Here is a 71230-nt window from a genome sequence, read left to right as displayed (position 1 = left end):
TGATGGAGATTTTTTTTAAAAGTTAGTACGGGGACGGGGATTGCAGGAGAAGGGGGCACAAAAAAGCGCTTTTGACTGGCTACCTGACTGTCGGATCATTGAAAGCAGTGATCTCTCCCTAGGTTTTCCTGAGGGCTACGTCGCTAATGAAGGGCCCGCGTGTATCCGCATGCACATTTGCATCCCGTGAGGTGTACGTTCAGGGAGAGAAGGCTGAGGGGTTCTCAGAGCAGGAGGGATTCTGAGGTGGGAACCGGAGCCCATCTTTCCTCATTTCCCCGAGGACACCGGAAGACCAAGGGAGCGGATGGAGCTGGGACGTCGGAGCTGTTGAATCCCGGGACGGGATAAGAGGGAGATGATGTCTCCGTGGATCGTTTTCATCGGCCTGAAGACGGTCAGGGTTGTGGGCACGGCGATACTAGAAGTAACACGAACGGTAACGTAACGGAAGCAGCACGGCCTAGCTTGACTTGTGACTGTGGGCAAGTCACTTAACTTCTCTGTGCCTCAGTTCCCTCATCTGTAAAATGGGGATTAAGACTGTGAGCCCCACGTGGGACGACCTGATTCCCCTATGTCTACCCCAGCGCTTAGAACAGTGCTCGGCACATAGTAAGCGCTTAACAAATACCAACATTATTATTATTATTATTAGCGGAGAGAGCCCGGGCCGGGCAGTCGAAAGGTCACCCATTCTACTCCCGGCTCTGCCGCTTGTCTGCTGCGTGACCTCGGGCGACTCGCTTCGCCTCTCTGTGCCTACATCTGTAAAATGGAGATTCAGACTGCGAGCCCCAGTGTGGGACGGGGACTGTGTCCAACCTGATTCGCTTGTTTCCCCCTCAGTGACTGGCATGTACTAAGCACTTAACGAACACCACGGTAATGAAGTAATTAATTATGAATCTATTCATTATTAGTATAATTCGGTAGAAGTAGCGGTAAATGTAGAAGTAGATATCTGTAGTTTATTTATCGATTTATTTCTGTTAATGTCTATCTCCCCCTCTAGACTGTGAGCTCTTTGTGGGAAGGAATGTGTCTGTTTGTTGTTATGTTGTACCCTCCCAAGCGCTCTGCACATAGTAAGTGCTCAATCAATACGTGGTTGATTGACTTAGTGGATATCTCAATTTACATTGGTCGCCACTTATTTCTCGTTGTTCCCGCCGTATCCCAGGTACAACACGTTTCGCTTTCTCCCTTTTTCGCTCCTTGTAAATCCTTTCGATTTTTATTTTTTTTGGAGGGCATTGGTTAAGCACTTACTACATGCCAGGCACTGTACTAATTGCTGGGGTAGACACAAGTTAATCGGGTTGGACACAGTCCCTGTCCCCACATGGAGCTCAGTCTTCATCCCCATTTTACAGGTGAGGGAACTGAGGCCCAGAGAGGTGAAGTGACGTGCCAAAGGTCACAAAACAGAAAAATGGCAGAGCCAGGGTGAGGACCCAGGTCCTTCTGACTCCCAGGCCCGGTCCCTAATCTCGAGGGGGAGGCAGAGACGGTAAGCCGTCGATAAATAGGACTGACTGACTGATTCTATCCCCTACCCTCGAATTCCCGTATTCCAGTCGGCTAGCTCTGGGGAAGCAGCGTGACTCAGTGTAAAGAGCCTGGGCTTCGGAGTCGGAGGTCATGAGTTCGACTCCCGGCTCTGCCACTTGTCAGCTGTGTGACTATGGGCAAGTCACTTCACTTCTCTGTGCCTCGGTGACCTCATCTGTAAAATGGGGATTAACTGTGAGCCTCACGTGGGACGACCCGATTATCCCGTATCTACCCCAGCGCTTAGAACAGTGCTCGGCACCTAGTAAGCGCTTAACAAATTCCAACATTATCATTATTATTATTAGCTCTCGTATTCCCAGACAAAGCTCCTTCGGCAGAAATCCCTTTCCCGTGCAGAGGCGAACAGTGCGGACTGACTCCCCGGATCCATGACCTAGCACTTTTCCAAGTTGGATCTCTCACATTTGGTGACTTTTCGGTCCAAATTTCCAAGCCCCCGGCAGTTTTCCGCAAAGCCTCGCGATCCAGAATCGTCTGGAAATGCCATTAACACGAGGGGTGTCCCACCTCCCCCAGCCCCAGGAGGCCTCTTGCTAAAGCCGTTAACGGAAACCTCTCCGAAGCTGATCCTGAGTTAGCATCCTGCCGTGCCCCTCTCAGGAGCGGACCGGTGGTTTCTTAGTCCGGGTTCCCACTTTAATGGCATTTGTTAAGCGCTTACTCTATGCCGGACGCTGCGCTAAGCTCTGGGGTAGATTCCTCTCCCCCCCCCCGAAGCCTTGTGGATGTCCTTCTCCTCCACGAAGCCTTCTCTTCTCCCACTCCCTCCTCCGTCACCCTGACTTGCTCCCTTTATCCGTCCCCCTCTCCCAGCCCCACGACATTTATATCCAAATCTATCATTTCTTTATTTCTGTTAACGTCTTTCTCCTCCTCTAGACTGTCAGCTCGCTGTGGGCAGGGAATGTGTTTATCGTTGAATCGTGCTCTCCCAAGCACGTAATACAGTGGTCTGCACACAGCAAGCTCTCAGTAACAGTTATGGTATTTGTTAAGCACTTAATGTGTACCAGACACTCTACTAAGCGCTGGGGCGGATACAAGCAAATCAGGTTGGACACAGTCCCTGTCCCGCAAGAGGCTCACGGCCTCAATCCCCATTTAATGGATGAGGCGACCGAGGCCCAGAGAGGTGAGGTGACTTACCCAGCGTCACCAAGCAGATAAGTGGCGGAGCCGGGATTTAGGGACATGGTGAATCCCAGTTTCAAACAATGCCACAGCAGTGGACTGTTGTCAGGGGCCATTTTCATGATCGCGAGGGGAAGTCACCGGAACCGAAGTCCAGAAATATTTTCAGAGATCGTTTTGGACTCCAACGCACCAGACGGCTAATCGGTGAAATCCTTCCGGACTGCAGTAGACAGATCAGGGTGGACATCAAAGATCGGGAGAGGGATTGTCCTCTGGGCAAATGTTGTGTCAACGTCGGGATGGCCTGGGCCTGGGCGTCAGAAGGAGCTGGGTTCCAATCCCGGCTCCGCCACTTTATTCATTCAATAGTATTTATTGAGCGCTTACTATGTGCAGAGCACTGTACTGAGCTCTTGGAATGTACAATTCGGCAACAGATAGAGACACTCCCTGCCCATTGACGGGCTTACGGTCTAATCGGGGGAGACAGAAGGACAAAAACAATAGCAATAAATAGAATCGAGGGGATGTTCATCTCATTAACAAAATAAATAGGGTAATAAAAATATATACAAATGAGCGGATGAGCACAGTGCTGAGAAGAGGGGAAGGGAGAGGGGGAGGAGCAGAGGGAAAGGAGGGGAAAAGGGGACTTAGCTGAGGGGAAGCGAAGGAGGGGACAGAGAGGCAGCAAAGGGAGCAGAGGGAAAAAGGGAAGCTCAATCTGGGAGTGCCACTTGTCTAATGTGTGACCTTGGGCCAGTCACTTCACTCCTCTGGGCCTCAGTTCCCTCATCTGTAAAATGGGGCTTAAGACTACAAGCGCTGTGTGGAACAAGGACTGTGTCTAACCCGATTATCTTGTATCAGCCCCAGTACTTCGTGCCACGTCTGGCACGTAGTAAGCGCTTAATAACTACCACTATTATTATTATTATTGTTGTATCAGTAGTAAATCAACCGATCATATTTTTTGAGTACTTATTGGGTGCAGAGCACTGTACTAAGCACTGGGGAGAGACAATAGAACAACAGAACAGAGTGAGTAGACTCTGTTCCCTGCCCAGAACGATTCTGAGTCTTCAGGTCCTCTGCCCTCAGGGCCTGTGCTCTTTCCACAAGGCGTTTACAGTCTAGAGGGGAGACAGACCTCGATCAGTAGTATTTATTGAGCGCTTACTGTGTGCAGAGCACTAAGCGCTTGGGAGAGTATAACGTCAAAGAGGTCGTAGACACATTCCCTATTTATTTGCTATTGTTTTAATGAGATGCTCATCCCCTTGATTCTATTTATTCTTATTGTTCTTGTCTGTCTCCCCCCATTAGACTGTAAATCCGTCAGTGGGCAGGGACTGTCTCTATTGCCTATTTGTCCATTCCAAGCGCTTAGTACAGTGCTCTGCACATAGTAAGCGCTCAATAAATGCTATTGAATGAATGAATTCCCTTCCCACAAGAAGCTTACAGTCCAGAGGGGGAGACGGTCTGTACATTCCTCTGCACACGGTGAGCACTCAATAAATTGGAGTGATAGTTTGATATCAAAAGCCAGGCTTGAAAAGAGTGACAATTCTGTTGCTTTGTACTCCCCCTAGCACTTAAGCACAGCGCTCTGCACACAGTAAGCACTCAATAAATGCGAGTGATCGATCCGTAATACATCAGTCGTTCATAGAGCGTGAACAACGTACAGACCACTGAACTAAGAGGGAGAGGATGCTATAACGGACTGAGTGAACACGTCCACCTGGCGGAAAGAACAAGGGCCGGGGAGTCAGGAACTGGGTTCTAATCCCGGTTCCATTACGTGTCTGCTCTGTGTCCTTGGGCAGGTCCCTTCACTTCTAGACCGTAAGCTCATCGTGGGCTGGGAACGCGTCAGTTATATTGTTATATCATCCTCTCCCGAGGGCTCGGCACGTTGCTCTGCACGCAGTGAGCACTCGATAAATGCAGTCGCCTGACTTCTCTGTACCTCAGTTACCCCCCTCTGTAAAATGGGGATTGAGACCGGGAGCCCCGTGTGGGCCAGGGACCGTGGCCAACTTGACTATCTCGTGTCTACCCCAGCGTTTAGGACGGCGCCTGGCACATAATAAGCGCTTCCGAAAATATCATTAAAGCAAATAAATACCACTGATGGATCGATCGATCAGCTTCTATCAGCAGACCTTTCCCCGGGTCCAAAAGCATCCCGGGAGTCAAAGCAGCAGGATTTCATCCATCACCATTAGGTCTTTGACTGAGACAGGCCCCCCTCTTTTATCAGCCAAGGTTCCCAATGGGAAACACACAGGCCAACTGGCCGTTCGCCTCTGGATCGCGACGATATCGGGGTGACAAGAGCATGGGAGCCTGGCTCCTTGGACTACTGGGGAAAACCAGGAGGGGTGAAATTCACCTGCTAATTAACTTTGAGTCAACTGTTGGCATGTCTGAAGGCAGGCCCAGGGGGAGAAGAGGAGTCAGCAGTCATGAAGGCCCAGGAGGAGGCTAAGGGAAAAAAAATCGATCGATTTCACGGCTACGCTTCCTCATTTCAGTTGTTTTATTTATAGAGGGGTCCGGGAAGTCAGCGGGGGCATAATGAAAAGAAGATGAGCGGAGAAAAGTGAGTTGTGTAACTAATTATGTAAACATGTCATCTTTGTTTTTGTCAATTTGAGTTACGGGGGCTCCTATTTTCCTTATTTAGCGTTACCATTCGCACGGTTATTTTAAGCCAGCGAGGGAGGCGGAGGACAGGGAGGAAGAGGAGGGATTTTGGCTCAGACTTTGCCTGTGGGGAGGGTGGGCTGCCTGTCGTCATTCCCCATTTGTTCAGTCGTATTTATTGAGCACTCACTGTCTGCAGAGCACTGTATTTAGGGCTCGGGATAGTACGAGAGAACAGTAAACAGACACATTCCCTCCCCACAACGGACTTGATCGATTAATCCCACCCCCTGTGAGGGGAAGCTCCCGAGAGCTGCTCTAGATCACCATAGGCAGTGTGGCCTGATGGCCTGGCAGTCAGGTTGGTCCTGCCACTGCCCTGCTGCGTGACCTTGAGCCAGTCCCGTGACCTCTCTGGGCCTCACTTTCCTCATCTGTAAAATGGGGTTAAGATAGATGGGGAGCCTCGTGTGGGCCAGGGACTTGAACGACCTGAGCGTCTCAGATCTACCCGGGGGCTTGGTATATAGTCAGCGCTCAGTAAAGAACGTAACTAATCGTTTGGGCCCGCTCTTAAGCAGAAGCAACATGGCCCGGGCCAGGGAGTCAGAAGGACGTGAGTTCTAATCCCAGTCCCCCCACTTGTCTGCTGCGAGATCTTGGGCGAGTCTGCGGGAGCTCTGGTTTTTTTCCCTGTATTTGTTAAGGCTCACTATGTGGCAAGCACTGAAGTAGGTGCAAGCAAATCGGGTCAGGCACAGTCCCTGTCCCACACGGGGCTCACAGACTTCATCCCCATTTTGCAGACGAAGGAACCGAGGCTAGAGAAGTGAGGTGACCTGCCCAAGGTCGCGCGGCAGATATGCAGTGGAGCCGGGATTAGACCCCACGCCCCCTGACTCCCAGGCCCCGGCTCTTTCCACTAGGCCACGCCGACTCCAAACCGATAAACCGATTCCTTGTGGTCGGGAACTTAGAACATTCGACTCACACGGAGTTCACACACAGGGCCGATACCGCGGGCCTCGTTCAGGCGAAAACCCCGCCAGCTCCAGCTGCAGTCTCCGAAGAGAGTGTCGACGACGGGACAGCGGGCTCGGGCCTGCTAACGGTGGAGGGTGAGTCGTGTGGGAAACTAACGTCAAGAGTACAGCCGTAGAATCCGGGCCCTTCAGGCGGGTTATCTGTGGCCAACCACAGAGGGCTGGAGAGTTTCATCTTGAAATGGTGCGGTGGAAATGGGAGATGACTGGAAGTCGAATCGTTGACTTCAAACCATTTCCGGTGTCTTCGGCGCCGTAGGAGTTCGTCTTGGGATGGAAATGGTTCCAGTTCACTGGTAAACAAGTTCAGTGTGGTTTTCCTACGAGCGAATCGGGCGGTTTCTGAGCTCCCCCCAAAATGGGATGAGGCCAGAGGTGACGTTCCAACTCGCCTCGGTGAAATTACATCCGCCAACTAGAAAGGGAGCGGGAAGAGAGCGATCCCCAACTCTGCCAAGCAGCCCCTGCCGAGAAAGAAACGACACGAAACGAAAACGGCGAACCCGAGGTGAACCGAGCGAGATGGAGGGTGAAGAAAGGGGGTGAGTCCGGGTGTCGCGGAAGGGAGTGGGAGAAGCGGAAAGGAGGACTTAAGTCAGGGGCGGCCTCTCGGAGGAGGCGGGCGTTCGGGAAGGCTCCGAAGGAGGGGAGAGTGATGGTCTGTCGGATTTGAGGAGGGAGGGCGGCCCAGGCCAGGGGCAGGACGTAGACGAGAGGTCGACGGTGAGATGGATGAGATCGAGGCACAGTGAGTAGCTTGGATCAGCCCGGTCACAATTTTGAAGTAGGAGAATGAGCAGATTCCGGAGAGGTGCCGGTATAGAGGCAGCGGCATTTGGTGACTGATTGAATAGGCGGGTTGTAAGAGAAAGGTGAGTCGAGAATAATAGCGTGGTGGTGGGCTTTTAATGATAATAATACTTATGGTACTTGTCAAGCGCTTACTATGTGCCAAGCACTATTTTAAGCGCTGGGGTAGATACAAGGTAGGTTGGACACAGTCCCTACGTGGGGCTCACGCTCTTAATCCCCATTTTACAGATGAGGGAACTGGGGCCGAGAGAAGTTACAGGGACGACGGTGCTGAGATCACAAAGTCCTGAAGAGGAGAGGGTTTGGGAGGGAATAGTAATAGTGATGGGAAAGTCCAGGAGAGGAGAGCATTTGGGAGAGAACGATAAGAATAATAATAATTATGGTATTTAAGTGCTTACGATGTGCCAGGTACCGTACTAAACACTGGGAAGATACAAGAGGCAACATGGCCTGGTGACAAGAGGATGGACTTGGGAGTCAGAGGTCTTGGGTTCTAATCAGCCACTTGTCTGATGTGTGAGCTTGGGCAAGTCATTTAACTTCTCTGTTACCTCGTCTGTAAAATGGGGATTGAGAATGTGAACCCCATGTGGGACAGGGACTCTGTCCAACCTGATTAGCTTCTATCTACCCCAGTGCTTAGAACGGTGCTTGGCCCATAGTATGCACTTAAGAAATACCGTCGTTATTTTTATTATTATTACGACCTAATCAGGTTGGACACAGTCCATGTCTCACGTGAGGCTCACAGTCTTATTCCCCATTTTACAGATGAGGAAATTGGCGCCCAGAGAAGTGAAGTGACTTGCCCAAGATCACACAGGGGCCCAGAGGCGGAGCCGGGATTTGCACCCGGGCCCTCTGACGCCCACCCCGTGCTCTTTCCACTAGGCCACACTGGTTCCCAGCCTGGCCGGAGAGACCGCGTCTACCCCCGCCTGCTTTTTGGGTTGAGGAGGGGCGATGCTAACCTAACGATAGTTTTTAAACTTTAACTGTGATGTCTTTCAAAGGGCGGTTGAACTCCCTTTGGAATATGAAAGCCTCATCACAGCATTATAAATATTAATGTATGAAGGATTTTTTTTCCATTGTCTATACCTTTCAGATTAAGCCTGACTGACAGCCTTATCTACAATTTTCAAGCTTTAGGGATGCCTAATTTATAGATAGACTCTTCTGTTTTGGCACTTTTTTTCATCAAATTTCTGCATTTGAGAATGTCCCAGAATGAGCACAATCCTGTCTCTTCCAAGAGCCTCTCTCCACCAGGAATTTCATTCTGCTGGGGGGCGTGGGTGTCGGAGGCCGGACCGATGATGAAAGTTTTGAATTTTTCCAAGCCGTCTGGTTCCTTGCCTGGATCTTTGCGATCTGGAAAGATGCGAGCGCTCTCCTTTTTTCGCCACGTGCCAATCTGGGAATTCTTTTTGAAGAAGTGGGGAAAAAGGAAAAACAGGCTCATCGTTGTGAATCACATGGGGGGCAGTGTATTTTTCTCTTTTTCTTTCTGCTTTTGCTCTCCCTCCCCCTTGGAAAACCGGCGTCTCGTCCAACGGACGGCCAACGCTTGGATTAAAACGTAGAACTAAATGGAGCTGAAAAATTCCCCAAACTTGAACAGGACCGCCATCTCCGCTCCTGGAGGATGGGGATTTCTCCCCAGTAGCCTTGTTAGTAGCCACATTCCTTTTCTGTAGCCGTAGGCCAAAAGTTACGCTCCTCATCAATATGCATCAGCTTCTGATTATTTTTTTTTTTGTAATGGGCTTGGTGAATGCGAGGGGAACCCCTTTCTTCCCTGAATTTTTCTCCCTTTTGTTCTTCCATATAGTTCTTATGAAGCAAAGGAAATTGTCACTTCTTATTACGGGAACTAAATGTATGAGAATCGATGGGGCTTTCTACCTAATGTTGTTAGCCTGAACCTGGTTTGTTTATTTAATGAAGAAAATGTCACAGCGCGTCTGCATCTTCCTGACGTCTGAAACGGTGGCAGCTGCCGGTGACAGATTTTCCAAAAAGCGGAGCACCAAATTAACCAATTCAATTTGCATGTTATAAAATAAGGGGGGGGGGGGCGGGCGGAAATCTCTTTTGAAAACCTTCTCCCTTTTTAAAGAGATGTTTCCGAGCGCAGATGTCCAGAAAGCCGTTGCGTTTCAGGGAGGGAGAAGGCAGGAGGCCCAGTGTGGTCCACCACCCACTCCAAGCGACGCCGTTCCATCCGGAGAAGTTCATTCGGATTTGGCGACGGGGAAATAACCGCTCTAGCTGTCGAGAGCTTTCAGAGGGTTGGAATCTGAGTCAGGACCCCGGAATTTCCTCCTTTTGAACTCTGCAAATTCAAGAGGAGAAGTGCTCGGGGTTAAACGTGTCTTTTTGCAGAAACGGTCCGTCGAGGGTATCTACTGAGCGTCTCCCGCGTGGGGAGCATTGTGCCGAGCGCCCGGGAGGGTACGAGACGTCAGAGTTGGTAGGCACGGATAGAGTAGCGTGTTGAGCGCTTGGGAGGGTCCAGTGCATTACAGTTGTTTGACAGGAATTAGGGACTTGACTGGGCGCTTTAGGGAGTCCATTGCATTAGCATTGGTTGACCGGAACTGGGTACTGTACTGAGCGCTGAAGATAGACCGGTGCCTTAAAGTAGGTTGACACCAACCGGGGACTGTACCGAGCGCTTGGGAGAGTCCAGAGCATTAGGGTCGGTCGACACCGAACGCTCGAGAGAGTCCAGTGCGTTGGGGTTAGTCGACGTGAACCGGGGACTGTACCGAGCGCCTGGGAGAATCCGGTGCATTCTAGCACTGGGGAATAGTAGGTACCGGGGCGCTCGATCCAGCCCGTGCCCTCACCGCCCTTCCCTGAGGTGGTTCACTCATCACCCTCGTTTCTCTCCAAGGAGAAGACGAAGCCCCGATCAAAGAAGCAGAAAGGCCATCTGAGCCGGTTCCTTGTTCGGGCTCACCGCATCCCACCGGCTCGCCAACCTTCACAGGCAGAGAAAAGGAGACGCGATCTTTGTGCGTGTGTGTTACAGTGCGGGACTCTGAACTGCCTGGTGAAAGGCCCGGTCGTGAGGATGTCTGGCAATTAAAAATAATTGGGAAGCAGGTTTTTTTTCCCTAACTCTTCCAAGAACGCCGGTTATGATATAATGATGTTTCATTAGACATGCTGAAAGCTGTGAGCTCCGTATGGCGGTGGCAATTAGAGAGGATCATAAAGGGGGAAAGGAAAAAAAAAAGAGGAAGCCTTAAAAATACCCCGGCTGAGATTAGCATTGCATTTAATGACCACTTCATTAGCTAATTGATTTCTTATTAGTTACAGGGAAAAAACCCAGCTAGGGGGCTCTGCAGCTAATTAACAGCATTTACACAATTAGTCAGTTGCTCATTTTGTAACTAAACATTCTTGGAATCGACCGCCGCTCTGATGCTCCGGGCCATTTGACTCACTCTATTTTATTTTATTTTTTTGGCTAATATTGGCTTAACCTTCAAATCCACACTCAGCTCCCTCAAGGCTCAACTGTACCATTCTACGCTTCAGAGTTTCTATATCATCTGAGTTTCTAGGAAGACTCCTTCCCCTTCCCTTGAGTTTTCAACTCCTGTCGGCACCTGAAAGTCCAGTTCGTCAGCCCGTCGTATGTATTGAGCGCTTAGTGTGGGCACAGCGCTGTACTGAGCGCTTGGGAGAGGACGACGCAGCGATATTACCGACATATTCCCCGCCCACAAGGAGCTTACAAGCCTAGAGGTCAGTAGACTTGGCTTGTTGGATACTGATCCATCCGATAAGAATTCATTTTTTTTCCGGCATCTCTTAAGCACTTATTATGTGCCAAGCACCATTCTAAGCGCTGCGGTAGATCTACGTTTGGCAGGTTGGACACGGTCACAACGCAGAACACTCTATAATAATAATAATAATTATTATTATTATGGTATTTGTTAAGTGCTTACTATGTGCCAGGCACTGTACTAAGTCCCGGGATGGATACGAGCCCTCTGGGTTTCAAGTAAGACTCAAGTTCATTCTTCCAGAAGGGGACAGTCACTCCTCTCCTTCCTCTTCGATTCCTCCTCAAATCATCCCATTCAGGGGATGTCCGCCTTGTGACTTTGGGTAAGTCACTTAACTTCTCCGTGCCTCAGTAACCTCATCTGTAAAATGGGAATTAAGACTGTGAGCCCTCTGTGGAACAGGGACCACGCCCAACCTGATTAACTTGTATCTACCCCAGCGCTTAGTACAGAGCCCGGCACGTAGTAAGCACTTAACAGATACCATAAAAAAAAAAAAGACACCTTTCACTTCCCTTGATTTTTTGACTCGTATTAGCGCCTGAAAGTCAATCAAGTAATCCGTCGTATTTATTGAGCGCTTATATTGTGCCACAGTACAACCACTCTGCACACAGTTTTAAGTGCTAAATGAACTCCGTTGATTGATCGGTACATAGTAAGCACTTAATAACAACCACGGTTAGCATGATTTCAGAAGATCCCGACCCCATCAAATTCTCAGAGGCAGAAAGGACACTCTCGAACCCAGGCCCGCCGCTGGACTTTTTCCCTAGCCTAAATATAGCTCGACCCCCACAGGGCTGCAGAGTGGTGAGCCCTACCGTCTAATCTTCGGGAAAACCGAGCTGATCGGAATGTGTCCTGCGACTTCCTCGGTTTCCGTGGCCCTGTAATTTGGAAAAAAAAAACAAAACAACAAACAAACGAACAGATCTTAGAACTCGGGTCAGGATGGCAAAGTTGAAGTCAAACCTTTTTCCTGTAATTTAGAAATGATTTGGTACTTCAGGAGAATGGTGACGGTTGTCTCATCCCTAAAGAGGGTCTCCTGGGGTTCGCCGAAACGATGGCCCTTCATTCCCACAAGGTCCGGAAATACAAAGGGGAATCGGGGAAAATGGCAGCTTGGCCTAGTGGAAAGAGCTCGTGCCTGAGAGTCAGAGGACCTGGGTTTTCATCCCAGCTCTGCCAATTTTTTTGTTTTATGGTATTTGCTAAGCGCTTACTGCGTGTCAGGCACCGATCTAAGCGTTGAAATATATCCAAGCTCATCAGGTTGGACACAGTCCCCGTCCCACATGGGGCTCGTAGTTTCATCAGCGTTTTACAGATGAGGGAACTGAGGCCCAGAGAAGTGAAGTGACTTACCCGAGGTCCCATAGCAGACAAGCGGCCGAGCCAGGATTAGAACCCGGGTCCTTCGGCCTCTCAAGCGTGGGCTCTATCCACTAGGCCGCACTGACTTCTCTGTCAGAACCTAGTTTGTCCTTAATAGCACTGGAGTAACTCACGTCTTTCCAGAATGTTTTATTCACACCTCAGATCCATAAGTGACTGCTTAATTCACTTGGCAACATCTGGAAGAGACATAAATGCACCATATTGCGAGAGGGAAATAACTCCAAGCAGAGATGACCTCTCACCCCTCAATCGCTTCCTAATATCTGACACCAGAGGTGACTTTCTGCATACTCGGAATTCATTTATCGATTTTCATATGCATCGAGGCCACCGTCTTAAAGAATCTCATTTAATTTTAAAGTCAATTTTGTTATTCCGGTAACTCATTTTCAGCATTAAGCTGACGGAGGCATTATCATATGTTGGAGGGTGGGTTGGGCGGGGGGGAGAGAGGGGCAACGGTCACGATCCAGGGTGCGAAAGATGCTGCCAAGAAATGGCGATTTGAATTTAACCCCATCCCTCCATTGCGTGACCATAGAAAAGGCATTTTCCATCTGTAGTAATAATAATGATAATTATGGTGTTTGTTAAGCACATATTATGTGCCAGGCACTGTACTAAGCCCTGGGGTGGATACAAACAAATTAGGTTGGACACAGTCCCTGCCCCACGTGGGGCTCACAGTCTCAATCCCCATTTTTCCAGATGAGGTAACCGAGGCCCAGAGAAGCGAAGTCATTTGCCCAAGGCCACGCAGCAGACAGGTGGCAGAGCCGGGATTAGAACCCACAACCTCTGACTCCCGAGCCCACGTCCTTGCCACTAGGCCGTGTCGACTGCTTGCTCCGTGACTTTGGGCAAGTCACTTAACATCTCTCGCTCAGTTTCCTCACCTTTAAAAGGGGGATTCAATCCTCCGACTTAGACCGTGAGCCCTTCGTGGAACAGGGACTGTGTCCAACCTGATAAACCTTTATCTTACCCAGTGTTTAGCACAGTGCCTGGCCCATACTGGACACTGAAGAAATACAAATGCTTCTGACTCCCAGACCCGTGGTCTATCCACAACGCCATGCTGCTTCCCGATACGTTTCCCAGTATAAATAGGTTTCTGCGGAGTTTGAAGTATATCGCTCGCTGCCCTACTAAGCCTTCCTCTCCTCTTTCCCCCTCGCTTCTTTCATTCAGTCGTATTTATTGAGCCCTTACTGTGTGCAGAGCACTGTACTAAGCGCTTGGGAGAGGACAGTAGAACAGTAAACATTCGTATTCCCTGCTCACAGGGAGCTGAAAGTCTGCATCACCCTTGCACTTGAATTGCCCCCTTAATTCACTCCACTTTCAGACCCACTGCAATTTTGTTTTTGATTTATTTCTATTAAACGTCTCTCTGCCCCTCTAGACTGTCAGCTCGTTATGGGCAGGGAGCATGTCTACCAACTCACTTATATCGTCCTCTCCTGAGCGCTTAGTACAGTGCTCCGCACACGATCAGCACTCAGTAAATTTGATTGATTGTTAGAGTTTTCAGATCTTAAGATTCTGGCAAATCTTTCATTTCTGTACCTATCTTTAATTTCATATTATAAAATTCTTTAGTCATCTTTATGTCTTTCTCCCTCCTCTGGACTCTGAGCTTCTTCTCGGCGGGGAGCACGTCTATCAACTCTGTCGTATTCTCCCGAGCGCTTAGGACAGTGCTCTGCACATAGTAAGTGCTCAATGAATACCAGTGGAGGAGTTACATGAAGTAAATCGGAAAGTAAGGGTCTCTGTAAACACCACATTTTAGTTTTAAGGTTCCCTTTTTTTTATTCTCAGCCGGATTACAGGAAGACAAAAAAAAAATGAAAAGCTTTTTCAAAAAGCCAGCAGAACTAAAAGGGCCTTGAAAAAACAATGGCCCACATGGGGAATCTATTAAAATCATATATGTTTTTCTCCATGGAGGCCATAATTTCAGCTGGCCTCTTGTTTTAACTAGGCCTTACATCGGAGGATTCTGTTGTTTTGTGAAATATTTTCTGGATTAGTGCACTGGAAACAGGATCACTTAGAGCGTAAAAACTCTACCGACCATCGCGAGCTAAGGCCTGTGGTTAGAAAGACGTCTCAGACCGGCCTGTTCTTGGCACCGCGAACCCTCCTGAGGAACAATCCTCGGAGTTCGGGATCCCGAGCACGACCCGGCTTCAGACGATCCGAGTTGGGTCGACAACGGTCGGAGGTCCCAGTTGATTACGCAGGCTCGAAGCGGGGCGGCCATTTCACGGATGAGAAAAACGATTTTTCAGAGGTTAAGGCCCGGGGACCGTCTCAGCAAAATGGCCACCTCCCCTCAGCCGCCGACCTGAGGGGATCCCGCTCCCTCAGGCGACGCGACGGAGGCTCCGTGCCTCAGCATTCAAGAAAATAACCCTCAGTGGACGGTTCCGCCTGCGTAAGCGGGATCTTCCCTCGCGTCCGTGAGGCGACGCGGCCGTTTTCCTGAGGGCTCCTGACGGGCGGGGTGGGGAGGGAGTTTGCAGCCTATCGACTGATATTTTTTCATCTCTCTCCAAAATGATGTTAATAATTTTCGGGCCTTCCCCGGGGAGGGGGAAAGAAAACATGGTTACGTGGTCAATTTCGGGACACGGGATCTCTCCGTGATTGGAAATGGCAGCGGCTTTCGTTCCTCAAGGCTCTACTGAATTTTCCCAGGAAGAGGCCGTGGCCTAGCAGGAGCGGTAGGTTCAGGTTAAGATGAGGTGCTGATCGAAGCCAGACATCTGTGGGCCTTCATTTTGCGGTTTTTTTGTGGTATTTGCTGAGTGCTTACTTTGTGTCTGGCACTGTACTAGGCGCTGGAGAGCACGCAGGCTAATCAGGTCTCACGGGGGGCTCACAGTCTTAATCTGTGAGGGAACTGAGGCCTAGGAAAGTGAAGTAACGTCCAAGGTCACACAGACATGTGATGGAGGCAGGATTAATATTAACAGTGGTCTTCGTTAAGCGCTTACTATGTGCCAAGCACTGTTCTAAGCACCAGGCTACACTGCTACTCTAATCACCTGAGCAGTTCTCACATGCAAGTGGAGGAAGGAGAAAGTTCTACCGGAGTTAACAGTTTCTAGAATGTAAGCCTGTTGTGGGCATGGAATCTGTTTATTGTTATATTGTACTTTCCCAAACGCTTAGTACAGTGCGCTGCACACAGTAAGCGCTCAATAGCTATGACTGACTGACTGATGTGCTTTTTGGCACCAAGAGGCATGGTCTGCACTGAGGCTTCTAACCAGTCAATCAATCAGTCACTGGATCAATGGTTTGTATCGATCACTTGCTCCTTGCGCTGTACTGAGAGATTTGGAGAGTATATTAGAGTAAGGAGGCGCAATCCCGGTCCTGAAGGAGCTTCCGGTCTAAACAAGGAGACAGACAATAAAATTTATTAAGGGTATAAGTGTTCAAGGAGTATGTAAAAAGTATAATATCAAATGGCAAGGGGATGGGATAAGAACCTAAGTGTTTGGAGAAGCAGTGTGGCCTAATGGAAAGAGCACAGGCCCGGGAGTCAGAGGGCCTGGGTTCTAATCCCGGCTCCGCCATCTATCATTCATTCACTCAATCACATTTATTGAGCACCAACTGTGTGCGGAGCACTGGACTAAGCGCTTGGGAGAGGACAGTACAACAGTAAAGTCACGTTCCCTGCCCACAACGAGTTTACAATCTAGAGGGGGAGACAGACATTAATAGAAATTAATAAATGGCTTCTCCGTTTCCTCAGGGCAGCTGGGTCCAACCTGTTGATGTCGTATTTATCCTAGCGCTTAGAACAGTGCTTGACATCATGTAAGAGCTTAACCAACACCATCACTATTATCGTTATTATTAGGCCATGCCGCTCCGTGCAAATTACCGGGATTTCCCTGAGGATCCAAGGAGAACTGCTTGGGATGAGTGGGAATCAACAGAGGGGTGGAAAAAAAAAGGCCAAATCCCAGGCCTTCCACACTCGGGCGACAAAATCCTCTTTCCCTCCAGCGACCTTAAGGGACGTGAATCAGCTAAAACCTCTCTTTCCAGAAACTGCCTTCTCGTTGTCAGGATTAGCAGAGGATTTTGCTGCCTGTTCTGTGGGTGAGAATGAGGCCTCTGAAGGAACCTTCTCGTAAGGCCATCTTAGTCCAAAAAAAAAAGCGGATTCCAGTTAGCCACAGATGTTTTCCACATCACTATGCTCCTTCTCTAGCAGTCCAGTCACATTCTTATTACGCAGGTCGTTCCTCACGCAGTTTTCCCCTGGTGAAAGGGTCTCTCGACCTGTTTACCGCACAAGCACAATCTCCCGTGTATCTTCCACGGGACAAAAAAGTGCGCCAGGTCCCCCGTGTCGATCGAGACCGACTCGATCGGCACGTCTGTCCGGGGCTGGAAAACAAGCCGTGGATCATTTCCATTTTTATGAGTTGAACTGAGGGAGATCGAGCGTCCTAATTAAGCCCAGATGTTAGGATGACCTGGGACGGGTTTTTATTTAAGCCAGTTTCTGATTCTCCATCTTCTGGAGCTCAGCTGCAATTAAAAAAAAAAAGAAAAAGGATCTTGCGAATGTTGAAAGGCGGGCGACGGAGAACTGATTGGATTAGCGATGGATCCACGTGAGTTTCTGGAAGCTCGATTAGGAGAGGCTCTCTCCTCAGCCCCGGGAGGAAATTCTCCCGTGAATTTGCCAACTGTATTTTGCATTTTCTGCTTCAGAGCGCCTCGTGTGATGACAACATTGTGGAATAACGTGTGAACAGCTCACACACACAAACATACACACACAATCTGCCTGGTCTAACCAGTTATAATTAGTCCAAAAATGTTGCTGAAATCCCGATCCTTGGAAGAATTCCACGCTCTGTCCAGTCCTGGGAGACTATTTGAGTCTGAAGAGTCGTGGCCTAGTGGCTAGAGCCCAGGCCTGAGAGTCAGAAGGACCTGAGTTCTCATCCCGGCTCTGCCACTTTTCTGCTGTGTGACCTTGGGCAAGTCATTTGACTTCTCTGGGCCTCAGCGACCTTAAGATGGAGATGAAGACTGTGATTCCCATGTGGGACAGGGACTGTGTCTGACCTGATTAGTTTTTATCTACCTCAGCACTCACTAGCGTGCCTAGCACATACTAACATTGAAAAAAAAAAGAGCTCGACAAATACCACCGATTGATTGATCGCTTAACAAATGATTATCGTTACTGTGTGCAGTCCTAAGCCCTGGGGAGAGAAAAATATGAAAGAATCGGAAGCTTACAGTTGGGTGGGGGAGACGATGTTCAGCACTTCGTACGATGTCTGGCACATAGTAAGAGCTTAACAAATACTGTAATTATGACCATAATTATTATTAAAGGCTGGAAGGCCTCCTCCTATCTTGGTTTCGTTCTCCGGCCGTGATGAAGCAGAACAGGGGTTGATGGAAAATCCCAGGGGTGTGGAAGCAGGGAAGGTTTCCACCAGAACGGCAGAGTTCCCATGGGCACTTTAAGGCGGATGCCTTAAAGGAGGACGGTTTTGTAAAATCCCAACTGACGCCAACCTCCTGTAGGGTGACCTTGGGTGAGTCACTTAACTTCTCTCTCCCTCAGTTCTCCTGTGCTCCATGCGGGACAGGGACTGGTTCCGACCTACGTCACTTGTATCTACCTCAGCATTTTGAACAGTGTTTGGCGCTTAGCAAATGCCATGAAAAAGATACCTCCAAAGCTAGATGGGGAAATTTAGAAAGCGTACGAAGTACCGTTCGTTGTAGCTCTCACATCATGCACCGCCTGGGAGGAAAACTCGGATAAGAGCAGGGAATTTCAAAATACCAGTTCCGGGAATGGCGAATCTGATGGAATTGGGGGAGTCAAGAGAATACATTTGGTCGTAGAGATTTGGAAGTGTGGACTGGAAGGAAGTGGGCCCTAAGACTACCTCGGAACGAGAAAAAGATTGTGCTAAAAAGAGGTTCGAATGACGAAAAAAAGGTGATTTCGTGTGGTCACGAAGAAATCTAATGTTTTCAGAATAGTTTCAGAAAGAGACGCATTGCTAAAAGATGGTTAGAAGCAGAAAAAAAAAGCCTGACAGTAGTCAGTTTGCGTGGATCGGCGTTCTCGAAAGGGTAGAGAATCTAACATCAGGAGAGAGTTTCGTTTGGAGAAAGAATGCGCATTTCCTCACCGAATCAATCAGTAGAATTTATTGAGCACCTGTTGCGTGCCGAGCACAATACTAAGCACTTGGGAGAATTCAAAAGAGCGAGAAGACATAGTCCCTGACCATATGGTCAGGAGTTAGCGCTTAAATGAAAGAGCACATAAGATCCGCGGGTATTTAAGTGCTGTGGGAAGTTGTGAGTTCACAAGCGTTCAGGTGCTGCCGACGTGCTGAAGTGGTAATTGAGAGGATATTATCCGGGGAGAATCGAAATCGACTGGGGAAGCCTTCTTGAGGGAGATGTTATTTCCGAAAGGCTCCGCAGATGGGGCGAGCTGGGATCAGTTGGTTTGAAGGGAGAAGGAATTCCAGGCAGGGAGAAAGGTGTGGACAAGGGGTTGGCTGCCGGAGAAATGAGAATGAAGCGCACCGAGCGGGTGAGCTTGAGATGAGCAAAGCGTGCGAGCTGGGGTGGAGTGGGAGAAGAGAGTAGATAAATAGATTTTAAAAATAAGAAAGCAAGAGGCGATTGAATACCAAGACGTGAACTGCTTGTGGGTAGGGACCGTGTTTAACAGAATTCTATTCATTCATTCAATAGTATTTATTGAGCGCTTACTACGTGCAGAGCACTGTACTAAGCGCTTGGAATGTACAAATCGGTAACAGATAGAGACAGGCCCTGCCCTTTGATGGGCTTATAGTCTAATAATTCTATTGCATTGTATTATACTTTCCCCAGTGCTTAGTACAGTGCTCTGAACACGGCGAGTGCTCAAAAAATACCATTGATTGATTGATAAAAGTCATTTATTCAGTCATTTTTATTGAGCGGCTACTAGAACAATATAACAATAAAAGGACACATTCCCTGCCCACGACGAGCTTACAGTCTAGAGGGGGAGACAGACATTAATAGAAATAAGTATATAGATTACAGATATGGACATATATGTACAAAAAAATCAGCGGTAAAGAGTTTCCAGAGAGGAACGAATGACCATGGGAGGTTTGTAAACGATGGAGAGAAGAGCAGAGGATGAGGTGCTCTATCCACTTGGCCATGCTCTATCTCGTTCACTTCTTGGAGGCACTTAACAAATACTGGTGGTATTGTTATTATTAGTCTATGTACTAATAATATTTTATGTGATGTCACATTACGGGGCTCACAGTTTGAATCCCCATTTTACAGATGAGGGAACTGAGGCCCAGAGAAGTGAAGTGATTTGGCCAAGGTCTCACCACAGACAAATGGCGGAGCCGGGATTAGAACCCAGCTCCTCCTGACTCCCCATCCCGTGCTGTAGCCACTAGGGCATGCTGCTTCAATCCCCAATCCCATCCCGACCCCCTACGCCTCACCCCCTTCCCTCTACCCTCCTCAACTGCCAGTCTCGTGCTCCTCTCCAAGGACAGAAGGGAATCTCGCAGTAGCACAGTGGAGCCCTAACGTACAGGGATGGAGAAACCAAAAAAAAAAAAAAATAGGAATCAAGGCTGGAAATTACCTGTCACCTCCATCACTGTCATAGGTGAATGGCTCCCACTAATGAATTCCACACCGTTGTCAGACGGAGCAGATTTCCTCAGCGGGCGAAACTCTTCACAAACAAGAGGCAGTGAGACGAACCGGCTCTCGGTGGCTCAAGCCAAGAGAAAATCCAAGGTGCGGACCCAGAGGCAGAGAGGTCTGACTGGATGGGAAAATAATAGTAATAATAATGATGATGATGATGATGACGATGGCATTTGTTAAGCGCTTACTATGTGTCAAGCACTGTTCTGCGCGCTGGGGTAGCTACAGGGTAATCAAGTGGGACCCAAACCCTGTCCCACGTGGGGCTCACAGTCTTAATCCCCACTTTACAGATGAGGTAACTGAGGCACAAAACAGTGAAGTGACTTGCCCAAGGACACCCAGCAGTCAGCCGGCGGCGCTGGGATTAGAACTCGGGGCCTCCTAATTCCCAGGCCCGGGCTCCGTCCACTTGGCCTTGGATTCTCTCTGCTCAATCAGTCGATCGATCATATTTATTGAGCGCTTATTGTGTGCGGCGCATTGTACCGATCGCTTGGGGGAGAACGGTGCCACACTAGGACGGACACATCCCCTGCCTATGACCAATTCACTCTGATTCCTTGCACTCTGACCGGCCCGTATCCCGTTGGAGTATCTCTCCTAAACAAGCCGCTAACTAGCCCAGGTGTAGAAAACGAAAGCAAAACTTCATTGAAATAATCATCAAACTTTTTTTCCTCTATTCACTGCAGCTGAGGGGCACGTTACTATGGAAACCGTCTTCCTTGCGTGCTTCTCTATAGCTAAAGGTCTCCAATGGACCTCCCATCTCCTCATCGCCTGCGTACCCCGCATATAGCATACATAATCCCTAACAGATTAGCCGAGCCTCCTGATATGTGTCAGGAGATATTATCAGGAGGGAAATGCGAGTCGGTGAGAGTTATCCATAAATTTATAGCTAATCAGGTCCTTAGTGGCACCCAACTGCGAGGTGTGGAGTTGTGATGAGAGGTCAACGTCGCAGCCTCTGAGCGACAAAGATGGCTACGCGCTAAAGATGTGAGTTGGACTTGTGTCTTTGCCTTGGCTCGTTTGCCCCGAACGCCGTCTGTTGTAAGGTCACGGCGACCTCGACTCTCCCACCCCAAATCCATCGGTTATTCACCACTTATGACGCACGAATAAGAATGACGACGGTATAAGTTGAGCGTTTACTGTGTGTCAAGTACTGTTCTAAGCGCAAAATCCTCAGGTTGGACGCGGTCCCTGTCCCATGAGGGGCTCACAGTCTCCATCCCCGTTTTATAGATGAGGAAACTGAGGCCCAGAGAAGTGCAGTGACTTGCCCGAGGTCCCCCAGCAGAAAAATGGAGAAGCTGGGATCAGAACCTGGGTCCTTCTGACTCCCAGGCCCTGGCTCTATCCACCGAGCTCTCGATCCGGGGTATTTATTGAGCGCCTACTGCGTTCAGAGCACTGTGCTGAGTGGCTTGGGAAAGTACAATAGAGACACAAGGAGTTTACAGTCTAAAGGGGACGACAGATATTAAAATAGAGTACAGATGGGGGAAAGAGTAGAGTATAAAAGATATTTACCTAAGTGCCGGGTGGGTGGGATGAGAACGGATGAGGGCCTAGAACGGTGTTTGACACATTGTAAGCGTTCAGTAAATCCCATAGAAAAGAAGACGCTCAGCCCGTTTTAAAACTTTCAGTCACCCTCCGCTCTCAAGTGACCTCTCTCGCCTGACTCCCATAAACCTTTGAGAGAGCATGAGCAGTAAATCATCTATTTCAGGGAAATCTTAAGGGCAGAAAACTCCGTCGGATTTGAGTTTGTTTCTAATTAGGGAGGAAGAAAAATGTTCTGCTCCAGAGCAGGTGGCGAGGCGCTTATTAATGAGAAAATAACGTCCATAAAACCGCTCTGGGCTCCTCCTAGAGAACGTGGTCGAGGGTGAGGGGTGAAATGTAGCAGAGATCGACATTTCCCTGCCTTTGCAACACCTGTGGGCCTTTCGGGGTGTGAATCCCCGGCCTTTAAGGGGAAAACTCTCGGTGGTTTCTGAAAACTTAACGAAAAGTCTCTCGAGGCCTTTCCTCGGCTAGAGGCCGGGCTTGACTCCGTCCTGAGTGATTTCTAGGAGGTTTTTTTTGCAGTCGCATACAAATGCCGGTCCATCCCACTAGCCACTGTGACCAAACTCCACGGACTAGCGTGGATTTTGCCACGTCTCACCAGGAGTTTGCCACCTAGAGATTCAGGGAAAAAGCCAAGGGGTCGCCTCCAAAATATCAGCATTTACCAAAGGGAAACGGAATCCTCCGTTCAAAGCGAATGCATCTTCCTTCTTGCAGGAATAGAAAACATCCAGTGGGCTACTTCCGGTTCATTCCTTCGGTCGTATTTATTGAGCGCTTACGGCGTGCAGAGCACTGTGATACTTGTGATAGTTGTTAAGCGCTCACTATGTACTTACACCGTACTCAGCCCTGGGATGAATACAAGCAAATCGGATTGGACACAGTCCCTGTCCCGCCTGAATCCCTATTTTTCCAGATGAGGTAACTGAGGCCCAGAGAGGTGAAGTGACTTCCCCAAGGCCACACAGCAGACCAGTCAAGTGCTTGGGAGAGTCCAATACGACAAGAAACGGACACATTCCCTTCCCACAACGAGCTTACAGTCTAGAGGATTCTGGCTATCTTTCCATTTAAGGATGTTTATTTTCCAAGCGCTCAACTGCTCAGTTTCTTGGACTTGTCGAGCATTTGAAATTGTGTCCGATACTGAATTAAGTAAAAGGGAGAGGTAAAAGGAGAATTCTGTATTTCAGGTGTGAGACTGGAATTATTTCTAGACTGTCAGCTTGCTGTGGGCAGGGAATGTGTCTGTTTATTGGTCTACTGTACTCTCCCAAACGCTTAGTATGCTTAGAACAGTGCTTGGCAGAGAGTAAGCGCTTAACAGACACCATCATTATTATTATTACAGCGCTCTGCACGCGGTAAGCGCTTTAGAAATAAATGCCGTTACTTCCTAACTGCTCCCTGCTTCAATTTCCTCATCTGAATGGGGGTGAATCAGGGGTCCTTCTAGACTGGGAGCCTGTTGTTGTGTTGGAGTTGTCTCTGTTTGTTGCCGAATTGTACTTTCTCAGCGCTTAGTACAGTGCTCTGCACACAGTAAGCGCTCACTAGATACGACTGAACGCATGAGTGCATGAAAGACATGTTCTTTCTCCCTTAGAGTCGAACAGGGATTGTGCATAATTTGTTTGTATTTACCTTAGAGTTTACCACAGTGCTTGGCACGTAGTAAGTGCTGAGTAAATGCCACAGTTAGAAGCAGCGTGGCTCAGTGGAATGAGCACAGGCTTGGGAGTCAGAAGTCATGGGTTCGAATCCCGGCTCCGCCACTTGGCAGCTGTGTGACTGTGGGCAAGTCACTTACCTTCTCTGTGCCTCAGTTACCTCATCTGTAAAATGGGGATGAAGACTGTGAGCCTCCCGAGGGACAACCTGATTACCCTGTATCTCTCCCGGCGCTTAGAACAGTGCTCTGCACATAGTAAGCGCTTAACAAATACCAACATTATTATTATTAGGGTTCTAATCCCGGCTCCGCCGCCTGTCTGCTGTGGGACCTCGGGCGAGTCGCTTCACTTCTCTGGGCCTCAGTGACCTCATCTGTAGAATGGGGGTGAAAACTACGAGGCTCACAAGGGACGTGGACTGGTTAAAACCTGGATCTATCCCGGCGCTTAGTACAATGCCCGGCACCTTGTACGCGCTTAATAAGTGCCATAAAAAACGTAGGGATGGGAGGGTGGTTAGTGCAGACGTGCAAGAAAAAAACAAGACGAATAAAACAAAAGTAAAAAGTTACCAGCACCAAGATTGATGCCATATGTTACTACTAAATCAATTAATGGTATTTATTGAGCGCTTACACGTGCAGAGCACTTGGGAGAGTACAGTGTGACAGAATTAGCAGACAGGTTGCCTGCCCAAAATGAGTTTTCAGTCTAGGAGGAACTAAAGAAGCTCAACTAAACTAAACGTACTGCACTACCCTACAACTAAACGACAAGTTTAGGTGAGGAAATAAACTAGAGAAGCAGCCCGGCTCAGTGGAAAGAGCATGGGCTGGGGAGTGGGAGGACGCGGGTTCTAAACCAGGCTCCGCCACTTGTCTGCTGTGTGACCTTGGGCAAGCCGCTTAACACATCTGTTATTTATTTTTTTGATTAATGTCCATCTCCCCCTCTAGACTCTAAGCTCGTTGTGGGTGGGCAGAGTGTCTATTTATTGTTATATCGTACTCCCCCAAGCGCTTAGTACGGCGGTCTGCACACAGTAAATGCTCAGTAAATACCATTGAACGAATGAGTGAAAGAAAGCAGATTTTTTTTTATGGCATTTGTTAACACTATGTGACAGGCACTGTTCTAAGCGCTAGGGTAGAAGCGAGCTAATCAGGTTGGACACAGTCCATGCCCCACCTGGGGCTCACGGCTTTCCTCCCCAGTTTACAGATGAGGGAACTGAGGCACAGAGAGGTCAAGCGACTCTCCCGAGGTCACACAGCAGGCGATCCTTCCAGATCCTTCCGACTGGCGGGCCCAGGCTCTATCCACTAGGCCCCGCCGCTGCTCCGGCGACCCAACCGACCAACTTCTAACCATCCTGGCAGAAGCTGAACGGCATCGGCCAGTCGCCGCCCCCTCAAGACAGACCCCCAGAGCCGATAATCTTCCAATTAACGCCGGGGGCTTGGGGAATAACTCGCGCTCTGCAAAGACGTCGGCACGCGGAGGACTTAAGACCCCGGTAAATCCAGAGGACGTTCAAGAGAAGCTCGTTTCGTTCTTGGGGGACAGATGAGGTCCACGGCCAAGACCGCTGGCTTCCTCGTGGCTTTTCCCACTCCCCCCAAAGACTTCCAGGGTCTCTGCAGAAAGCCGTCCTCCGAACAAAAGCCGGTTAGATGTGGAGAATATCCGTGCCTGGCACGTAGCAAGCGCTTAAATACCGCAGCTATCATTACTATTATTAGTCTCTTTGCCTCAGTTACCCCTTCTGAATCTACGCAGTGCTTTGTACAGTTCCTGGCACGTAGTAAGCACTGTTACAGATACTAAAAAAATAAAAAATAAAAATAAGAGGGGGTGATGTTCAAGGCATTTTCCCATATTTACAACTCCCGTGATTTCAAATCAGATGGTTTACAAGTAATTTCCAAAGCTCTGAAGTCATCCCATCGCCTCTTGAATGTTCTCCTCTCCCTGGGCTCATCCTTAATTACCACAGAGTGAGCTACGTGGATGTCTGCTGTAGCGATTCATCCGCGAAAGCGGCACATAGAGGCTTAGCGGGCTAATGGAAAGGGGAAAGAGACAAGCTTTCCCCTCTCGGGCACAAGGAAGGGGAACTCTCCACCTTCCACCGAGAGTTTTGGGGGTTGGGGGGAAAGAGGGGAGCGCTTTGAGGCTTGAGGACGACAGGCGGCTAGAAAGTAAAGAGTTAAAACCTAAAAAAGGCCTGGTTTAATGGGGGAGGGTGTGGTCTTTGCAAATCTGCCCCGACGCACTTTTTATGGCATCTATTGAGTGCTTACTATGTTAATAATAATAATTATAATAATTCTGGTATTCGGCCTGTGCTTATATGTGCCGAGCACTATTCTGAGTTCCGGAGGAGATAGAAGGTGATCAGGTAGATCCAGGTGGGGCTCAGAGTCTCAATCCCCATTTTACAGATGAGGGAACTGAGGCCCACAGCTTGCCCAAGGTCACACAGCAGACAGATGGCGGAGGCGGATCGGAACCCACGACCCCTCCCAAGCCCCAGCTCTTGCCACTAAAACACGCTGTTCACTCATTCATTCATTGTCAGTCGTACTTATTAAGCGCTTACTGTGTGCAGAGCACTGTACTAGACGTTTGGGAAAGTACGAGGTAACGCTAAATAGTGACGTTCCCTGCCCGCAACGAGCTCACAGTCTAGAGTGGGGGAAGACAGACGTCAATACAGATAAGCAGAATCAATACAAATAAATAAAATTACAGATAAGTACATAAGTGCCGTGGGGCTGGGGGGGGGGAAGGGCAAAGTGCCAGGCACTGTACTAAGCGCCGGGATAGATGAGCTAATCTTTTTTTGTTGTTGTTTATTTAATGGAGTTTGTTAAAGCTTACTACGTGCTAGGAACTGTAATGAACACTGGGGTAGATACAAGCTAATCTTAAAAAAAAATTATATTTAAGCACTTACTGTATTCCAGGCGCTGTACTAAGCGCTGGGGTGGACACAAGCAAATCGGGTTGGACACAGTCCCCATCCCCACTTGGGGCTCAGTCTTCATCCCCATTTTACAGATGAGGCAGCCGAGGCACTGAGAAGTGAAGTGACTCACCCAAGGTCACCCAGCAGGCAAATGGAGGAACCGGAATCAGAACCCAGGACCTTCTGACCCCCAGGGCCGTGCTCTACCCACTAGGCCATGCCGCTTCTCACTACGCCATGCCGCTTCCTTGCCCCACATCGACCCGGATCAGGGATGGGGGTGTGGGGGGAGGAGATGGTGTGAACGACGGTTCCTAAAACGCTCCCTCTGCCATCGACCACATCTCCCCTTCCCTCCGAGCCTCCGCCCGGCCCCCTCTTGAACGAGGAGGTGAATTCCTTCATTCAATCGAATTTATTGAGCTCTTACTGTGTGCAGAGCTCCGTACTGAGCGCTTGGAGGTGTCCAGTACAACAGAGTTGGCAGCCACGTTCCCTGTCGACAATACTCAGTGATATTTATTGAGCTCTGCCACTTGTCGGCTGTGTGACTGTGGGCAAGTCACTTCACTTCTCTCTGCCTCAGTTACCTCATCTGTAAAATGGGGATTAACCGGGAGCCTCACGTGGGACAACCTGATGACCCTGTATCTACCCCAGTGCTTAGAACAGTGCTCTGCACATAGTAAGCGCTTAACAAAGACCAACATTATTAGTATTATTAGCTTTTCCGTGTGCAGAGCAGTGTACTGAGCACTTGGGAGAGTCCACTACAACACAGTTGGGAGACACGTTCCCGGCCCACGATAATCAACTACTGGTATTTATTGAGCGCTTACTGTGTGCAGAGCACCGTACTGAGCTCTTGGGAGAGTCACAAAACACAGAACATCTGGAAATCGGGATCCGGGTCAGCCTAGTCCCTCCGAGACGATAATCCCCCCCTATATTCTCTTCCCACTGGGAAAGGGGGAAAGAAATCTCATTAATCCGGGAAATCTGGCTGGAGAATCGGGAAAATCTAGCAGTTCATCGGAATCGGGGCCGGGGAAATAATTGGGCAAGGCGGTAACCGTGAGCATGGGTGTCCATAATCCCACTTCACACCTTCCCACGCCCCGGGACCTGCAGCCCAAAATCAAAACGAGGGGAAGGAAAATTCCCAAAGGAAAAAAAGGAAATTAGGCCCAGAGGAGGGGGTTCACCTGGATTTGGGGGGTGGTGCCTGCGGGATTTGCGCGTGTTTCTCTGCCGTGGGTCTGAGCTGAACGTCGTGTGTCTCTCTGCGTCTCTCTGGGACTCTGGGCCTCTCTGGGTGTGTGGGTCTTGGGGCGATCTCACCCCGGAGATGATTTTCCACGGGTTTTTCCCTCTCTCTAGGTCCTTGGGATGGGGAAGGGGGAGGAAGCGAGGGACCCGGATCAGCCGGGCTTGCGCGCTCCATCAGTAAGCGCCTCCCTCTCGTTACTGCACGGTTTTCGTTGGCGTTCCGAGGACGATCGGTGGGTTCCCCGAAATTTCCCCCAGGGGGTCGCCCTGCTCTATCCTCTCCCCGCCAGGAGAAAGGAGGAGAGGGGGGTGGGAATGCTGGGGTCGAGGGAGGCTTGAACCCCAAAATTGGCAAGGGAGGGGAAGAGGAAATAATATTATTATTAATAATAATGTTGGCATTTGTTAAGCCCTTACTATGTGCAGAGCACCGTTCTAAGTGCTGGGGGAGATTCAGGGTCATCAGGTTGTCCCACGTGAGGCTCACAGTCTTCATCCCCATTTTCCAGATGAGGGAACTGAGGCACAGAGAAGTTAAGTGACTCGCCCACAGTCACACAGCTGACAGGTGGCAGAGCCGGGATTCGAACCCATGACCTCTGACTCCCAAGCCCGGCCTCTTTCCACTGAGCCAGGCTGCTTCTCAATCTCTTTCCCTTTCCTTTCTTTCTCTCTCAAATCCGGGTCTCGCCGGGGTGTCGTCCCCTTTTCCAACAGGCCCGGGATACAATCACTCAATCGTAATAATAATGGTGTTTGTTAACAATGATAATAATTATTATGGTCTTTGTTAAGCGCTTACTATGTGCCAAGCGCTCTTCTAAGCACTGGGGTTGATACAAGGTATTCAGGTTGTCCCACGTGGGGCTCACAGGCTTCATTCCCATTTTACAGATGAGGGAACTGAGGCCCAGAGAAGTGAAGGGACTCGGCCGAAGTCACGCAGCTGACAAATGGCAGAGCGGGGATCAATAATGATAATAATGTTGGTATTTGTTAAGCGCTTACTCTGTGCAGAGCACTGTTCTAAGCGCTGCGGGAGATACAGGGTAAAGAGGTTGTCCCACGTGAGGCTTCCATTTAATCCCCATTTGACAGATGAGGTAACTGAGGCACAGAGAAGTGAAGTGACTCGCCCACAGTCACACAGCTGCCAAGTGGCAGAGCCGGGATTAGAACCCACCAGCTCTGATTCCCAAGCCCGGGCTCTTTCCACCGAGCCACGCTGCAGTCTCGCTTACTATGTTAGGCACCTACTACGTGCCGGGCACTGGACTAAGCGCTGGGATGGTTACAAGCAAATCAGGTTGGACACAGTCCCACGTGGGGCTCACAGTCTCCATCCCCATTTTGCAGATGAGGGAACTGAGGCCCAGAGAAGTGAGGTGACTCGCCCAAGGTCGCACGGCAGACAAGAGGCGCAGTGGGGATTGGAACCCAGGACCTTCTGACTCCCAGGCCCGGGCTCTAGCCATTATGTCATCGTGTTTATTGGGCGCGTACTGCCTGCGGAGCACTGTGGCTCAGTGGAAAGAGCACGGGCTTTGGAGTCAGAGGTCATGGGTTCGAATTCCGCCTCGACCACTTGTCAGCAGTGTGACTTGGGACAAATCACTTAACTTCTCGGTGCCTCAGTTACCTCATCTGTAAAATGGGGATGAAGACTGTGAGCCCCACGTGGGACGACCTGATTCCCCCGGGTCTACCCCAGCGCATAGAACAGTGCTCGGCACATAGTAAACGCTTAACAAATACCGACATTATTATTATTACTAAGCGCTTGGGAGAGGTCAAGAGAACAGAACGGTCTGGAGGAGGAGATAATAATGTCGGTATTTGTTAAGCGCTTTACTACGTGCCGAGCACTGTTCTAAGCGCTGGGGTAGACGCAGGGCATCAGGATGTCCCACGTGGGGCTCACAGTCTTCATCCCCATTTTACAGATGAGGGAACTGAGGCCCAGAGAAGTGAAGTGACTCGCCCACAGTCACACAGCTGACAAGTGGCAGAGCCGGGATTCGAACTCGTGACCTCTGACTCCAAAGCCCGTGCTCTTTCCACTGAGCCACGCTGCTTCTCTGAAGATGGACGTTAAAAGACAAAAAAGACAAAAAATAAAGAACAGAGATGGACATCGGTGCTGTGGGGTGGGGGAGGGGGGATGAATAAAGGGGAGCAAGTCAGAAGGGAGTGGGAGAAAGGGAAGGAGGAGGGAGATCCCTGGAAAATGGGGATGAAGACTGTGACTGTGCCCAACCCGATCTGCCTGTATCTACCCCGGCGCTTAGTACAGTGGTAATCATAGTGATTCTGGTATTTGCTAAGCGCTTACTGAGTTCCAGGTACTGTACTAAGCGCTGGGGTGGTTACGAGCCAAAGGAGTTGGACGCAGTCCCTGGCCCACGTGGGGCTCACCGTCTCAATCCCCATTTTTCCAGATGAGGAAACCGAGGCCCAGAGAAGTGAAGTGACTCGCCCACGGCCACACAGCAGAGAAGGGGCGGAGTCCGAAATAGAACCCACGACCTGCTGACTTCCAGGCCCGGGTTGCAGCCTCTACGCCAGTGCTGGGCACATAGTAAGCGCTTCATTCATTCATTCGATAGTATTTATTGAGCGCTTACTATGGGCAGAGCACTATACTAAGCTTAACAAATATTGTTATTATTATTATCGCGCCTGTGCAAGTGGGCTCCTCGCCGCCCGGTGTTTATGAACCCGTTGGAGGGTGGGGACGCGGGGGAGACAATGAATGGGGAGGGAGGGGGGATGCTTTGTGATTCAGCGCTTAGTACAGTGCCTGGCACGTAGTAAGCGCTTAAAAAATACCATTTAAAAAAGAGAGTGCGTATCTATGCGCGGGTGACCAGAATGGGGGGCCCTAGCCAGTTATATCTCACTTGTCCCCAAGGCAGAAACCAGACCAATCTCCCCAGAGTCGCGACAGGAGCGAGGGTCGCAGCTGTCTCCGACAGACGGTGAGCTCCCTGGGGGCAGAAATCAATCAGTCGTATTTACTGAACGCCTATCGTATGCAGAGCACTGTACTAGACGCTTGAGAGAGGACAGCGTAAGCAGAGCTGGGTGAGACGTTTCCTGCCTAAAACGAGCTTCCAGTGTAGTGGGGGGGGGGAGAGATATTCGTCAGTGGCATTTATTGAGCGCTTCCCGTGCGCAGAGCATTGTCCTAAACGCTTGGGAGAGGACAGTGTAACAGAGTTAGTTGGTCGACACGTCGAGCTCCCAGGCTAGAGGGAGAGACGGACATCAGGGCTTGGTATTTATTGAGCTCTGTGTGCAGAGCACTGTACTAAGCCCTTAGGAGAGGACAGTGTAACAGAGCTGGTTGACACTCATTCAGATATCCCACCGCATTTATTGAGCGCTTACTGTGTGCGGAGCATTGTTCTAAGCGCTTGGGAGAGGACAGTGTAACTGAGCTGGTTGACACTCATTCAGTCATTCCACCGTATTGAGCGCTTACCGTGCGCTGAACACTGTACGAAGCGCTTGGGAGAGGACAAGTGGAGAAGTCGAGAAGCATCGTGCTAATATTAGTACATTAAGCTCTCCTTAACGCGAGCGCTTGCAACGCGGTAGGCGCTCCGTCAGTACTATCGATTAATTGATTAATTGATGATCTCCAGCCTCCTGGGCCCCCCCCCCCCCTCAGCCTGCCCGGTTATTCTGCTCCCAGACCCCCAAGAGACGGACCCCTGGAGAGACACAGCAGCCGTCGAGAGACCCAGAGACAAGAGCGCCTTGGCAAATTCTTGGGAACAGTGATCTTGGGGCTCAGGAAGTGGAAAAGACGAAATTTAAGAAATTCGCACAGCTACTGCGTTACCCAAAAACATTTCCTTTAGATTTCCTTTAGAGGCAGTTTCTCGCTCTCTCTGTGTCTCTCTGTCTCTCCTCCTTCCACAAGGCACCTTTAAAACCAAAACAATCCCCCATTCTGTCCCGTTCCCTGAGATTCCACCAATCCCAGAGTAGTGTATAATCCCAAACCATAAACCCCGAGGCTGTCAAAAGGTAAACACGACATTCCATAATGTAGCCATTTCAATAACGTCTGAATGAGCAAAGTCTTCAATCCAGGGAGGGGGGGAAAAGTTTGTGGGAGGGAGAATTCTAGACCTGGGTGTAAAAATATAAAACATTTCCGCCTGTGTATTTTTAAAAAAAAAGAATGTGTGTGTGTGGAATTTAGGCAGAAGAGGGTAATCGGTAAATCCATTTTCTTCTAGAAAGGAGAAAAAAAAAACTTCCCACCTTTCACCTTTAGGATAACGAAGAGAAGTTTAATTTTAGAGGAAGAGGGGAGAGAAAGAGAGAAGGAGGGAGGAGGAGAGAGTGGGAGGGAGAGAGGGAAAGATTTTTAGGGGAGTCACAACAGGATGGAGCGGGGGAGAGAGGGGGAAAAGGGGAGGTCTCTAGCCAAGATTTGAGTCGTCGTCCCCCCAGGGCCCAGCCGGATTAACTGCTAGAGTCCCTGCTCGGGACGGTCTGCATCTTTAAGCGACTGATCTGTTGGAGAAAGAAAGTTGGGGGGCGTCTCCCCAAGTCCCAGACCTTGACCACTGACTGTGAGCTTCTTGTGGACTCTTCCAAGCACTCAGCACAGCGCTGTGCACACAGTAAGCGCTCAGTAAATACCTCCGATCGGTTGGTTGTAGGCTCCCTGTGAGCAAGGCACGGGTCTAGCAACTCGGTTGTATTGGACTCTCCCAAGCGCTCAGTACAGTGCTCTGCACACAGTAAGCGCTCAATAAATACCCCTGATTGATTGGTTGATTGACGCTGGAAGAGGGCGGAGGCTGGGGGAGAATTGAAATCCGCCCCTGAGACCTGAAAGAGGATCTGAGAAAACCCTGAGCCCAATTTTGCTCCAATCTGGGGGTACAGATGAACACCCTTCCCCTTCCTCCCGGCCGAACCCCAATCCGGGAAGGCCAGAAGGGAGATTTTTTTTTTCCCATTCGGGAAGGAAGGAGCTGGGAAAGGGACCCAAGCTATCACCTAATGGTGCAAAGGTTTCCCTCGAGGAACCGAAGTAAGGGTGGAAAAGTGGGGTCGGGGTTTCCAGGGGGTTCAGGGAGCCTTTGACTCTGCTCTCCTCTGCTTTAGCCCAACTGGTTTAGCACCCCAAAACCCAACCCACACCCCCAAAGGCTCGGGTTTCTGCAGACTCCCCCGCAGCTGCAAGAGCCTTGAATTTTGACTCTCTGTCCGTGGGCTTGTTTGTGTGTATCTGCATTCTTATCATTAATGATAATACTACTTTTATTTATGAAGCGCTTGCTGTATGCAAAGCGCTGTACTAAGCGCTTTGGAGAGGACAATTACAATAATAAGAATTATTATGGGATTTGATAAAGGCTTCCAAAGTGCCACGCATAGTTCTGGGCGCTGGGGTAGATACAATGATCATGTTAGTATCTGTTGAGTGCTTACTGTGAGCCAAGCACTGTTCTAAGCGCTGGGGTAGATACAAGGTTGTCCCACGTGGGGCTCACAGGCCTCACCCCCGTTTCACACATGAGGGAACTGAGAAGAGAGGTGACTTGCCCGAGGTCACACAGCAGACAAGTGGCAGAACCGGGATTAGAACCCAGGTCCTCGGGACTCATGGGCCACGGGGCGCCTCTCGTTGGTGTGTGTTTGTGCGTTTGCGGGGCTGCCTCTGCCCTTGGGGCTGTGCGGGAGAGTCTCTGCCTAACTGTGGTTGTGTCTCTGTGTGGTTGTGGGTCTGTGTGTGTCCGGATTTGTGTGGGAGTGTGTGGTGGGATGTTGGGAATATGATGGGAATTCCGGTAGCGTCCTCTCAGGGGTTGCCTAGCCCCTTTTGGCCCAGCGACCCCCCCCCCCGCAAAGCCTTATTAAAGGCCCGTCTCCTCCAAGAAGCCTTCCCAGATTAAACCCCCCCATTCCTCATCTCCCACTCCCTTCCGTGTCGCTCTGACCTGCTCCCTTTTCTCCTCCCCCCCCCACCAGCCCCATATTACATATATAAACAAAATTACAGATTTTAATCATTTAATAATTTATGCATAAATTATGTGTGCATCTGTAATTTTATTTATATGTACTTATGGATTTTTTTCCTCCCCCTCTAGTCCGTGAGCCCGTTATGGGCAGGCAATGCCTCTGTTAGGTGTATCGCCCTCTCCGGAGCGCTCGGCGCAGTGCTCTGCACCCAGTGAGCGTTCAATAAATCCGATTGAACGAATAAATGAATGAATGAACGGTGGAGCAAGAAGCGAAGCCCGAGATCCCCGGCAGGAGATCCGAATCCACAAAGACGAGAAATTCGCGCTTTAGGACAGGAAAATAGCCCGTCTCAGAAAACCTTGGGGTTCCTCTCCTGGGGGGTCAGGGGGGTGGGAGAAAAAAAAAACCCAACAAAATTCCACTTGATTGGGGGGAAGGGATCATGCACATCTGAATGGCCGATTCTGCTTCCAGAACTCCGAAATCGATTTCGCATTTCTGTGGAGACGGGGCCGGGTGGGAATTGTTATTATTTAAAACAGTATTATTATTATTATTAATCGTATTTTGAAAGCAGATAGGATGACTTGGCAAGAACCCGAATCGCATCACCCACTTCGCAGCCCAGCGCCTTCCCAAAAGCCGTCCAGTTTGCCCCCGTCACAATAAACACACAGCAGACACAACACACCCCCTTTTAGCACCTCCTCTCTGATGGACGCCCAAAGCCTGCAAGCTGTGTTTCCCTTGCTCCCACTTTAAGAGAATTAGAGAAAAGAAAATCCAATAGAAAAAAATAGATAAAAATAGATAAACCTCGCGTCTGCAAGCAGTCTAGACATTCTCGTTTTTATCCCCCCTCCCCGCCGAAATCCTCCAGGTTCCCTAGGAAAAAAAAAATCCCCCTGGAAGAAAAGGTCCTGGAAACCAGATTGGTTTTACTCACGGTGCTGGCTACCGAGGCTCCTTAAACTAAGGTTTCCCGTGACTGTCCCCTAGTTACATACGGAAGATCCCGGGATAACTCTCTTCCTTTTCATTTTTCTCCCCCTCCCTTCCTCGTCCCCTGTCTCTCCGTCTCTCTTTCTCCCTCTGTCTCTCTCCCCCCTCCCTCTCTGTCTCTCCCCTCTCCGTCTCTCCCTCCCTTTTTCTGTCTCTCTCTCCATCTCTTCCTCTACCCATCTTTTTCCCCCTCTCCCTTCCCTCCCTCCCCCCTTTTCTCTGTCTCTTCTCCCTCTCCCTGTGTCTCTCCCCCTTCCCTTTCCCCGTCTCTCCCTGTCTCCCTCTCTCCCTCTAACCATCTCTCCCCTCTTCCTTCTCTCCCTCTTCTCCTTCTCCCTGTGTGTCTCTCCCCGTCTCTCTCCCTCTACCCATCTCTCTTCCCCTCTCCCGTCCTTCTCTCCCTCTTTTTCTCTGTCTCTCCCTGTGTGTCTCTCCCCCTCCTCTCCCCTCTCTCTGTGTCTCTCCCTGTCTCCCTCTTTTTCTCTGTCTCTCCCTCTCCCTGTGTGTCCCTCTCCCTGTCTCTCCCTCCCCCTCTTCCTCTCCCCCGTCTCCCCTCCTTCCCTCCCTATTTTTCTGTCTCTCTTCTCCCTCTCCCTGTGTGTCTCTCCCCCTTCCCTCTCCCCGTCTCTCCCTGTCTCTCTCTCCCCACCTCCCCTCCTTTCCTCCCTCTTTTTCTCTGTCTCTTCTCCCTCTCCCTGTGTCTCTCCCTTCCACTCCCTGTCTCTGTCTCCCTCTCTTCCTCTCTTTTCCTCTGTCTCTGTCTCTCCCTGTGTCTCTCTCCCTCTTTTTCTCTGTCTCCCTGTGAGTCTCCCCCTCCTCTCCCCATCTCTCTACCCCCTCCCTCTTTTTCTCTGTCTCTCCCTGTGAGTGTCTCTCCCCCATCTCTCCCTATCTCTCCCCCCTCCCCGTCTCTCTGTCTCCCTGTCTCCCTCCAATTCCATGCTCTGTCTCTCCCTCCCTGCCCCTTAGGTACCGAGGCGCCAAACGGTGATGAAACGCCCCGAAAAGCCAATTGCTGGGTTAGGTTTTTTTTTGGGGGGGGGGGGGAAGAGAAGGGGGTGGGAGGAGGGAGGGGAGGGAAAAAAAGGGAGCTGCTTTTCCTGTGCAGAAGCGTCCTGCGACTTGGAAACCCAGTAATTGCTGGAGACAGCGAGGCTGGGGGGCGGGTGGAGGTAGGCATGTATAAATAGCGCGATCTCCGATCGAAAGGCATAAATAACAGCAGGAGGGATCGGGGGGAGGGGGAGGGGGGAGCCAAGCCTCTCCAACCCCATCTTCTCCGGACACGGGACGGGCGAGATCTCTCTCTCTCTCCCCTCTCTCTCTTTCTCTCTCCCTCCTTCTGTGTCCCGGGGAATCTCTGTGGATACGACCCCCGGACCGTCATGGAAGAACTGACCGCTTTTGTGTCCAAATCTTTCGACCAGAAAAGCAAGGAGACCGGTGGCGGAGGAGGAGGAGGAGGAGGAGGAGGAGGAGGAGGAGGAGGGGGTGGAGGAGGTAAAAAGGAGACTATCACCTACCGGGAAGTTTTGGAGAGTGGGTTGTGTCGGGGTCGGGAGCTGGGCGGCTCGGACGCCGACCTCCCGGATCTCCCCGAGAGCCATCTGTTCAAGGATCCCGGCGATGGGGACAAGGACAAAGTCAAGGACTTCGGGCCGGCCAGGGTGGCCGAAGGTAAGGTCCGGGGGGATTGGGGGGATTGGGGCGGTTTGGAGGGGGGAAAAAACTTCCCACTCACCTGGAGGCCACATCCCTGTGTCCTGATGACCGGCCCGGGACCGTCCAGCCGGTCCTTAGCTGGACAGACAGACGGACACGGGGGCTGGACACCCCCAAACGGACAGACACCCCGTTCCCCCCGACAGGTAGACAGATAGGGGTCCCCCCCCCGCCTCCAACCCCAGCTCTTGGAGAAACGAAGACTCCGGGCCTGAGGAGAAGGGAATGCGGACAGGATCCAAGCGGGTTTCTCCTGTAGGAAAAACAGGGAAGCTCGGACTCCGCAGGGATGTGATTTGGAAAATGAGATGAGAATTAGAGGGGAGGGCATCGTCTGGGCCGGGGCCTGGAGGCTCGGGGGTCCTAAGGAGGGGAGCTGGGCCACGGTTGTATATGTGTGTGCGTGTGTTTATGTCGCGAGTAATTGCCCCATTCATTCAATCGTTACTTATTGAGCGCTTACCGTGTTCAGATCACTCTACTAAGCTCCCAAGAGAAGCGGCGTGGCCCGGTGGCAAGAGCCCGGGCTTGGGAGTCGGAGGACGTGGGTTCTAATCCCGGCCTCGCCACTTGTCGGCTGTGTGACCTTGGGCGAGTCGCTCCGCTTCTCTGGGCCTCAGTGACCTCACCTGGAAAATGGGGACGAAGACCGAGAGGCCCGCGAGGGACAACCTGATCACCCTGTAGCCACCCCGGCGCTTAGAACAGTGCTTGGCAAATACCGTAATTATTATCATTATTAATACAACCCTAAGGAGACACATCCCCTTCCCACACCCGCTCGAGATCGACTCTCTCTCGCGCCCAGTGTTGACGGAGAAGCCCAGAGAAGGAATCGTTCTTCCCAGATTCGGGACGGAGTTTCTTCCAACGGGGAAAATAACAAATCCAACCGAATCCAAGAGAGTTGCGGGATCGTTCCCGTCTCCCGATTTGGATCCTTTACCTGGGGAACGATCAAAGAGCCCCCAAGGGAAGAGGTTTCGGCAGGAAAATGCAGGTGGCTTTCTTTTTTCGGACAATCTCCAAAGTGGAGAGTGATTTCGTGGGTGAGGGCTTGGGAATCCCTGGGTCGTGTGCGTGTAAGTGTGAACCTCCTGGACTCGATTATTATCAATTATTCCTCCAGTAAGGGGACCTTCCCAAACCGGTTACTTGGACGAGGGTCCGGCCTTGCCCTCCTTGTGAGAGCTTAGTTACACCTCGTTTCGCCTCTACGGGAGATTGGCAGACTCGGGGGGGGGGGGGGGGGGGAACAAGGGAAGGCGGTGGCTATCTTAATTAAAAAACGCAAGTCGAGAAAGGCGTCTTCCATCCAAACAGGTGGGAGTCTTGCATTCCTACGTTTCAATTAGGCACCGAGGAGGCCGTTTGGGTGGTTGGTGTCAAGCTTGAAGCAGTCCTTGATGGATTCGTAATGATGAAAAAAGATATATATATATTTGAATCTATTTTTATATATTTTGAAAGTTCACGACTGAGGAATCCTTCCCCAGAAGCCCCCCGCATCCGAAATCTGCCGGAGAGAAGACTCGGGTGGCTGACTTTTCTTCCAAGCTTCCCTTTTGATTCCGTTTCCCCCCGGGGTGGTGTGCGTTTGTGTGTGTATTTTGTGTGTGTGTGTATGTGTGTATCCTCAGCACAGAGGAGGGGAATTTCGGAGTTCGCTCCAAGAGGGAAAAGGAAATCCCAAGCTCTGTGATTTTATTTATCTGGATTGATGCGTCTCGTCTCCCCCCCTCCCCTCCGCTCCGGCCCCAGACTGTAAATTCGTCGTGGGCCCCTTTTATTATTGGACTGTACTTTCCCACCGCTCAGTACAGTGCCCTGCACAGGGTAAGCGCTCAATAAATACGACTGAATGAATCCTCGGACTCAACCTCGTTTCCCCGGTGGGAAACGGGATCGGATTGGGATCGGTTTGGGACCGGGAGATTTCATCTCCTCGACCTCCCACCGGCTCCCTTTCGACGGGAATCATATCAAATCGGCGCGGGAAAGAAGCCGTCGATTCGACGCCGGCGCTTAGTCCAGTGCTCTGCACACAGTAAGCGCTCAATAAATACGATGGAGGACTCCCCTGCATCGAAATCCCCGGGGTAACGCTCTCTGTTGGCCCAGCAATAACTTTCCTCCCCGCTTATTCCGTTTCCGCGCCCGCTTTCTCTATAACGCGGGCATCCCGCTCTGATTTACGAAGCCACCCGAAGGGTGGGGAGGGGGAGAAAGAAGAAAAGAGGGGCGACGGGATTAGGGATGTAGGGGCCGTGTTTTGGTGGGTAGATCTATGATGAATTCATATATTTTAGTACTGAGACGAACGCATTTTATTGTGTGCTTTTCAGTGATCGGAATTAGGCGTGGAAATTCAACCGGGTCTCAAATCCCTGAGCATCCCGAATCCTTTCCCCCCGCGTTTTAACCGTGTGTTTGTGAGCCTATTTCGTGGGATAGACGTTTGGATATTTTTCATTTGCGTGTCCCCGACTGCGAGAGGGGGTGTGTGACAGAGAATACTCTTCACTGGTGGGCATGTCCATCTGCGAGTGTGTGTTTTACCGTTTTGTGCGTGTCAGTCGATCGTTTTCGTTTGCGTTGTGTGTGTGAGCGTACCTATATTTCTCAGTCGATCGATCAATCAATCAGTCGTATTTTTTGAGCGCTCACTGTGCGCAGAGCACTCTGCTAAGCGCTTGGGAGAGGACAGTATAGCACTGGGACAGTCACGTTTCCCCTGCACAACGAGCTGACAGTGTGGAGGAGACAGGCATTATTATAAATAAACATATGACGGAAATGTACGTGATTTACTGTAATAATGTAATTCTGGACATGTACCGAAGCGCTGGGGAGCGTGTGTGAGCGTGGGGATATTTCGCCGGAGGGTCGTGTGCGTGTTTCTCTGGGGAGTGAGAGCAAGTTTCACTGGAGTTTGTGTGTATATTTCCCTAAGAAGTGTGTGGATGGTTCCCTGGAAAGTGAGCACATTTCCCTGGAGTCCGTGTATACGTTACACTGAGGATCACATTCGCGTTTCACCTAGAATCTTTGTGTTTCACTGAGGGTCGCATTCGTGTTCCGCTTGAGTCTCTGTATATTTCACACGGGAGCGCGTGCATTTTTCACCGAGGACGGCATTCGTGTCCCACTTGAGCCTCTGCATATTTCACTGAGTAATGCGTGGCATTTTTCACTGAGGATTGTATTCGCGTCCCCCTGGAGTCTCTGTGTATTTCAGGGAGGCGTGCGTGCATTTTTCCCCGAGGATTGCATTCGTGTTCCACTTGAGTCTGTATGTCTCTGTGCAGAGCGCATGCATGTTTCATCGGAGTCTGCAGAGATGTTTGGCTGAAGAGTGAATGCGAGTTTCATTGGAGGACGGGAAGTCTCCGAATGTGTTTCACCGAACAACTTGTCCATGTTTTCCTGGTGTGTGTGTGTGCGTGTTTCACTGGAGTCTTGGATATCTCAGAGTAAAATTTGGAGGGGTCGGCTACACTCCCTTCTCCCCCCCCATAACCCCATTTCTCTCCCTGTTTCTCTCCCTCTCTCTTTCTTTCCACGCCCTCCTTCCCCCGGAGAAATTTCAAACGAGGCTGGGAGGATTTTTCAGACACAGACACAGCTCTGTAAAAATAAAATTAAAGTGTCTGTTCGTCTGGGCCCGACTTTCTACCTTCCCGCCGTGGGACACCCCGCTCGGCCTTTAATTTCCCGGAGGGAATATTTCCTTTCCTGAGTGGGGCCCTAGGGTATTTGGGAAACCGAGACCATGGGAGAGAAGAAGAGGAGTTAGAGGCAGAAACAAAGTAGAGAAACAGAGGCAGAGACATAAATAGGGAAGGAAGAGTGAGAGCCAGAGGATAGAGAGAGATGGCCGGAGAGAGCCAGAGACAGAAAGAGATGCTCAGAGAGAACCAGAGGCCGATAGAGATGGTCGGAGAGAGAGACAGGGAGAGATGGTCAGAGAGAGACAGAGACGGTGAGAGACAGAGACAGAAAGAGATGGTTAGAGAGCTCCAGGGACAGAGAGGTGCTCAGAGAGAACCCGAGACCGACAGAGATAGTCGGAGAGAGAGAGAGACACACAGAGAGACTCTCAGAGAGAATCAGAAGCTGACAGAGATGGTCAGAGACAGCAAGAGACGGTTAGAGAGAGCCGGAGACAGAGAGAGACACTCAGAGCCAGAAGCTGACAGAGATGGTCGGAGAGAGACAGAGACGGTCAGAGAGAACCAGAGGCCGACAGGGGTAGTCGGAGAGAGCGAGAGACACGGAGAGACGCTCAGGGTGAACCAGAAGCTGACAGAGATGGTCAGAGACAGCAAGAGGCAGAGAGAGACGGTCAGAGAGAGACAGAGAGACGCCCAGGGAAAAGCAGAGGCCGACAGGGATGGGCAGAGAGAGCCAGAGACAGAGGGAGACGGTCCGAGAGAGACAGGGAGAGACGGTCAGAGAGAGCCAGAGCCAGATGGTCCAAGAAAAGAGCAGAGAGGGGCCTGTCCGCGCGATGGGGGAGAAAAATTGGGCCTCCCCCCAAGAGTCCGGCCGGGACATCTTCTCCGCCCGCGGGGAGGGAGTTTGGGGGACCCCTCCCTCTGCCCCCCAAGGATGGCCTTCTGTCCCTCCTCACCCCTCGGTCCCTGCTCCCCCCAGGCCTCTACGAGTGCAAGGAGAAGAGGGAGGATGTCAAGTCGGAGGACGAGGATGGGCAGACCAAGCTGAAGCAGCGGAGGAGCAGAACCAATTTCACCCTGGAGCAGCTCAACGAGTTGGAGCGACTGTTTGACGAGACGCATTATCCCGACGCCTTCATGCGGGAGGAACTCAGCCAGAGGCTGGGCCTCTCCGAAGCCAGGGTGCAGGTAATGAGAAGGATCGTTATCGTTATTCTTTCAAAACTGTGGTATTCGTTCAGCGCTCAGCTGGGGCCCGGCACTGTACTGAGCGCTGGGCTAGATAGAAGCTAAGCGGGTTGGACACAGTCCGTGTCCCCGCTCTTTTCCCCCATTTTGCAGACGAGGAAACTGAGGCACGGAGATGTGTCCAGCGGACAAACGGTGGGGTCGGGAGAGAAGCGGCGTGGCTCAGTGGAAAGAGCACGGGTTTAGGAGTCAGAGGTCATGGGTTCTAATCCTGGCTCTGCCACTTATCAGCCGTGTGACTTTGGGCAGGTCACTTAACTTCTCTGGGCCTCAGTTCCCTCATCTGTAAAATGGGGATGAAGACTGTGAGCCTCACGTGGGACAACCTGATGACCCTGTATCTGCCCCGGCGCTTAGAACAGTGTTCATCACACAGTAAACGCTTAACAAATATCAACATTATTATTATTATTATTATTAGAACCCAGATTTTCTGATTCGCCGCTCCGGGCTCTAACCACTAGGACACTCTGCTTCCCTTGAGAGACCTGGGGGTGTCGTGTGGGTCCAGGGTGTCGCCTTAGGGTGTGACTCCCGTCCCAAGACCATCAATCATTGCCATTTATTGAGTCCTTACTGTGTACTGAGCGCTTGCGGGAGTACAGAACGACAAAATTGGTAGACACGACTAGGCGTTTACACGGCTCGTCTCCTCTGGGCGCTGGAGTTGGGGGAGTTTGAGGTGGGTTTAGGGAGAGGTGATCCCTGTGGGGCTAAAATCTCTCCCCTGAGTCTCTGTCTCTCTTAACGCCACTGCCTATCCGCTTGTCTCTCTGGGTGATTCACCCCCCATACCTTTTTTTTTTTAAACTGGCTCCCTACCTCTATCTCCCTGTCCCTATCTCTGATCCTCTCTTCCTCTGTCTCCCTGTGTCTCTGATCCACCCCCCCGTCTCTGTCTCTGATCCCTTCCCCCTGTCTCTGATCCGGGCCTCCCGCCTCTGATCCTTTCATTCATTCAATCGTATTTATTGAGCGCTTACTGTGCGCAGAGCACTGTACTAAGCGCTTGGGAGAGGACAGTACCCCATTTAACAAGACACATTCCCTCCCCGTGTCCCTGTCTCTGATCCAGCGGCCCCGCCCCTCGTCTCTGTTGTGTCTGCGGGGGGTAGGGGGGAAATCCTGTCCCCCTTAGGGACCCCCCACCCTCAGATAAGCAATCGATAATGAGGGTATTGGCTCAGCGCTCACTCCGTGCCGGGCACTGTGCTAAGCGCCGGGGTGGATGCCAGCCGATCGGGTTGGACCCAGCCCCCGTCCCACGTGGGGCTAACCGTCTCACGACCCCGTTTTTACAGACGAGGGAGCGGGGGCCCAGAGGAGGGAAATGACTCCCCCAGGGTCACACAGCGGACGCACGACGGAGCCGGGAATAGAATTCCACAGCTCCCAGAGCGGGAAAATTCGGGAAATCCACCGGGGAAGGCGGCGGGGAGGGGGGAGAGACGGGTCCCTTTCCTCCTTCCAAGGCGGGGGCAAAACGACCAGACAATTCCAGGCCAATCGGGATCTCCCCTCGGCTCCCACAAGATGAATCTCTCAGAGCCGTCTAAATTAATGGAAAGATTAAACTTTGGCTCAAGGGGACATCAACTTTTATGTCATCTCCCCGTATCTCCTGCTCAGACTCTGTAATATCGCCCAGGCCTTGATGTACTGTTTCTATAAAAATAAATTACTCGTAATTGAATTCTGCCCTCTTCCTCCCAGTAGTTTATTACCGAGTAGCACCTTAACAGGATGTTCATAGTTACAGAAAATTGGTTCTCCAAGCGCTCGCAGAACCCCAATCCAAACTAAGGGGAGGAGGCGGGTATTGATTCAGCTGAGACTTAAAAAAGAGGACAACTGTAAATACCGGGGGAGGGGGTGGGGGGGAGAGGGGAAAAAAAAAAAAGGCAGGAAACTCTAGGAAGAAAGAGTCATCTTGAAATGCCCCATCTTGACGTCCCATTAAAGAGAAGAGAGACGGGAAGGGAGCGTTCGTGGAAAAAAAAAAGTTAATTTACCATACATGCATCTATAGATTGATACACTTAATATCTCTCACTATATTTTCTATTAATATAATAGATACTGTCTGTTAAATGTATTAATACGCACATCTATATCGGTATGACTGTATCTAGATGTAGATATGCATATATCTAGATATCTATAGAATGACATTTCATATATAAGTAGATCATCTGTTAATATATTACTATAATAGATAGAACTATCTATTAAATCTATTAATATCTATTAGTAACACACACATCTATATCTAGTTAGAGCTATATTTATATAGAACTATATCTAGATATAGATTTATTCACACATAGATGCGGGTGCATATCTATATCCAGAGATGTAGATAGATGGTGGATTCGGAAATTAATGCACACACGTCTATATCTCCAGATATATATCTACATCTGTATATGTAGATATACATACACCGCTATATCTGTTATAGATATCTATACCTATAATATTATAGATATCTAGCGATATTGATATACTGGTGGATTCGTAAATACATTTACCACACACATCTACATCTAGATACACACATATTTTATATATATATATATAATAGAAATGCTATATATGTATATATATATATATGTAATGTTCACACACACAATATGTATACAATATATATATTATGTCCTCTCTCTAGATATAGATTTATCTGCCTCTCCAGAGATATAGATATACTGGTGGATTTGTAAATGAATACATTTACTACCCACAAACACACATCTATATCTTTAGATATCGATTTACACACACATCTAGATCTAACAGATCCGCAGATCTAGATGTGGGGGTCTTGGATGTGTTCCTTTAGAAATCCCGAGGGCTATCGAAACGAACGCGTGTTTTAGAACACATCGACAACCTTTGGTCGCCGACCGAAGGCGAGGAAGTCGTGGCACTTGGATGCCATCAGCCGCCGTATTTTAATACTCTCCGAATGGTTTTCTAATTCCTCTCCGTACAACTTGTCCCTTGTCGTTAAAGGATATAGTTTCAATTTAGCGGGGGAAATTCGCCGTAAATAAATTGAAGCTCCTAGGGTAGCTGGTCCTTATTAACCTTTTATTTTTAGTGTTGCGCTGGAAAGTCATATCGCCCAGCTGTCTGGGTTATAATTGAAAGTTATGAGGCCATTCCCGAGAAGCAGGCAGTAATTCAATTACAACAAATATCTTTGGGTTTATGGCGCGGGGCTAAATTAAATGTCATTATTCACTGTCTCTAATGGAAATCAAAAGGAAATCAGATTAGAGCATTTGTGAAAGAAATCACCGAGTGCTCCTTAATGAAGAAATAACTGTCCAAACCAGTGTACTGCGCTTTACTTAGCATATTCTCGGTTAATTGGAATTGATCGCGGATCACCCCCCCAGCCTGATTTATTATCGCCGAACGCGGGGGCTAATTCGGCCCTCGCCTCCCTCATCACCCCGACGGGAGCGAGAGGGAGTCCGTCCAGTTTAATCGAGCGCTCACCCTGCGCAGAGCGCTGGGCCGAGCGCCTGGCAGGGGACCGTCCGTTCGTTCATTCATCCGATCGTGTTTCCGGAGCGCCCACCGCGTGCAGAGCACTGGGCTAAGCGCTGGGGAAAAGCCCACCGTGTCCCCTGGGTGGGAGGGAAATCCCGGCCTGGGAAACTCGCATCTCCCCGGGGCGAGGGAAACGGATCCGGGGAAGACCTCCGCCGGGAACGAAGGTGGTGTTGGCCGTGTGCGGAGCACTGCGCTAAACGCTCGGGGCACCGCGACAGAATCTCTCCGCCCGGCCACCTAGTCCGGCTTTCCCCGCGCCAAGCGCTGCCTCTGCCCCTTGGACTGAATGAGTCTTCCAGATTGAGGGGACTGAGGCCCAGTGAAGTGACTTGCCCAAGGTCACGCAAGAGGTCAGCCTGTCCCGTCGTATTTATTGAACGCTTACCGTGTGCCCAGCACTGCACTAAGCGCTTGGAAAGTACAATTCAGCAACGGAGAGAGACAACGGAGCACATAAACAGGCATCGAAAGCATCAATATGAATAAATAGGATTATAGACACACATCCTTAATAAAATAAAGAGAATGATAAATCTCTATATAGATAAAGAGGGGATGGAGACTGTGAGCTCCCCCCCGTGGGGCAGGGACTGGGCCCAGCCCCATTTGCTTGGATCCACCCAGCGCTCACTACAGTGCCTGGCACATAGTAAGCGCTCAACGAATACCGGAATTATTAGTAGGGTTGGGACGAGACGACTGAATTAGTGGAGGCCGTTCCTCGTACGTAATAATCATAACGGTATCTGTTAAGCGGTCACTAGGTGCCAAGCACTGTTCTAAGCGCTGGAAGGAGCTTGGGGGATGAGGGTTCGGGGGACAGTAAGAAAAGGGGGTGGCGGCGGATTCAGGGGGGAGTTGGGGGGGTTCCTCGAGGATCGAGAGGCCCCCTGGAGAATTTATTCATTCAATAGTATTTATTGAGCGCTCACTAGGTGCAGAGCACTGTACTAAGCGCTTGGAATGTCCGATTCGGCGACAGATAGAGACGATCCCTGCCCAATGGAGAAGGGGAGGGGACCCCCCTTTCGTCCACATTGGGGTTCTCTGCAGACCCCCACTTCTACCCAACCCCCCCCCTCCCCCAGGACGTCTTTGGGCACTGGGGAATCCCCCAGACCCCGGGGGAGAGGCGGGGAGGGGGTCTGCCCGAGACTCAGGAAACCCGGGGTCCCGCAGACCCTCACCCCAATATCCGATGGCAGCCAGGGTTGGAGCCGAAATCGTCCCCCTGCCCCACATACCCTGCCCCAGTGTGTGTGTGTGTTTGTGTGGCCGTGTGTGGCCGGGCGGTGGGGGGGGATGTGACCATCGGGGTGCACGGCGGGGGTCCCCCTTTCCGCGGCCTCGGCCCTGAGCGCTTTCTCCCGCAGGTCTGGTTCCAAAACCGGAGAGCCAAGTGCCGGAAACAGGAGAACCAGATGCATAAAGGTGGGTCCCACGTAGTGAGTTACTAGGTGCAGAGCCCTGGGCTAAACGCTCGGGAGAAGGCCCTACAGACTCCCCGACGGGGGTGGGGGGGGGGTGGGGGGCGGGAGGCCGGGCTGAGGCCGGGAGGTTTGGTGGTGTGAGTGTGAATGGGGGGGGGGGGGAGTGTATCTGCTTCTGTGTATCATGGTGTGACATTGTGTGTGTGTGTGTGAGAAGAGGTGGGTCAGATGGGGGGGTGATGTTGGAGGTGGATCTGATGGCTGCAGAGTGCCTTGCTCAGGGTGTGTGTGTATGTGTGTGAGAGAGGTGGATCTGAAAGAGGGGGTGCAGAGTGCCTTGCCCAGGGTGTGTGTGTGTGTGAGAGAGAGGAGGTGGATGTGATAGAGGGCGTGCAGAGTGCCTTGCCCGGGGTGTGTGTGTATGTGAGAGAGAGAGGTGGATCTGATAGAGGGGTGCAGAGCGTGTGTGTGTGAGAGAGAGGAGGTGGATGTGATAGAGGGCGTGCAGAGTGTCTCGCCGAGGGTGTGTGTTGGGGGGGGGGGGGGGGGGGCGGGGTTCTGAGCCTCCCCTCCCTCCCCCCCACCCCGTGTCTCTCCCGCCCCCGCCCCCCGCCCCCGGGCGAGCAGGGGTGATCCTGGGCACCGCCAGCCACCTGGACGCCTGCAGGGTGGCCCCCTACGTCAACATGGGCGCGCTCCGGATGCCCTTCCAACAGGTACGGGCTTCTGCTCGCTTTTCTCCCCACCCCCCTCCCCTCAAAACACACACACGCACACACACCGACCCCCCCGCCCCCCCCCCCCCCCGGGAGCTTTAGAGGAAGGAAACGGGGCCCTTTTACAAGGGGCATTTACAGACAAGTTGGCACGTATTAAAATCACGTTGTAAAAACCTCGCAAGTTACTCCAAGGAGGTGGGAGCGGGGGAGGGGACGGGAGAAACGCCCCCTTCCCGACCCCTCCCACCACACTCCCCCCCCTCCCCCCCTTTCCTACCCTTCTCTACCCTTTCCCACTCCTTCCCAACCCCTTCCGTCCCCTTCCCACCCCTCCCACCTCCTTCCCACCCCTCCCACCCCCTTCCCACCCCTTTCCTACCCTTCTCTACCCTTTCCCACTCCTTCCCAACCCCTCCCGTCCCCTTCCCACCCCTTCCCACCGCTCCCATCCCCTTCCCACCCCTGCCATCCCCTCCCCTCCCCACCCCTCCTCACCTCTCCCCACCCCTTCCCACCTCTCCCCACCCCTTCCCACCCTTTCCCACCCCCTCCCACCCCACTCCCACCCCTTCCCACCCTTTTCCACCCCCTCCCACCCCACTCCCACCCCTTCCCACCCTTTTCCACCCCCTCCCACTCCACTCCCAACCCTTTCCCACCGCCTCCCACCCCCTCCCACCCCTCTCCACCCCTTCTATCCCCTTCCACCATTAATAGGAATAAATAGAGAGATAAATAAATTACAGACGTAGATATGACACATATACATATGTACGCATGTGTATACAGACACACACAGACATATAGGCGAAGCCGGGCGGGAAAATCCCGGGGGGGGGGGCGGGGCTCCGGATGGGGAGGGTCCCATGGGGGGGGGGGTCGGGATGGGGAGGGTCCCACGCCTCGCCCCTGGGTCTCTCCCCGCGCCCCATCTCGTCTCCCGTCTCTGACCAAGCTCCTATCTCTGTCCCTCCCGCCCATCTCGGCTGCTGTCTCTCCCTCTCTCTGTCGCCCCTGTCTCTGGCCCCGCCCCCTGTCTCTGGCCCCGCATCTCTCCCCCGTCTCTGGCCCCGCCTCGCCTCTCTCCCCTGTCTCTGACTCCGCCCCCTTCTCTGGCCCCGCATCTCTCCCTCGTCTCTGCCCCCGCCCCCTGTCTCTGGCCCCGCCTCTCACCCCCGTCTCTGCCCCCGTTCCCATCTCTGGCCCCGCATCTCTCCCCTATCTCTGACCCCTGGCCCCGCCTCTCTCCCCCGTCTCTGACCGCATCCTCATCTCTGGTCCCGCCTCTCTCCCCCGTCTCTGCCCCCGCTCCCCTCTCTGGCCCCGCATCTCTCCCCTATCTCTGACCCCTGGCCCCGCATCTCTCCCCTATCTCTGACCCCTGGCCCCGCATCTCTCCCCTATCTCTGACCCCTGGCCCCGCCTCTCTCCCCTATCTCTGACCCCTGGCCCCGCATCTCTCCCCCATCTCTGACCCCTGGCCCCGCCTCTCACCCCCGTCTCTGCCCCCGTTCCCCTCTCTGGCCCCGCATCTCTCCCCTATCTCTGACCCCTGGCCCCGCCTCTCTCCCCTATCTCTGACCCCCGGCCCCGCCTCTCACCCCCGTCTCTGCCCCCGTCCCCATCTCCGGCCCCGCACCTCTCCCCCGTGTCCGACCCCGTCCCCCTCTCCGGCCCCGCATCCGGCCCCGGTCTCCGCGCCCCGTCGGGCAGGTGCAGGCGCAGCTGCAGCTGGAGGGGGTGGCCCACGCGGGCCCGCACCTGGCCCCGCACCTGGCGGCCCACGCCCCCTACCTCATGTTCCCTCCGCCGCCCTTCGGGCTGCCCATCGCCTCCCTGGCCGAGTCCGCCTCGGCCGCCGCCGTCGTCGCCGCCGCCGCGGCCGCCAAGAGCAACAGCAAGAACTCCAGCATCGCCGACCTCAGGCTCAAGGCCCGCAAGCACGCCGAGGCCCTCGGCCTCTGACATCGCCCCCCGCCCCCGCCCGCCCCCGCCCCCCGCCGGACACCCGCGGGCGAGGGGGCCCTCCGTCCCCCGGGGGACATCCGCCCACCGCTCGGCATCCGCGGACGGGGGTGTCCGCCCCCCGGCGCGCACCTGCGGACGAGGGGCGGCCACCCCCCGCCGGACGCCCGCGGACGAGGGGCGTCCCGCGTCTGCGGGCGAGGGGCGTCCGCCTCCCTCGAGGTACCCGCGGAAGAGGGGCGTCCGCCAACCCCCCGCCGGACCCCCGCGGACGGGGGGCGTCCGCCTCCTTCCGGACCCCCGCGGATGAGGGCCGGCCGCCCCTCCGCGGACGCCCGCGGACGAGAGGCGCCCGCCTCCCACCCAGATCCCCGCGGAAGAGGGGCGTCCGCCTCCCCCGGGACACCCGCCGGTCGTCCGGCGGTCCCGGCTCCGAGCGGCTCGGGCGGGAGGGGGTGACCGCCCTTCCCCCCCGGGAGGACACCCCCCCAAACGCCCCGCAAATGACGCCCATCCCCGAACGCCGGACCTTGCGGATGCTGACCCCGGCAGAACCCATCCCGTCGGGGGACCACGTCCGCCGCCGTCGGTGTCGCTACCCCGTGCGTGTGTCTGACCGAACGCGTTTCGAAGATCGTAAAATATATTAGACGAGAGATCCTTGGGGCTGGTCTCCATTAAAGATGACATTTCTCCGTTGCCGACGGTGTCCTCTCGCCGCCACGAATATCTTCCGTCGACGAAGAGCCTGCTGCCGCCGCGGAACTGGTTTGAATTTAAACGTGGAGTTTCAGATCCGAGGCGAGGGGCGGGCCTTCTCTTTCCAGAAAGAAGCAGCCGTTACAAGATGTGGGTCTCGGACGGCTACGTCCCCCGACGGAGCGATGGCGAGCGGGGAGAGGGAGGGAGAGAAAGCGAAGGACGGGCGCCGTCGCCGTCGGGCGGTGACTCGAAATCGCGGGAAGGATTTTGGCGCACGGGCTTGAACCCGGATGACCAGAACTAGCCGCGTGTGCCGTGGGGACGGGTCGACCTTCTCGTTTGTCCCGACGCGTGGAACTCGGGATGGGCGTTCTGCCGTCGGTGGGAAATCACGCGCCAGGAGACGGACGTGTGCTTTCCAGGCGTGATGCCGACGCGGCGTTGATTTTAGTGTCATGCAATTAAGTGCAGTAAAGTGCAATACTGTAAATAGTAGAGATTTTAACAAGCGGGCGGGCCTCCTTCTTCCGTCACCCGCCGACCCCGCGAGACCCCGGACCTCGTCCCTTTAAGCTCGGACCGGGGCGTCGCCGTTGGTTGCCAGAATCAGAGTCAGGATCCTCTAGGCTTGGATGAAATGTACGGATCCCATATGGAAGGTGATCGAGACCACGGCCGCTAGGCCGGCTAACGTGCCGGATTTCTGGGAGGGAGGCCTGTTTGAAAAAACTAAACAAAAATACGGGGAAGAAAGCGTTTGGTCGCGGTAGGCGATTCCGATATTTTTATTTTCGGCCCATCCTGTAGACGCCGAAGAGTCGCCCCTTTTAGCGGTCTATTCTGAAACGAGGGAAAAGCCCCGTAAAACGATGTAACCAAAGCGTCTGGGTTCCCAGACCCTCGGCCGGGATAGTCATGGAATTCTCCCTCTCGATCGGCTTGCGTCCTCTCTTCACGGCGAGAGCGATACCGGATCCGTCTACCTCTAACCAGGTGTCCCTCTTCTGTGTTCTTCTTTTTTGGCCCGGGTCATCGAGGCCTGTAGCCGACGGAACTTGATTTTTGTCAGATGCGGGCTGCCGGTCGACGGGGTTTTGAAAGGTCTACGTAGGTTCATTTATCCGCCTCTACGGCCGCCGTCCTAGGATGGTGCGTTTCAGCGATTTTCATCGGGGCGGGGCTCGGGGCCTTTGAATGACCAACTTATCAGGCCGCGGGGCCTCCTCTCCCTCCCCAGGCAGGTTTTCTGAATTTTAAGGTCCATTTCTCAAACGTCTTCCTCCGGTTGGTGACGGGAGGAAAAGCGATCGGTTTAGACCTTCGGAAGTCGATGGCGATGACCCGCCGGAATCCCAGCCCCTTGCCCAAACCCGTTTACGTTGCTTTTTTTTTAAAAAGTTGTAGCTGAAGCAGAGCAGTAACGGCGGTAGGAAGTAAAACAGGCCCAGGGTCCTAGACTCACATGGACATTTTGGGGAGGAATTGCGTCATTTCTAGGGTAGCTTAAGGCGTTTTGCCATTCATTTTCCCTTTTTAAGACCACCGACTTTGGCACTTTTCTTAGGTAGTCTCGAGGGAGAAGGGAGGGAAGGAGCAGGGCCAGAAATCCAGAAACCCTTTTAGATTCTTTCCCCGGGCCCCTCTCTCCCGGAGATTTGTGAGGGTCTCGGAGAAGCGATGGACACTCGTGTTTCCCGAATCGGAAGAGGCGGATCGGCGACGGTTAATCCGTCTCTCTACGGACCCAGATCTCTATATCTCACACAAGTCTGGGCCTCTGTTTCTCGGAGAGAGAGGTGTGAACCGGCCCTGGCCTCTACCCCCCGGGACGCGACGTCATCTGGGTTTTATTTTTTCTTTCCCGTACTGGTCTTGGGGTGGCCCTCGGCCTTCCAGAGAGGGGCGAATTTGGAGAATCTGGTGCCTCGTTTGGGCCTTCTGCTCCCCCTCGATCCCAGAGGCTGGCAGAGTCGGGCACTGAGCGAGCAAGATAAAATGGTGTTCGTTCAGCGCTTATTATGTGCCGGGCACTGTAATAAGCACCGGGAGAGATACGGAGTAATCAGGTTGGACACGGTCCCTGTCCCACAAGGGTCTCACCCTCTTAATCCCCATTTTACAGATGAGGTCACTCAGGCCCACCGAGGCAGAGCGACTCGCCCGGGGTCACCCAGCAGGCGAGCGTGCTCTCGGCCAAATCTCCGATTTCGCCTCCCTTTCTCTCTCCTGCAAGGGGCGCGTCGCTCCGGTGTGTTTCCGGGGGTCAGGGAGGGTGGTGGACGCCGACAGAGAGCGCGTGCGGGTGCACGCGTGTACATTTGCCAGAGAGCCCCGTTCTGCCGGCACCTCACGGATTAATCTGCGCGTGTGGTTTTGGCCGTGAGAGTTGCACATCTTCCACAGACCGTCGGAAACGGGGCGGGTGGGTGGGTGGCTTCGGGGGTCCCTTCAGAAGGCGGGTCGCCCTCTGAACGAAAGAAGCCTCGGCTGCGAGTCCTCTAAAGAAGGTGAGACGGAGCGCCCTCCGACAGGAAAACGATCGTAATCATAGCAACTGCGGTCTCGTGAAGCGCTCACTCTGTGCCAAGTACTCGACCAGGTCATCGGCTCCGACTCGGGCCTGACGTAGCGGGGAGAACGGGTATCGAAACTCCATTTTGCAGACGAGGGAACTGAGGCCCAGAGAAGGGAGGCGACTCGCCCGAGGTCACAGCAGACGAGCGGGCCCGGGCTCTTCCCACTAGGCCACGCTGCTTCTTCTGGTTTAACGGCCGAGCTAGGGGCGGGCGGCGGGGGGTGTCGTGCTTCTTGAAGTGGCCGGACCCCGATATTTCCCCCAGGGCGTGGACCCGCCCAGAGAACCGCCCGGCGGCCGTCTCGGACCCCGGGGGCAAACGGAGGGAAGTTGGGAGGGGTTGGGGGTCAGCCGGTTCACGCTGAGCATCTGCGGGGCAGACCGGATCCCCCTTCTCTCACCCTCGCTCACTCTTTTCTTTCTTTCTCTGACCCCCCCCTCCCGCCCCGCCGCCCCAAAGCCCTGCTGACTGAAGAGAAATTTTATCGAGTTAGTGATGGGAGGCCCTGAGCTGTGAGCTTCAATACGGCTCTCCCCAGAACTGCCCCATGGCGATGTCGTTATTTAGGATAGAGAAAATTTCCTAGAGACGGGCGAGGGGAGAACTGTAGGTTAGGAGGTGGGGAAGGAATCCCCCGTGGTTCCTTGGCTGACTACAGGTAATAGGAAGAGGCAGGCCCATCTGGATGTGCTTTAGTCAAGAAAAAAAGAAAAGGAAAAAAAAGGCCCGATTTTTTAAGTTAAGTAGCCGATCGGCCATCGAGGGATGGGATGCGAGTGTTGAATCTTCCGTGGCCGGTCAGAGCGGCGGGTTCCGGTCAGCGGGGATTTGGGGTAAAGGGTGATCCCGACCCACCCCGGGGTCCTAGGCCGCAGGGAGAGGAGGGGGCGTGCGTCGGGATTGAGTTTTCCGGCTGGCTTGGCTTTGGGAAAGGTGGGATGTTTGTGCCCGGAAGGGGGGGGGGGGGGTGAAAATGATATCGTCGGGAAGGCCTGACCTGGAGGGTCCACGGACCTAGACGGGGGGAGGGGGGACGTTTGTTATTGTCTTCTAAGGGGGTCCGGACCTCCCCGGCTCTATTCTCATCCATCCCGAAGGACCCCGGAGTCCGAGAGCCAAGGCTGGGGGGCGGGAGGGAGGAGAGGAGGAGCAGGCTTACTTTTGCTAGGTTCCCTCTCCCGCCCCCACTGAAGGGGCAGGGCTTCTGGGTCCCCGAACCTTGGTTTTTGTTTTGTTTTTGCGGGGGGGAGGGGTCCTCCCCAGCGTCGAGGATGACGTCTCAGCTGGTGCCTAATTTATTAAAAATCAGCTGGAGAAAAATGCTGGTTTGCGCGACTCACTGAAACTTGATGCAATTTATAAACATTTTATTGAAATTTGATATTTCACCAGAAGAATCGGTCGAGGAATGTAGGAAATATCAGATTTCGAAGCTATGGACACACTATTTATTGAAGGGCGGTTCTTTTCACGAGTTCGGGCCTCTAGTCGGTAGAAATCACGACAGAGACACGCAGATCTCTCGGTTTCTTTGTACTGATGTATGTGGATGTTTTATTTATTGTTTGGTTTGAAAGTTTCTAACTGTGTGATATTTTAATTATGTTGGGTGTAAATCTGACGATGCTTTGCATTTATTTTTATATTTTGAAAACCCGTTGCTTTGGACAACTTAGGAGCAGCCGACACGATCGACGGCAGCGTGCATCGTTCGGTTACGTAGCGTATCTGCACTTATGGACAATTCAGGGATTGCTAAAACGGAAAGAAAAAAAAAAAACTATCCAAAACCTACTGGTCTTAAAGTTTGTATCCCTTCAGTTATCGTGGGGAAACCATTTTGGGTTTTTCTTTTCTTTTTCTTTTTTTGGATCACGCCAGCATGCTTCTCCACAAATTCACCAAACATGCTCAATTCTAGACCCAGAGTGTATTTTGTTGAATCATATGGTATGAATGTACAGCTTGTAAAAGTGAGATATGAATAAACTTATAAATATTTGTACTCCCGTGTCCACCTCCCTCTTCCAAGATCCTGGCCGAAGAGATTAGGAGGATCCGGCTTTGAAGGATCGGCCCCTTTCTGAAGAGTCCTCTGGCGGGAGGAGGGGGGATTATCTGGGAGCTGATAATCGATCCGTGGTATTTATTGAGCGCTAACTGCGTGCAGAGCACCAGACAAAGCGCATGGGAGAGTAATGATAATGCTTAATAATGACTGTGGTATGTATTAAGCGCTTCCTCTGGGCCAGGCGCCGCTCTAAGCGCCGGGGTGGATACAAGCCAATCAGGTCGGACACAGTCCCTGTCCCGCGTGGAACTCACGGTCTTCATCCCCGTTTTCCAGATGAGGTAAATGAAGCCCAGAGAAGCGAAGCGACTTACCCAAGGTCACCCAGCAGTCAAGTGGCGGAGCCGGGATTAGAACCCAAGACCTCTGACTCCCAAGCCCATCCTCTTGCCACTAGGCCATGCTGCCTCTTGTGTCTACTCCAGCGCTTAGCACGGTGCCTGGCGCACAGTAAGTACTTGACAAATACCGTGATTATCATTATTCTCTCCCAAACCCTCTCCTCTCCCGGACTTTCCCGTCACTGTAGATAACAGCACCGTCATCCCCGTAACTTCTCTGTTACCTCTTCCGTAAAACGGGGATTAAGAATGTGAGCCCCATGGGGGAAAGGGACTGTGTCCAACCTGATTCACTTCTGTCTACCCCAGAACCGGGAATAGAACTCACTTCCTTCCGCCTCCCGGGCCCGGGCGCTCATCCACTAGGCCATGTTGTAGTAGTAATCGTCAGTGGTATTTATTGAGGGCTTACTGTGTGCGCAGCACTGTACTCAACACTTGGGAGACTACGATACGACGATAAACCGACACATTCCCTGCCCGCAAGGCCCTTAGAGTCTAGTAATGGTGTATATCGAGCACTGACCGGGTACGACACAGTGTTGGAAAGTACAGAACGAGCACGCGACATATTCCCCTTCCCTCAGGGAGCTTACACTTCAACGGGAGAGGAGACAGACAGGCAAAAAAAGTATTTAAAAGGAAATCAAAATCGATAACTGACCAGACTGAAGCTCCCTCTGGACGGTAAGCGCAATGCGGGCAGCGAACGTGTCTGCCGACTCTGTCGGATTAGACTCTCCAGTACAGTGCTCTGCCCACAGTAAGAGCTCAATAAATACCGGCGATGACGAGTGGACGATTGAAAAAGTGCAGATTCTGTAACTCTAGCAGTGCCTACTACAGTGCTCTGCACACAGTAAGTGCTCAATAAATACCAGCGAGGACGAGCGGACAATTGAAAAAGAGCATATACGAGAACATCATTTCTTCTTAACATCGGGTTTGGCAAGATTGCATCTCCGCAAGCTTTAGAATTGTTTGTCCGTGCATCGGAAGTAGAAGAAAACATATCGATGTGATCAGAATGACGGCATTCGGGAGGCGCTCACTATGTGTCGAGGACTGTACTAAGCGCTGGGGGGGGCTACGAGCTCATCAGGTTGGACACAGTCCCTTTCCACATGGGGCTCACAGTCTGTCTCACGGTCAAAGGTGAGGAAAAAGTAGCACGGCCTAGTGGATAGACCCCGGGCCTGGGAGTCAGAAGGACCTGGGTTCTAATCCTCGCTCCGGCACTTGTCTGCTCTGTGACCTCGGGCAAGTCACGTCTCCTTTCTGGGCCTCAGTCACCTCATCTGGAAAATGGGGATTAAGAGTGTGAGCCCCACATGTGACGGAGACTGGGCCCAACCCGATTAGCCTGTCTCGACCCCAGCGCTTAGTACGGTGCCCGGCACGTAGTAGGTGCTTAACAAATACCATCCGGAGGAGGACTCTGTGAGTTCCGGAGATGGGTTTTTCCACGACTGTCTGAGCTCCGTGTGTTTCCGGAGAGGGGAATTTATCCTCCCTCAGTTCCTCGTTGCCTCGTCTAGGTAGTTCTCTACATTCCGTGACAGGGTTAACCTCTCCAGAAGAGAGACAGAGTAGGATCGGGTAAAGAAAAGCTCCGTTCGGCTGGAGGGCGTCAAGACAGCGTGAGAGCAAATAGACAACAAATCTCCCCTGCCCGTCCCGAGAAGAGGAGAGCGCTAGAATCTTCTGGGGGAACGCCTGTCAACGAAAATGAGTGTTTTCAATTTCATTATTGTGTTTATTCACTCCGAATCAACGCGTTTAGAATGAAAGCTGCAGGAAATCACCACCCGTATTGATTCTTCGGGAAATCCTGCGGCTGCGGCCTTCTGCTTTTTAGGTTTTTTGTCTTTCCCGGTGTGATTTGTTCAGATTCATTTCTGCTCTTTCCTTGAGTTTCTAAAGTGCCTCGCAGGCAGATCATCCCACGTAATGTGTCCGCGCCCCGAGGTGGAGAGATTTTTATGACTCCTTGGGGTTCGAGGGCCCTTGTGCATCTTTGTATTTATTTGTTTTGCTGATGAGCTCGGTGAGAATTCATCTTCAAATGTTTTATCATCGACTCTGGCTGTTACTACTTGGGGCCGAAATTGCGGTTGTCTCCGGGATCGAAATGAACACAATAAATATGTTGGGGGTAACGTTTCCTTCTCGAAACTCGGCTGGGTCTAGCAGTTGAGAGGTGGCGATTCAGAAATGACGTTGGGAGGAGAGAGGACCTAGTCGGGGAGAGGGATTCGGCGCCGAGGAGTCGCATTTCATTTGCTCCTAAAACTTGGAGAGCTATGTCATGGGTTGCAAGCAGCGTGATCTAGCAGAGAGAGCACGGGTCCGAGAGTCAGAAGCCCTGGGTTCTAATCCCGGTTCCTCCACGTTTCTGCCCTGTGATCTCGGACGAGTCACTTGACTTCTCTGTGCTTCAGTTCCCTCATCTGCAAAACGGGGATTTTTCCGTTGTCCCTCCTACTTAGAACGGGCGCTCCATGTGGAATCCGACGATCTCGTATTTATTCATTCGATCGTATTGATGGAGCGCTTACCGCGTGCGGGGCACAGCCCTAAGCGCTGGGGAGAGTACGCTACAACAATAGACAGACACGTTCCTTGTCCACAACGTGCTTGTATCCACCCCAGCGCTTAGTGGAGTGCTTGGCAGAGAGTAAGCCACCATCATTACTATCAGATAGGCAGCGGGTATTCAGAGGTGTGACAGGGAAAAGAGAAACAAAGAAAAAACTTCACATTTGACTTCCCCGCTTTTTGTTTTTTTGGATCGTAAAGCAGACACCGTGGAGTGTCTTGAATATAAATGCATGTCTGGGCACTCGTTCACTTTTCGTTTTTTTTTTAATCTTTCCCCGTGGTTTTGGAAATCGAAGCATTCTCTTCTCTACAGAGGACAGGGACGATGTATCCCTGTCCACCCCAGCGTTTAGTACGGGGCCCGGCACATAGTAAGCACTTAACGAACACCACAATCGTTATGATTTCCCACCGAGAGCCAGCGTCGTCCTACTTCTTTCTACGGTTCCTTTGCTGTGAGTCTCTCCTCTCTCCCCTCCCCACGCCCCCCCCCCCACCCGTCTTCCCCTTCCTCCTTCTCCCTTGGGACTTGGCTCCTCGACCGTGCAGTTAATTCACATTTCACATCGCTCGTCGGGGTAACGCACCCAGGGCGGGGGGACCGGTGATGGATGTCCAAATTAAGCCGGAATCCAAATTAAGCCGGAATGCCACAGGCCGCCCAATCTACTGGATTTAATTAGAATTCCCGGCCACTGGCCGGCTCCTGGAAGCGTTTTCCTGAGTGAGGGTTAGACGGCGCAGGGGGTGGGTGGAGAGGAGGGGGTGTTTCTGTAGGGAAAAAAAATGCTATCTGGGTCATCTGGGCAAGTCACTTCGCTTCTCTGGGCCTCAGTTCCCTCACCTGGAAAATGGGGATGAAGACCGTGAGCCCCACGTGGGACGGGGACTGTGTCCAACCTGATGATCTTGTATCTACCCCAGCGCTTAATACAATGCCTGGCACATAGTAAGTGTTTAACAGGTATCCCGACGATTATTATTATTATTGCCTTTTCGTAGTGGGGTAAATCGAGGACCGGCAGTTTCCTTTCCTGGAAGGGAACGACAAAGGGGGCCGGTTAACCTCCCGGTCCTTCATTCGGTCACTCGATCATATCTGTGGAGGACTTACTGTGTGCAGAGCATTGGACTAGGCGCTTGGGAGAGACACGTTCCCTGCCCACAATGGGCTGATAGTCTAGATGGGGAGGCAGACATGAATATAAATAAATAAATAAATGACCGTCCGACTCCCAGGCCCGTGCCCTATCCACTACGCCGTGCAACTCTCGGTACAGTGCTGTGCACACAGTAAGCGCTCCATCAGTACGATTGACTGATCGAGCTATCTACTCCGGCGCTTACTACGGTGCCCGACCCAGAGTGAGCGCTTAAGAGACACCGTAAAAAACCAAAAACCAGCAGCACCAGAAGTCAACTCTTTCTGTTCCCTCTTGGGCAGCAAATGAGGATGGGAAGGATTGAGGATTATGAAGAAGGCGTCAGGACTCTGCCTGCGATAAAGAGAAGAAAGGGGCTTTCTGATGTCTAAGTGGAAGGGAAGCAGGTTTCCCTGATGAACACCGCTTTCTCCGCAAAGTTTCAATAGCTCAGAGGGTGAGGGCGGCCACAAGCATGTCTTTAAAGCCCGTCCGCAGAGACTCGCGGATTTTCCCGCCTCTCGGATCGCTCTCGGAGAGCGGCTGTTACCGGGTTCCGGCTGCTCCGAGGAGTTTCGCCGACCATCTGTGGATTTTTCTAAGTGTGCGCCCGTAGAGAGGCGTCTTTTACGGGCCCCTCTTTATTTCTCAAGGTGTAGCGAGCCTTTATGTGTGGGAAAAGAGAGGCTGTGAGTTGCTCTTTATTCTAGGGCTGAGGAAGTCTCTAATTACATTGTTCGGAGAGACAAAGGACTTGCGTCACCCATCCTGGCGTAATTGAGGGCAAAATGGTTCTATGTTCTTGAATCATCTGGGCTACTGCCTACAGTTTAAAAACACTGTCATGCTATGTTATGAGAAGCAGCACGGTTCGTTCGTTCATTCAGTCAGTCGACTTTATTGGAGGCTTACTGTGCGCACGGCACTGTACTAAGCACTTGGGAGAGTACAATACAACAACAGACAGACACATTCCCTGCCCACATCGACAGAGCCAGGGCCTGGGAGTCAGAAGGTCACGGGTTCTAATCCTGACTCTACCGCTTGTCTGCTGTGTGACCTTGGACAAGTCTCTTTACCTCTCCGGGCCTCAGTGACCTCTTCTGTAAAAAATGGGGAAAAAGAGAGTGAGCCCAGCGTGGGACAGGGACTGTGTCCGATCCGATTCACTGGTATGCACTCCAGTACTTAGCACAGTGCTTGGAACAAAGTAAGCACTTAACAAGTACCATGATTATTATTATTATGATTTATTATACTCTTATAATGTATCAGGCACTCTACTATGAGAAGCATTCTATTTAGAGAAGCAGCGTGGCTTAGCGAAAAGAGCATGGGCTTGGGAGTCAGAGGTCATGAGTTCTAATCCTGGCTCCTCCAATTGTCAGCTGTGTGACTTCTCTGTGCCTCAGTTACCTCATCTGCAAAATGGGGATGAAGACTTGGAGCCCCACGTGGGACAACCTGATAACCTTGTATCCATCCCAGCGATTAGAACAGTGCTTGGCACATAATAAGCACATAATAATAGACTGTAAGCCCGTCATAGGGCAGGGACTGTCTCTGTTACCGATTTGTTCATTCCAAGCGCTTAGTACAGTGCTCTGCACATAGTAAGCGCTCAATAAATACTATTGAATGAATAAGCGCTTGACAAATACCATCATTATTATTATTATTCCTAAACTCTGGGGTGATGACAGGACAGACAAGTGAGAGACAACTCCTGACCACAGGAGACTTGTGAGCTAAATGGAGGAGTCAGATGCACAGAAACATAAGAATGTAATCTATTCGACAATGAAAATAAGTTAAATGTCAAAAATGATGATGGGAAGATATCGATCAAATCAGTCACTGGTACTGAAGCAGCGTGGTGGATATGCACATGAATTATTAACTGTGGAGGAACCCATCTTTAATTTATTTTCCTCTCTCCTCCTCCACTGGATTGTAAGGTCGATGAGGGCAGGAATCATGCGTACTACTTCTATCGTATCGTACTCTTCCAAGTGCTTAGTACATTGTTCTGCTGACAGTATCAGTCAGTGGCAGGAAGCTTGACATTCAAGTTTAGCGGCAGCATATTTATTTATACATGTTGCTGCTAATCTGTACTGTCTGGGAACTAATCCTTTGTTAAAAGGAACTCATCGTCTATTTTAGATTACAGCTCTGCTCTGTAATCTGCAGACACAGACGCTTCACACCTCTGGATTATTGTCCCCACCTTTCTGGGGGGGTGGCTTTTCCCTCACTTTCTTTCATTTCTGTAAAATAGCCCCAATTTCTTTTCCTTTCAACTCCAGTCTCTTGTTGCCTAAAGTTTACAACTTTTTTTTTTTTAGGGGGCTCGCTCTCTCTTGCAATAGTGCGTGAGGAAATGGGATCAAGTGTGTTTTGCTCGCGAGTATGTTATGAATTTCCAATGCCTTAATCTGGATCAGAGTTCATTTTAGGGCAGGAAATATCCCTGGAGATTGTGGGTGATGAAGCAGTAATTCCTGCTAGGATTTGAGCTCCCCCCCAGCCTTTAAGAAATGAAAACTTAGTGTGTCCAGGAGAACTTTCCTTGTCTTCACCGGCTGCTGTTATAGAAAGGGTTTTTGATTTTAACTAGTTATTGATCCATAAAAATGTCATAGTCTTAAACTCAGTTTTCAAGTGCCTGCCTAAATTTGCCCCATATACGCACTTTTGTGTGGGGATGACTGATTCCTATATTGGGACATCTTGGAGACCGAGCTCACATCTGTGTGTCCGTGTGGGAATAAGAGATCCCACACTGGGTTGTCTGCGTGTGTGGGGACAGATCTGGCATTGGGGTGCTGTGGATGATGGTGTGGTTGACTGGCTTCCATCAGGGTGCTAAAGAATTCAGCCTCCCCTGCGATTGTTCAGAGGAAGACCGTCACCTCATTCTGAGGCGGGAAGAAGTTATAGTCGGGTTCTCGGCCAGCTGTCCTCTCTCAGCATGGCCCCTTCTGCTCTCCTCCCGTTTCTGGTCAGCCGGGCTTCCTGATTCTTTATGGTATTTATTAAGTGCTTACTTCTTGCCAGGCACTGTACTAAGCCCTGGGGTAGATACAAGACTGTGAGTTCACTGTGGGAGGGGGATAGGCCTGCTTATTTGTTATTTTGTCCTCTCCTAAAGGCTCAGTACAATGCTCTGCACAGAGTAGGCGCTCAATAGATACAACTGACTGACTGACCGACCCATAGCGCTCACCGGTGGAACTGATCCCGGAGTCGTATGCGGTGCCTTTGTGGAGACCCGGTCTCTCGGCCCGAGAAGAGCTTTGACGACGCTCAAGCTCTGGGGACCTTTAGTTTGGTCCGGACCCTAATACCCGGCCCCTTCATCCTCCCTTTGACAGTTTCCCAAAGGATGTGCCGGTCTTCTTGATTCCGTTATCTATTTCCTTGTCTGTAGGTACGCCTTGGTCAGCGGAACTTGGTGGAAAACTGGTACCTGCTCAGGGACTGAAAGTCTGAGAAGGTAGCCTTGTCTGCGAACCTCTAAAAAATCACCGAGTCCTACTTAATCCCATGTCCTGGGGCAGATAGACCCACAGGTTCCCGTTTGAACCTCTCTGGGGAATTTGGGCTGCTCCAGAATGGAAAGAAGTCACTTCTCTAGAGCTGTGAGTTGCCCCATTTCATTGAGGCTCAAACCCACCCTAAGAGGGACTTCTATTTTACTTCTTTAGGAGGATGGATTCCAGTTTGGCTCGAGGTTGTAAAAGCAGTGTTTAATCCATCCATCGATCAGTCATATTTATTGAGCACTTACTGTGTGCGGCGCACTCTACTAAGCGTTTGGGAGAGTACAGTGTAACAGAGGGGTAGACACGTTCCCCGCCCGCAGTGATATTTCTTTTCTTTCTTAACTCTCTTCTGGAAAAACTCATCCAGAAGATGGGTGCACTTTCTTTTTGTGGAAAGGGTGACACCCACAGACACAAAGAAGCAGGCTGGCATAGTGGATAGAGCCCAGGCCTCAGAGCCAGAAAGTCCTGAGTTCTAGTCCCGGCTCTGCCACTCGTCTGCCGTGTGGCCTTGGGCAAGTCGCTTCACTTCTCTGGGCTTCAGTTACCTCATCTGGAAAATGAGGATTGAGACGTGGGACGGGGGCTGGGTGCGTCCCGATTGGCTTGTATCCACCCCAGAGCTTAGTACGGTGCCTGGCACAAAGTAAACGCTTAACAAATACCGAAATTACTACTATTAGACACACACACACGCACCCACACGAAAACACACACATATCCTCGGGGGTCTTTGTGAGCCAACACGGGAAGATGAAGCCTTCCCAGGTTTCCTAGCCCGACTTCAAAAGGGACTCTCTTCTCCCCGCGTTATTTCTTATCCCATTAGCATCTCTTGCGTTGGCTTATATTCGAAAATGCACGAGGAGTCAAGCTCAGTGCAAACCCGATATTAAAAACTAACAGGCGAATGTCAGAAAACACCCCCCCACACTGCTCCGTTTCAAAGAGAGATTGTTTTCTCATAAACGGAGCCATGCTTTTCTAATAAAAATTCATTAAATAATGGTTACGAGGGATGAAGCCCAAGGAGGAATAAAGGGCTTGCCCTCTCTGAACCCAGAGCACCTCAAACCCAAAGCAAACAACACAGCTGTGACTGTAGGTCAGTTTTCTCAACTCGGGCCCAGAGATTTTACCTCTCATATTTGGGGTTTTTTTTCAATATGGTATTTTTTTAAGTGCATACTATGTGGCAGGCACTGTTCGCAGCGGTGGGAGAGATATAAGCTGATCGGGTTGGACCCGATCCAGGTCCCGCAGGCTCACGGTCTTCATCCCCATTTTACGGGTGAGGGAACTAGGCCCAGAGAAGTGAAGTGACTTGCCCAAGCTCACATAGCAGACAAGTGGCGGAGCCGGGATCGGAACCTTCTGACTCCCAGGATCGCGTTGTACTCACTAGGCCACGCTGCTTCTCCTGCGCTCTCCCAAGCGCTTAGTACCGTGCTTTGCACACAGTGAGTACTCAATAAATGTGGTCGAATGAATGTTCCGCACGCAGTAAGCGCTCAGTAAATTCTCCTGAATGAATTTATGCCGGAGAGGATGCGCTGGATGTTTCTAGAAATGTTTTCTCTCCTGCTTTTTAAAATCCGGTAAATAAATAAGTAGGAAAGTTTTTTGTTGGTTCTTTTTTTTTAACCTTAGCTTACTTTACATTATGGAGCGGATGGATCGGCATGGGAGAAACCTCTCAATCCCTTTATGGAAAGTGAAAACAAATGTAAGAGCCCTCGCTCTTTTTATTAACATCCCACCGGGAGGCAGGAGAGTAAATATTTTAGAAGTTTAAAGCAATCTACTTAAGCTTAATAATAACGCCGGGTTTCGAGTAACGGAGAAGAGGACAAGTTGTCGGAAGATCAAAGATCGTGGTGAGTTTTATAGCGACTCTGGGCAGAGCTCTCTAGGGAGGGTTAAATCTTCATAGCTCTTCGTTTCCAATCTTTCATGGCAATCATTTGACATCTCTGGAGCAAAGAAGTGATGAGGAGAGATTTCAAACCGCTTGGCAACGGAAGAGAGGTCTGTTGCGGAAATCAACCAGGCGCTGACTCTTGGGTGACTTACAGCTTGTGGGAAAACAGTCTGAAACTCCAGATCCCCTTTCTTTTCTCCGCTCAGCTTGAAATCTGGGGCTGATTGAATTTTGGAGGGTGTCATCTCCCAAGGGAATTCCAAGCACTTTCCCTGGATTGATCTCAAGCGCCCACGGGCGGGGATAATAATAATAACAATAACAATAATGATATAGTATTTGCTAAGCACTCATTATTTGCCAGGCACTTTACTAAGCCCTGCGGTGGATACAAGCACATCGGGTCGGGCACGGTCCCTGTCCCATGTGGGGCTCACAGTCTCAATCCCTATTTTACAGATGAGGTCACTGAGGCCCAGAGAAGTAAAGTGGCTTGCCCACGGTCATACAGCACACAGGTGGCAGAGCTGGGATTAGAGCCCATGACCTTCTGACTCCCAGGCCCGTGCTCTGCCACTCTGCCATGCTGCTTCTAAACTTAGAACGCGATAGCAAGTTCCCTGCCCGCAACAAGCTCACAGTCAATCAATCCATCGATTAATGGTATTCATTGAGCATGTACTATGTGCAGAGCACTGTACTACGCATTTGAGAGAGCACAGTATAACAGAATTGGTAGACACATTCCCTGCCTACAACAAGCCAATATCAGTCGATCAGTGGTATTTATTGAACGCTTACTGTGTGCAGAGCACTGCATTAAGCACTGTGCTAATTCGGGAGACACGTTCCCTGCCCACGAGGAGCGCTTTCCGACCACCATCCTTTTTGGCTCCATTCGGGCTCGACCCCCACTTGCATCCTGCGGGATGAACCCAGGAATGTCCTGTGTCCCTGTAGCGCCAGCTGGCTTTTTTATGTTTCTTTCCACGTGGCGTGTCCAGGGGGATAGCAAATCCCGGCTCCGTGATCTCTGTGCCGGATTTCATGCCAATGCCACAAAAACCGGTTAAAAAAAACAACAAAAAACGACCAAACCCAGAAAAGCCAAGTAATTATTGAAAATCGATACCATAATAACAGTGAGTGGTGGAGGTTTTTTCCCTGATAGCCAATTATGGACAGTTTACTAAAGTTGTCAACTCATGGCAAAACGAATAGCGTTAATAGTGCCGATTTCATAAGGACCCATCTATCTTGTTATTGCCTCATTCGGCGCAGAGTTCCAAGTTCAAAGTGCTAATGTGATCATAACTCACCCAGGGACAAGAAGAATATGATCGTCCTGGACAACGGGGTAGACACGGTTTTCACCCTGCTGTAAGTTTGCAAGAGATTTTCTGCTTGAAGAAACTCAGTCTAGGAGGACTGGGATATTTTTCGATAAATGCCGGGGTGATTAATCAATCAAGGTATCTCTCGAGCGCTTCCTGTGTGCACAGCACTGTTCAAAGCTCTTGGGAAAGCGTGATATAACAGAGTCGGTAGACACGTTCCCTCCCTACAAGGAGTTTACAGTCTAGAGCGGGAGATGGGCATTAAAGAGATAAACAATTTACGGAGATGGACGGAAGTGCTGCGGGACTGAGAAGGTAGTGAATATAAAAGTGCCCAAAAGGAACAGATTCAAGTGCAGAATAACGAACACAAAGAGCTGTCAGAGTGACCTAGTGGATAGAGCATGGGTTCGTCGGTCAGAAGGAGCTGGGTTCTAATCCCGGTTTTGCGGCTTGTCCAATGAATACTACCGATGAGCAGCTACGGTTTGACGTAGCTACGGGACTACCCTTCGATGTCTTGGCGAATGGAAGACATAGCCTATTCCCAACCCTAAATTATCATTTTTTTAATCCCTAGAGCTATAAGTGTATCTAAAGACATTTGAGGTGCATTAAAGGGCATTTGGGGAAAAATAACTTTGAGCAATTGAGTTATCGGGTTTGGAAATATATTCTTCTGCCAGTGCACACTCATTTCAGGACAGACAAATCTGATAAGCATTTGTTACAGTGACATGATAGATTTGGAGTTGTTGAAGGGGGTCTTTACCAGCCTTTACCTTTACCTTTACCAGCCTTCTCTCTGACCTCCCTTCCTCCTCTCTCGCCCCGCTCCGGTCTATTCTTCACTCCGCTGCCCGGCTCATCTTCCCGCAGAAACGATCTGGGCCTGTCACTCCCCTTCTTAAACAACTCCAGTGGTTGCCTATCAACCTCCGCTCCAAACAAAAACTCCTCACTCTAGGCTTCGAGGCCCTACGTCACCTTGCCCCTTCCTACCTCTCCTCCCTTCTCTCTTTCTACCGCCCACCCCGCACGCTCCGCTCCTCCGCCGCCCACCTCCTCACCGTCCCTCGGTCTCACCCGTCCCGCCGTCGACCCCCGGGCCGCGTCCTCCCGCGGTCCCGGAACGCCCTCCCTCCTCACCTCCGCCAAACTGATTCTCTTCCCCTCTTCAAAACCCTACTTTAAACTCACCTCCTCCAAGAGGCGTTCCCAGACTGAGCTCCCCTTCTCCCTCTACTCCCTCTACCACCCCCCTTCAGCTCTCCGCAGCTTAACCCTCTTTTCCCCCATCTCCCTCTGCTCCTCCCCCTCTCCCTTCCCATCCCCTCAGCACTGTACTTGTCCGCTCAACTGTATATATTTTCATCACCCTATTTGTTTTGTTAATGAAATGTACATCGCCTCGATTCTATTTAGTCGCCATCGGTCTTTACGAGATGTTCTTCCCCTCGACTCTATTTATCGCCACTGTTCTCGTCTGTCCGTCTCCCCCGATTAGACCGTAAGCCGGTCAAACGGCAGGGACCGTCTCTATCTGTTGCCGACTTGTTCATTCCGAGCGCTTAGTCCGGTGCTCTGCACATAGTAAGCGCTCAATAAATACTATTGAATGAATACTGAATGAATCCGTCGGCTCCCCAAAATCTACCTCTTAACAAAATCTTGACTCACCAGGGTCTGGGAGATGCATGACAGAGATGAAATGAAAACCGCTGTCTTTAAAAAAGAAACGGAAATTGGAAGAAAGGCAAAGAAAATGGAGCGGGAGAGGAAGAGCGAAAGAGAGAGCGAGTGAAGAAAGGGAAAGGAAATGGAAAGGGAGAGGAACAGAGAAGAAGAGGGACAGAGAGGAAGAGAGAGAAAGAGAATAGAAATGTCTACCAACTCTGTTGTATTGCATTCTCCCAAGAGTTTAAAACAGTTCTCTGCACACAGTTAAGACTCAATAAATACAATCAGTCGATTGAGTACCATACCACAGTCTGAGCGGTGTTTATTACTTTTTTATGGCATCTGTCATGCATTTACTAAGGAATTGTACTAAGCGCTGGGATAGATACAAGCTAATCAGGCAGGACACAGTCCCTGTCCCACCTGGAGTGCACAGTCTTAATCTGCGTTTTAGCGTTGAGGTAACTGATCAGGACCCAGAGAAGTGAAGCAACTTGCCCTGGGCCACACAGCAGACAAAGTGGAAGCGGCTGGATTAAAAGTCAGGTCCTCTGACTCCCAGGGCTGGGTTCTATCCACTTGACCATGCTGCTTTTGCCAAGGAAGGACTCCCCTCTCTCTGTGCAGATACTGGGGTCTCCCATCCGCCATGCCCCGAATGACAGAGTGTCGGTTTGACTGGTGAATTAAGCCCACAAGCGCAGGGCCCTGGATTATTTCTGCCTTTCCTCTTCTCTCCGTCCCAGACCCACGTATTTACTTTCTCTTCCTCCGCCGGGTACCGGTTAGCACTGATTCCTACTTCCACAGCACACAGCAAACGCTCGATAAACGCAATCACCTCCGGGAGGCCTTCCCCGACTAAACCCTCCTTTCCTCTTCTCCCGCTCCCTTTTGTGTCACCCTGACCCGCTCCCTCTACTCATCCCCCCCCCCCCCCAGCCCCACAGCGCTTATGTCCATATCTGTCATTTATCAATTTCTATTAATGTCTGTCTCCCTCTCTAGACTGTAAGCATGCTGTGGGCAGGGAATGGATCTGTTTAGTATTGTACTCTCCAAAGAACTTAGCACGGTGCTCTGCGCGCTGTAAGCGCTCAATAAATACGATTGACTGACGATCACTGACTGTAAGGAATCGGAGCACAAAAGCCCTATCGGCCCGAGACATCTACCTCGGGGCGGCCATGTAATCATGTTTGGTGTTTCCATCGTTTTGCATATACTTCCCCTATTTTTCTTCCTCAGCGCCAATTAGTGTTTAATGAACCAAGAGAGAGTCAATTATTAAAAAGTGACTCCAGGGGTCAAATCCGTCCGCCCGATGAGCCAGCCGCAATCCGGCAGTCGTCGATGCCTCCTCCCGCGGACGGGATCTCTCTGCCTCTTTGCGTCGGGGTACGGGGATGCTGTGGGATTTCGGGGTTTGTTTCACTGCAGCTTTGGGGGTGACCAGGGAAGTGACTCCAGAGGTGGCAAGAAGGAATTTAACAGTTCCTCAATCGCTTTGTTGTTTTTTTTTTAAAGCTATCTTTTAAGCACGATGTGGCTTAATGGATAGAGTCCAGGGCCTGGGAGTCAGAAGGTCTCGGGTTCTAATCCGACTCCGCCGCTTGTCTGTTGTACGGCCTTGGGCGAGTCACTTTAGTTCTCTGGGCCTCATCTGTAAAATGGGGATGGCGACTGCGAGCCCCACTTGGGACGGGGACTGTGCCCAACTCAATTTGCTTGTATCCACCCCAGCCTTAGTACAGTGCCTGGCACGTAGTAAGTGCTTAATAAGTACCATCATTATTATTATTATCATTTTTAGATCAGGCACAGTCCCTGTCCCCTGTGGGACTTCCCTTCTAAGTAGGAAGTAGAACAGATATTAAATCCCCATTTTACAGATGAAGAAACTGAGGTGCAGACAAGTGAAGTGACTTGTTCAAGGTCAAAGAGCAGGCAGGTTTCCCTATCCCAGAGCTGAGGGGCAGCTTGGACTAGTAGATCGAGTCCGTCCGGGCCTGGGAGGCAGGAGGACCCGGGTTCTGACCCCAGGTCCACCACTTCTCTGCTGTGTTACCCTGTGTAAGTCATTTCACTTCTCTGGGCCTCTGGGCCTCATAGTAAGCACCGGACAAATACCGTTATTATTTTTAGCTGCTCTTTCCTGTGCATCCCTCATGTTCTATTCTAAAGTGAAAGCATTTTCTTTCTGGTTCACGTTCCGGCATCGGCCCCCTTTGACCCCACATCAAAAGCTTCTCGTCGGCAGGGAACGTGTCTACCAACTCTCAGGTACTGTCCTCTCCCAAGCGCTTAGTACAATGCTCTGCGTACACTAGGAGCTCAATAGATACCATTGATGGATTGATTGTAAGCTCCCGGGGTTGGCAGGGAATGCGTCTACCGACTTGGTTGTATAGTATTCTCCCAAGCATTTAATACAGTGCTCTGCACACAGTAAGTGCTCAAAAATACCACCGATTGATGAATAATCATAATAACGGTATTGACAATAATGATCGTGCTATTTGTTAAGCGCTTACTATGTGTCAGGCACCGTTCCAAGTGCTGGGTTAAGACATAAGATAACTAGGTTGGACACAGTCCCTGTCCCAAAGGGGGCTGACAGTTTTACTCGCCATTTTCAGATGAGGGAACTAAGGCCCAGAGAAGCGAAGTGACTTGCCCAAAGTCACTCAGCAGACAAATGATGGATTGACAGCATTCTTTTCTGAAAGACAGACCCAATATTTGCTCTTTCCTAGGCAAGAGAAAAGTTGTGTAATATTCAGGCATCTTTCCAGTTCTTTTCATAGCTAACCCGCTTACCCCCATTCTAGACTTCCAGCACCGAACTAACGGGTTAGAAATCTTTTTTCCAAGAGCCTTGCCTACATTGATTTCTCATTCATAATGACTATTCATAATGACTAGAGATATTTACAACATCGAACTCTGTGTCCTCGATTTTCATGGGGGTCAAGATCTCATTAATCTTCTAATGCACATTTCTGTTTCTAGGAGACCAGAAGTTAATAAAGAGACAAGGAACTTCCTTTGCCAGCTAACAGCTCATTCACCAATGCGCTGAACTGTCGAACTTTCTTCTTAGCCCGTGAAAGTGGAGATGACATTTCATCAGGAGGTTTTAATCCGTCAGTGGTATTTAGTGAGCTTTTACCGTGTGCAGAGCACTGTACTAAGCATTTGGGAGACTACAATACAACAGAATTAGCGGTCACGTCCCCTGCCCGTAACGAACTGACAGTCTAGAGGGGGAGACAGACATTAAGAAGTAATTTATACGATATAATTTAAAGGTGCGTACATAAGTGCTAGGGTAGGGTGACTATCAAATATTCAAAGGTCGCAGTTCCATGGGCATAGGTAATAATAATAATAATGATGATGATGGTATTTGTCAAGTGCTTACTATGTGCCAGGCGCTGTATTGGAGTAGCTACAGATTAATCAGGGAGTCTTAAATCCCCCAAAGAGCACCTGGCGAAGAGTGTAGAAAAAACATCTTGAGCAACCCCATCTACGTCTGCATAAAGATTCTGAACACGATGCGTAAATGGTAAATTCAGCAGGGCCGGACCTCCGGATAATGTCATTTTTTAAGCATTTCCTATCCTCGGCCCCGTGAATTATTGTGCTGTGAATATTCGAGGAGGGATTATTTACAATAAATCGTGTAAAACCTCAAATGTTTCATAATCAGAATATGTCAAATGCTGAGGAACGAGGAACCACTTGGTTTACAACTTCCTTCAAAAATGAGCCCCAAATCGGGCCGTTTAAGAGCTAATGGGAAAACATCCAATTCGTCCTCCATAAATACCGACTAAACTCCTATAAACTACACTATTAGGGCCCCTTGGCATTTTCATTTATAACTGTAAAAACTGTCAAAAAAAAGGTAATTTATTCTGGCTTTGCTCTCAACATCTCTCGTATGCCTAGACCTCTCATCCTGTGCCTTCAGACCGAAGCTCGCCATGCTTTAATCAGCTAGGGTATCTGAAAAGTAGAGATTCTTACCCGTTTGGTTTCTTAATAGCGATGATGGTAATAGTAATAATGATTTGTTACGCTCTTAGTCTCGGGTCTACCCCAGCGCTTAGGGCAGTGCTTGGCCCCGGGAAGCCCGGAACGAACACCACAGCGATTGCTTTCGTTGCACAGCTGAGGCTCTGACACTTTCGTCTCCTTCCCGTCTTGTTCGCCAGGCCCTGTCTATTTTCGCTATTTAAGATGCAAATTCAACTAGGTCAGAAAGGCTTGAAATCAACCCTAATT

General features: G+C 51.0%; 1 protein-coding gene across 1 annotated transcript; it reads left to right on the top strand.

The window, feature by feature from the left end:
* Positions 1–35998: 35998 nt before the first annotated feature.
* Positions 35999–49018, top strand: SHOX (short stature homeobox). Its single transcript, XM_029080012.1, has 5 exons — positions 35999–36373; positions 41075–41283; positions 46278–46335; positions 46962–47050; positions 48767–49018. The coding sequence occupies exons 1-5, from the start codon at positions 36082–36084 to the stop codon at positions 49016–49018; spliced, it is 900 nt and encodes a 299-aa protein (XP_028935845.1). The 5' UTR covers positions 35999–36081.
* Positions 49019–71230: the final 22212 nt, after the last annotated feature.

Source organism: Ornithorhynchus anatinus, chromosome 15 (genome assembly GCF_004115215.2).
Source record: "Ornithorhynchus anatinus isolate Pmale09 chromosome 15, mOrnAna1.pri.v4, whole genome shotgun sequence".
NCBI classification, from domain to species: domain Eukaryota; kingdom Metazoa; phylum Chordata; class Mammalia; order Monotremata; family Ornithorhynchidae; genus Ornithorhynchus; species Ornithorhynchus anatinus.
The sequence above is the reverse complement of the archived record's forward strand: the minus strand, read 5'-3'. Positions and strand labels throughout refer to the sequence as shown.

Excerpts from the sequence above, each read along its gene's own strand:
- SHOX (XM_029080012.1), top strand. The coding sequence starts at position 36,082 with ATGGAAGAACTGACCGCTTTTGTGTCCAAATCTTTCGACCAGAAAAGC. Across the intron at positions 36,374-41,074 it reads GCCGGCCAGGGTGGCCGAAG|GCCTCTACGAGTGCAAGGAG; the intron begins GTAAGGTCCGGG and ends TGCTCCCCCCAG. Across the intron at positions 46,336-46,961 it reads GGAGAACCAGATGCATAAAG|GGGTGATCCTGGGCACCGCC; the intron begins GTGGGTCCCACG and ends CCGGGCGAGCAG.